Here is a 71,477-nt window from a genome sequence, read left to right as displayed (position 1 = left end):
TCAAAGCAAAAGCGTTTCCTTTTAGTCCTCACCGATTTCTTTTCAAAATGGGTAGAGGCAGATTCGTACGCAAGTATAAAAGATGTCCAAGTCGAAAGTTTCGTATGGAAAAACATCATATGCAGGCATGGAGTTCCTTACGAAATCGTAACCGATAACGGATCTCAATTTATCTCCACCCGGTTTGAGGCGTTCTGCGAAAAATGGAAGATACGGCTTAACAAATCGACGCCCAGATATCTGCAGTGTAACGGAAAAGCTGAAACGATTAATAAAACCATTCTCGACGGACTGAAGAAACGCTTAGAGGCCAAAAAAGGCAGGTGGGCCGACGAACTCGAGGGAGTCCTCTGGTCCCACCGTACCAACCCGAGGCGAGCAATAGGAGAAACCCCTTTCGCTCTGGTGTACGGTACGGAATGCATGATTCCCGCAGAAGTAGAGTTCCCCGGTGTTCGGAGAAGATTGCTTCCCGAACGAGAGGAGCTCAACAACGCAATGCTCCTCGACGACCTCGATCTCATTGACGAGCGCCGGGATCGAGCGCTCATCCGGATCCAAAATTACCAACACGCAGCCGCGAAGTACTACAATTCCAACGTACGGAATCGCAGATTTAATCAGGGAGATCTAGTCCTTCGCAAAGTCTTCCAAAACACCGCTGAAAGAAACGCGGGAAAACTCGGAGCAAACTGGGAAGGACCCTATAAAATCGAAAAAATCGTCCGACCAGGCTCCTACGAAATTGCCAACATGCAAGGCATAAAAATTCCAAGGACCTGGAACGCGATGCATCTCAAAAATTTCTATCACTGACCAACTCGCAATCACCGAACTACGAGACGGCTTGATCTCCATAAGGAGTACGTAGGCAGTTTGTCAAAAGGCAAATTCAGCTGTCCCCCCCTCATCAAAAAAAAAGGGGGGGGGAGTGGATACGTATACTCGTATACTCTCAAACTCGAAAAAAACCGACCACGCCTTCGATGTTTCCGACATATTTCGACCAAGCAAAATCACCTTTTATCCACAAAAAATTTTCGAATTTCGAAAATAAATCAGCCGTTAGGAAGAAGCAGCCATTGGCATCGCGAGACGTCGCGAAAGATGCTTCAAGGATTACTTCTTCCGAACGCCGAAAACGGACACTCCGTCAAAAAAATGATGAACATTTTAACACATATCTCGCGCAAAAACTCTAAACAACGGCATTCACCGCCAAGTTCGATGCTGATCACATCGAACTCTCGAACGTCCTAAACAAACATAGTCATCTTACAAAGATGACTCTCGTACATCCGACACGAGGATAATAGCGCTATAAAAGAAACCCGAAATTTTGGTCCAGCACTTCTGGTTGGCTTAAGAATTGTCTCCGGAGAGATGCTCGATTCGTATCTAACAAGTCATATAAGCCGAGAACCTATCGCGGACTTTAAATCAGTACAAATCAGGTTAAAATCGCGACAGATAAAATGATAGCCGGCTAGTCACCGCACAAAATCTTAAACCGAAAGTAAACCTAGGTCTTGCCCTAAACCCAGCGCACTGGTCTCTAACATCTCAAGGAATGATATCCAAAAGATACGAGATCCCAAAACCATGCCTCTATGTTTATGTTCGACATCTTCAGATATCCCGCGAAGTCGATGCCTCTCGGAAAAACTCCCGAAACAGATCTCGAACAAAACATTTCACATAGAAAAAGGAAATGAGACGACAACTCATTACCCTTCTTCCACACCATACGTAAGCTTATGAAAAACGCAACTCGACCATCTTGTCATAAAAGCCGCAGAGCGGCGGGGATTCAAAGCCACACACGGCCAGTCCCGAAACACGAAATAAGGCCATTTAAGGCCGAAACATCAAAACATAAAAAAAAAAAAATCTCTCCCGCAAGAGATCTAACCAAAGTCATCCTCAGAGCTCACGCTCCCTCTTCACCCGTCACTTTATCTAAACCTGGAGCCGCGTCACCCCCGAGTACCAGATCCTTCCCCTCAGGGCCTTCTGAACACATCGGAAGGAGGCACGCCAATTTCAGATCAGCTAGGATGAGATCGAAATCTCCATCCACGACTGCCAAATCTCCCTTGCAGCCGGACAGTCGGGCCTCTTCGGCCTCTAAGGTCGGAGGGGTCTCACTTCGGAACAACTGAACCACGGCCATCAAGCCCTCGATCGTCCGCAAAGCTAAATCCCTGTTCCGAATGCACTCGAGAGAGCCCAGAAAGGCGGAGATCTTCCCAAGCGAGCTTGGAACTCAGAACTAAGAGCGTCCTTGGCCTCCTGGATCCCGCGGCTCACTAATCCTGCATCATTCTCAATCTGACGCTGAAGACGACGGACCTCCGAAGATTTTGCCTTCCTGGCCTTCTTCTCCTTGAGCAACGAACTCGCTGTCTTCCCGAGGTCCCTCTCGAGCTCCCCTATTGCGATCTCAAGTTTTGACACTTTCACGGAGTGAGAACCCTTGACGGCCGTCAGCATGGCCTCGGTTTCGGACCATCTACCCTGAAGTTCCAACAACTCCCCAGCAAGACAACTGGTCTCAGAACCGCACTCGCTGATCATCCCATCGATCAACGACACGAACTGCGAAACGAAAAGAAAGTTAGAGATTCTTTGTATTTTGGAAAAAATACAACGAGCAAGAAAGTGAGTGAGCGACAAACCTTTCCACGAAGCCCCGACGCTATGCTCGAGCCTCCTTGCTGCGAAGATTCCCCGTCATCGCCCTTGGTAAACTTTCTCTTCCGGCCCTTAGGCTGAGTAACCGGAACAACACTAGGAGCGTGCAGCGCTAGAACGATCTCCTTCCTGGCAGGAGGAGGCGGCATAGAGTCAGCGGCCCTCCCCTTATCTTCGATGAGAATCGGAGTCGTGGACGATCCAGTAGGTAAAGCCGAAGCATCCGGAACAGCCAAGCCTGCGAGAGTTCCCATTTCTCGCGGAGTTACGCCCTCGGTCCCATGATCCGGAGCAACGGCCAGTGCAGGAGAGGATGGTAACTCGGCGCCAGCTCGCGCCTTTTCTTTCTCGGCTTGGCGACGAACTAATTTCTCTCGAAAGGAGAGATGATCGGCAACACAAGGCGGCGCTTCGATCGGAGAAGTCAGAATCGGCGCCGGAGACGTAGCCTCGCCCATCTCCACATCAGAACTTCGCTTGTCACCATGGGAAGAAGACATGTTAAATATAAGGGATTTGGAGCTAGAGAGTTTTGAAGGCTTGGAGAAGGAAAGGTGTGAAGCAAATGAATTATAAGAGCTCACTACTTATAGAAATGGGGACTCAGAATTTTATATTTTTTAAATAAAAGTTTTCTCGAGAATTCTCTTCCGCGGAATTTGAAGTAAACTTCGTTCAATACGCCTAACTTCGCCAAAATCGTTAAACCACCCGCAAGAGTCTCGACTCTAACGAGCTGGGGGGCTAACTGTTGGGGTCGAAAACGGTTACGACGAAGTTAACGTCCAAATCCCCGAAGAAGAAAAACGTAGGAAACTTCTTCGACAAATACTTTTTCGAAACATATTCTTCTTTACGAAAACCTTTACGGAAGAGACTCGAATCATCAGACAAGAACTCGAGAAGGATCGCTACGTAGCGACCAAACGCCCATTCCGCTCGGTCGCTACGTAGCGACTGAGCTCGAACCAAAGTTTGGTCGCTACGTAGCGACCGAGCTCTTCCGAAACGTCGATACGACATCAATCCATGCATTCTCGTCTACCCTTCGATGCTATCTCCCGAATACCGTAGCAAACCCATCACACATTCCCCGCCATTTCTAAGTTATCAATCAAACGTTACCGTAAAAACCGCGGAAAGTTCATTCTTTATCGAAAGAAGCCGTAATAAACGCTTCGAGTTGGAAGACAGCCCAAAGGGACCTGAGACATGAATCGAGGCTCAACTCACGATTTCTTAACCAATAACCTGTAAACCGCATGTCGGTTTACGCTTGGTTCGCAAGGGAAGATAAATGTCAAGTTTCCGCGGATAAATACGAAATTTGGAAGATGATTACGAAGATCGGACAAAATGGAATATCTCCATTTTTATGTTATGGCGGCTTAAGGGCAGAAGAGGAAAAGCGTAAACCGACATTGGAGCCAGTATATAAGGGGTCCTAGGCGAGAGGCATGAGGAGAGGATTTTTCAGAGCAAACTTAGCACTTAGAGCAATTTTAGGCAATTTTCCGTTTTTGTTATTCGAGCTGCGACTCAACTAGGTTTAGCCGTCTTAGGGTTGCTAGAACTAAGAATCTCGCCGACAGCTCTCAGAGCCCAGGCACTTACCTTGTTGTAAACGCTCAAACGCAGATTCGGAATAAGACTTCTATTTGCTCTCTTCTTACGATTTTTATACTTTATCGTTGTCATTATCGTGTTCTGATTTGCTTGGCGTGTGGTATTAACAGATATCCGGGACCTCTGGGAAATTAGGGTTTTTCCTAGTTTCCTTATTTAAACGGAAATCGACAGTGCGAATTTCGGTTCCCACAACCACCTGGTCTACGGTAAAGCCTGCCACCTCCTTGTCGAGCTAGAGTACAAGGCAGCTTGGGGTGTCAGGCTTCTGAACTTTGATATCAAATCAGCTACGGAGAGGCGCAAGATCCAAACCCACGAAGTGGAAGAGATAAGGCATCTCGCCTATGAGAGCTCCAAAATCTATAAGGAGAAGACCAAAGCCTACCATGACAAGCAGATCATTGCCAGACGCTTCAAACCAAACGATAAGATCTTGCTTTTCAACTCCAGGGTTAAGCTGTTCCCAGGCAAGCTGAAATCAAGATGGTCTGGACCTTTCACCATCAAGGAAGTCCGACCCTATGGGGCTATTGTGTTGCTGGATAAAAAGGGAGAAGAGTTCGTTGTCAATGGTCAGCGCCTCAAGCACTACCTTGCTGACTCCACTATCGCGGAGGGTGAAGAAATTCCCCTACGCGATCCCTTATCAGCCTAATCGGTTGATCCAAGTCAAGCTAGTGACTTTAACCAAGCGCTTGGTGAGAGGCAACCCACTGGTGAGTGTACATATCGTTTTCTTTCCGTTTACTTTCTTTTTAAGATTAAATTTACAGAAAAACAAGAAAAGCCGAACTCTTCAGTCAGAACAACCGAAGGACTGTTCCCGTTGTGGAACAACCCAACACATGTTCCCAAGGTAAGTGTCTCGGACCCAAAAGAAAAAAAAGGGGATAAAAGGAAGCGGTTAGGGTTTCGCCTATTTAAAGCCTCACTCTACCTCTTCCCCATCTCACTCGCCGTACACCTCCCCCACCACTTGCGAATTAGAGCAATCACCAAAACCTCAATTTTCATTCATTTTTAGTGATTCTTGCTTCTAATTTGCTTGGATTTTCGAGTTCTCTCTGTTTTTGCAGTCAATTTCCCCCGATTCATAAGATGCCACGCACCAAGAAATCAGGAAAGAGAACAAGGGTGAACCTCGTGAGCAACACGCCACCGCTGCGAGGACAACAACCGACCTCCGCATCCTACCCATGGCCTCGTGAACAAGAGGGTGAACCGATTGATCTACCTACCTACTCGTTTCGGCCATGCTGAAACTCTTGCTGATCTCGGGATCGACGAGGATGCGTTCGAAACATTGCAAACAATGGGGATAGCTCCCCTCTGTTATCAGGCACATGAGCGCTACCCAGACCTTCCCGCCAAGTGCTCGCTACTGCCACCATTACTTACGAGGACTCCTCTGCGCCCTCCTACGCCAACTGCTCCTTCTAATTCATGGCTGATGGAGAGTATTGATCACTGTCCCTCGACAAACTCAATGAAATCTATGAGATCGCGAATGAGCCGAAAGGGGTAGCAGTGGCGAAAACGTTCTCCCCATCAAACGCCTTCTGGGACTTCATTGCGAATGGGAACTTCACACCTGGCAAGGCCTACCAGTCGCAGATCAGGAACCCGGCACTTAGAGTCATTGCAAAGATCATTTCAAACCTCCTGTTCGCCAAGGATCAGACTTCCAAAGTGACAAACTGGGAGCTGCAAACCCTGTATGCAGGTATTGAGGATGAGATCCGCGCTTCAGGGTCTGGCATTCCAATTCAGAAGGTAAAGACAAACCCATGCTTTCATTTCATCACCATGCTTTGCGAGAGGAGGCTCTGTCTGATGCACGGCTCGAACAAGAAAGACAGAAGCGGTAGTTTGCTCACACCACTATTCAAGCACTTCGGCATTGATCTGACGATGTACAAGGTGAACACAGAGATTCAGTACCTCGACCTCAAGTACCTAAATGGCATGCCACATTATGCGAGACGAGGATACATACAGCTTCTACGACAAGGAGGGTAACCAGCTGTTCACCAAGCTTCCTCACCCTGAGCTCACCAACTTCAGGGTGTTCGACAACATCTGTTTCCTCCCACCAACTGAGCTTTTATGCGCCGACCCTCGTGCCCCTGCACCTGATGCGGAAATGGATGATGTGGAGGACATTACCCCTGAAGCAGACATGTCATATGACCTCGGAGAACTCGCAGATGTGGCAGATGATCAGGCATATCGCCGATGGATGGTGGATTCGGAGCAGAAGAACAACAGCCTCATGAAGAGGATACTCCATCTCGTTACCGGCGGCTGTATTGGTGGAGACACCCAGAGACAATCACCAGCAGATCAGACTCCACGATCGCACCGTCCAAGAAAGGAACCTATGGGAACAACACCTTCAACTGCGCAGGTTCATCGCTCGCGCAACAGACGCTTGCTTGATCCGGCCGAGAGCGGCGAGTCCGACTGAGTCCACAAGGGCTATTCTCTATCCATTGTTCTATCCATCAGAACTTTTTATTTTTATGCTTTGTGTTGTTATTTGGCTGACCTCGATTTGGTTTCACACCAGGGATGGTGTAAATTAAGTCTGGGGGAAGCACTTGTTGTGTGTTGATACTCTATGTCTTTATCGAGTCAGTTTAGGATCGAGTCAGTTAAAACTCTTGTGGGAATTAGGACCTTATTATGTGATGATCTCTTAACCGCCTCGTGCTCTAACATTCTTATCCAGTGACCTTAGCAGTGACGAAAGACCCACACTTGGACCTGGAACACTCCTGACTTACCTCATTTGACTCTCCAAAAGTTTTCAACCGATCAGGTTACACTGGGTAGACTTAACTCCACCTAAATTGAACCTAATCTTGACTGAAATTCTTCTTGTTATGGGCACTAGATCAGGGAAACGAGACCTACACTCAGGACTTCTTATCATTTTTACCAATCTTGCTGATCATGAGTGGCTAGCTCATCTTTAGCTAGTTCCCACCTTGCGCCTAAGCCTTTATTTCACCCTCATGCACTCTGTTTTTCAGTGTCATATGTGCAGATATGTGGAAAAAGGTCGGAGAGGGAAGGATCGACGCAGCCTCTTACTCGTCTTTGCCATACATTCAGAAGGGGAGAGATCAAGCATGTAGGGAACAGTCGGTGAGACCATGTTCTAACAAGAGAACAGTCGATGAGACCACGTTCTGACAAGAGAACAGTTGATGAGTGCATGTTCTAACCAGAGGAACAATGGCAACCAGTGAACACCAAAAAAATAAAATAAACCACCAGTAGCTGCCAAGCATCATCCGTTGCCTTCCACCAAAAGGTATTTCTCTCATGATTTCTAGACTTTATCTTTTGATTACAATCTCTGCATGTGTACTTCGTAAATGATAAAATGGTGCACTGAAACATGATGATTCTTAATCTGATATTAAGTCATTGTTCTTGATGTGAGTGTGAGTGTGATTGTGCTTAGCTTAGCTTCGGTTTTAATCGATTTTAATTGATGTTTAGTTCATGTTCTGTTTTTCATTGTGGCTTGATGTTTGAAACTGTATGAGCTGTTCTATTAGAAACTTTTATGGTTTTATTGTTAACTGTTACTTTTCTGTTTAAAAAGGCGATTAGTATGTGAGTGTGATTGTGTTTTAAAAGACTACTGATGCGTTTACAAACTTAGTAACACTAGGAGCCAAATCCAAGCTTATGTCTTTGATGGTAAGTGTAAACAACATTGATTTAGAAAGTGATGAATATGTTATTGAAAGTGAGCTTTGTTTTTTTTTCAGTGATAAGAGCAAGTGTCCCTAAGCTGCTTCTTGATTATGTCTTCTCTTCTTCATCAAGCCACCACCGGTGCTTCTCTGCTTCATCAAGCCACCACCGGAGCTTCTCTGCTTCATCAAGGCACCACCGGAGCTTCTCGTCTTCTCTGCTTCATCAAGCCACCACCGGTCCTTCTCTGCTTCATCAAGCCACCACCGGAGCTTCTCTACTTCATCAAGCCTCCACGGGAGCTTCTCTGATGCAACGGATCCAAGTCCAGAACCTCCTGAAGCAAAAATAATCTGAGAGAAAATCTATTGAGAGGCTTGTCCCATCTTCATCAGCTTTTTCTTCGCTGTAAGATTAGTTTTATCTCACTTGACTCTCATCATTGTTTTTCTGTGCGTTCAATGATTGATGCTTTTGTCTACATACAGACCAGGAACATGGCTGAGAAAGTATCGTCATTTAAAACCAGTGGAACTCTTTGGTTTACTGATCTCACCACTGCAGATACTACATATATCTTGCCACTTCTCACCGCCATCATTTTCATAATTATGGTGGAGGTAGTAGGAGCTCTTTACAAGTCCTTATCTTCAGACCTAATATATATTGAAACCAAGTCTTGTATTGTTTTTCTGTCTCTAGTAGAACATGCAGGAAGGTATGGAAGGGAATCCAGTAGCTGGAACTATGAAGAAATTCTCAAGAATCATTGCCTTTCTCTCTATTCCAATTCTGATGGGCATTGAAAAGGTAACTATTACTCTCCCTCCCTCTCTTGACTCTTTGATGTTGATAATAAGCAATGATTTTTTTGGGCATGCATTGTTCTGTTACCGGCTCACTTCCAACCTGTTTACTCTTGGGTATGGATTAGGCAAGTCCCCTCCCCTCTCTCTTTCCCACAGAGTCTTGAGACGTGAGATAAAAGAGTTTTGATGTGACATATTCTGTGTGTATATAATGTGTGCAGCACTAAGACGTCCTGATGTGAGGAAGCTCTTGAATCTCCCGGATGCTGTCACCTCTTCTTCTACCGGGCAGCCAAAGCCGCCTTCGCCTATTCCGTTTTCCTTTGAGCAGCCAAAAGACCAAAGTGTTATTGGTCATGAAGATCCTCCTATGGTGAACAAATAGCCCTTCATGGTATTGTGCTTCATGGTATACGTATACGTACACACAATAAAAAAAATTGTCTTAAGTGAATGAAATAGACTTTGCTATGATCAAGTCATTCTTGTTTGGTGTTTGTTCCTGCAGAAACTCATTCTTGTTTATGTTTGTTCGTGCAGGAAGAAGTTGACTGTAATATATGATATCCCGCGGGACGGCCCGCGAAGGCCTACAAAGTATGCGGTACGGGATTGGGCAGCTATTTTCAGAACCGCATCCCGCGCGGGACAGGCCCACCGTGTCTCACCCGAAGACAAACCCGCAGCGGTCCGGGACGGGACGGGACGGGAGAACCCAATTGACATCTCTAGACGAGTCTGAGAATACACACCACTGGGAAGGTTGAGTAAGGAGTTGGTACCAATTTCAGAGGAGTATGTGAAGGAAGGCAAGACGTGCAGAACAGCCCCACGGTTGATCCGAAAGGGAGAGCAGTTGCTCCGAGAAAAGGAGAGACGAGTAAGGGTTGTGGACGTCAATGGATCCATCCTCTCTTGCTATTTTGCGCGATATCCTGCATCCACTTCAAATTTGGTAGCCCCTAAACACTCTTAGCTTCACCATATAAAAAGAAATATAGCATGTTCCACGCCTAGCCCGTCTACCCTGAAAAGTGTCTGATGAGAGGCTCACGCCGCTCTTAATTGAATTTAAGGAGTTTTGTCTCGACAGTGTACCCGTTTCAGGTATGAGATACAAAGTATGGAGCTGATCTTCGAACAGCGATCATGGGCATTCTGGTAAGAGTGTGTGGTCCTAGTCTACAGCTTGTATGGTTCAGAGATTTGTAGTAAGAGTATGGTTATTGAAGATAAGCGAGTTCCCACTCTCTCTCAACCCCTTCTCCCTGTTCTTGAGGTTTTGCCTTGTTCGAGGACAAACAAGGATCTAAGTCTGGAGGAATTGATATATGGTGTTTCTAACACCATGTTATGCGTGCTTTGAGTTAATTCTCAGTCCTAATTTGTACTTATTTGATATCATTCCAGGTTTGGAGCAAGTGAAAGAGTAAAGAAGAGAGTGCCATGAAAGAAGATGCCATTTTGGAATATCTAACGCAGAACAGCCAGTCGGATCAATCCGAAGGTTGTTCCCAAAGAGAGCAAGCGACTGACTGTTCCCGACTATTAAGGAAACCTCCAAGATTTCAGGAGTTTGCCCTAGATTTTCTCTCCTCTCTCTTTACCACCGGCGCCTCCATATAAAAATCCTATGCTATCATGCCTATTTTTTTACGCTAGTTTTACAAGAGAACTAGAACTCTATTTTGGCGATTTAGCAACTTGTAAGGGAGAAGGCCTCATCTCTTATCACGAGAAGACCATCCTGAACAATTGTCTTTCTACTCTATTTTCTATGCAGTATATTCAGAAATCGTGTATGTGTTACCTTTCATAATGATCGAGTAGTCGGCTAAGCTTACTTAGGGTTTTAGGGTGTCATTCGTGTGAGCTAAACATAAATAAGCGATCTCATTTATTCTTCATTCATATTGTTCTTACTGCTTGCATTAAACTGATCACTTAATGTTAGATTTTAAGATTAATCACCTAGCTAACCGCGTAGGAGATAGCTTGATATATATTGAATGAGCTTCATATCCATAATTAGCGAGAGTAGATATTAGGGTTTTAAGTGAACAGATCGGACCTGATCTCGTAAGGCTTGTTATCGTGTCTTGTTCCAAGCGAGAGCTTAGGAAACATGATCGATCTGCAAAGGGAGCAATACCACGACAGTGGGTTGTTCCACCTTAGTGATCCGAGTTCTAGACTGCATTTCAACCCGCTTGAATAAATGTTTCGCTCAACATTGACACCCGATGAAATACCCTGGGCCGGCTTTTTAATTGAATTGAATTTAAATCTCTAGTTTACTTGTTACTTGCGTCACTATTGCAAATCAAAACCCCACTTGTTTTTTAGCTCAATATCAAACTCCAATGTGTAAACTGGTCCTCTGGATTGAATCTCAAATATTACAATTACAACAACTGTTAAACTTGACAGTAGCAAGGATTCATTTTTAGTGTATCACTCACCAAAGATCGACGGTAGTGGAAGTATGAAACAAATTCAGATGGGAAATTTTTACACAGCACCTACATCAATAACATTTAACTTACTAAGCCCTACCAGAAAATATGGAGGTAGACCAATAATTATCGAGTTGTTTTTTTACCTCTATAGGAGTTGATACTTTCTTCTCACTTATTACATCATATTTCTGCTTCTTTGTCCCAACTTTTAGTCCCTGCCATGGTAAGCTGATAGCAAAAACAAAACAGAAAAACAGGACAGAGCTCTTACCAACTCCAAGGTGAGTGTTGACACTTCCGTATCGAGCTGTCCCAGTCAGATTTCATAGCCACAGGATAGTTGAAGAATTCAGCAGCATGATCCAAGTTAACAACATTCATTGTTCTCCCGATAACGAGCTGAGCATAACCCATTGTAACAAAACAAAATCTTCCACAAAAACTCAAATAAAGCAAAGAGAGTGAATGATTCTAAAAGATGCAGGAAGTTGTGAATGTGTCGCTTGGGAACTTGCTTTCGTACCCATTTGTGAGAGCTGCAGTAGTGAAGAACATGCTTGCTATAAGAGGAGCTCACTACAATTTCGTCAAAGGCACATTTGAGAAGAGAAGAAAAGATCAGGTTCGGTGACGAGAACGCCGTCGACGGCGAAACCAGAAATAGAGTTGTTCGTGATGACGATCGAGTTTCCGGAGAGGAGAGTCGGGAGGCGAGAGAGAGGCTGCAAGAGACGGAGATCGGTGAAGAAGAGACATTGAGGAACGATGTGATAAGTGACGGAGAGACGACGACCGTTGGTTGAAGATGAGGAGAGATTTCGAAAGAATCGACGACGAACAAACGGATCAAACATCATCAAGCTTTGGATATTTCGACAGAATCGAACGCGAAGAGTCGATGACATCGAAGAGGAGAACGAAAGAGAGAGAGACGCGACTTTTTCTCTTTCGTCTAAAATGAACCAACCAATACCCTACTACCACGTCTGGGGTTTTTACCAATCCTAAACTCACCTAATTAAGGACCGGTTCTGCTTAATAACACCATTTTTTATTTAATTTTTTCCTTTTATTACTTTAGAACCTCCACCTCAACCTACCGATGGAAGTGTTCTAAGAGACTATTAGGGCATCCACAGACATATAGGTATCTAGAGAGGTTTCTTGTAAAAAACATAAATGAAATAATTAAGAAAAATAGGAAAAGTGATGTGAGAGGAGAGAGAAGTCTCTTCAGCAAGAGACGGTTGAAGCATTACTACACAACTGTGCAATAACTTGTCATTTTCTAATTGGTCAGTATTTTTTAAATATTAAAACATGTGTTAAGAAATGCATCGAGAGCTTTAACCAATGCAGATGACCTTAAGGGTTCTTAAGAATAATTAAGTAGTTAATTTTGTGATTTGAAAGGTTAACTTTTGTTAGTGTAATTAAATTTTTTCTCCTCCAATGGGAGAACCTTATTGGGGTTCTTAAATATTTTTTATTTTTTAAAATGTTGAATGATTGGATTTTATAAGATGAAAGAAAAACATACATAATTTTTTTAATAAAAATGACATAAAAGCATATTAAAAATACAAATACATATCGTAAACGAGAAAAAGCCGATTAGTTGAAATTTTGATTTGTTCCAAATTTTTGCCATATATTCTCAACCAAATCAGCTTTCAATTGTTGATGTATTGTTTTATCACGAACTACATTCTGAATGCTCATCATATTGCCGAGATTTGAAGGCATATCTGTTGAATACGTGAAATCCACTTGTGAACTTCGGTTTGATTCCGGTTGTGCGAAAACTGATACATCAAACTGACTGTACCCATCTCGTTCGTCTTCTACTATCATATTATGCAGAATGATACATGCTCTCATTATCTCTCCAATTTTTATTTTATCCCACAAAAGAGATGGATTTTTGACTATGGCAAATCGAGCTTGCAAGACCCCAAAAGCACGCTCGACGTCTTTACGTACAGCGTCTTGATGTGTAGCGAATAAGGATGCTTTCGGACCTTGTGGAAGTGGAATAGATTGGGCAAAAGTAGCCCATTTTGGGTAAATACCATCTGTGAGATAGTAAGCCAAATGGTATTCGTGTCCATTTACAATTTAATTCACTTTTGGAGCTCGACCTTGTAATATATCATCAAAAAGTGTTGATCGATCAAGAATATTGATATCCTTTAATATACCTGGAGGTCCAAAAAACGCGTGTCATATCAAGATATCTTGTGAAGCTAAAGCCTCTAAAACAATTGTTGGCTTTCCTTGTCCACGTGTATATTGACCTTTCCATGCAGTCGGACAATTCTTCCACTCCCAATGCATACAATCAATGTTTTCTATCATCCCGGGAAATCCGCGTTTCTCTCCAATATCGAGTAGTCGTTGAAGATCTTCCGGCGTGGGTCTTCTTAGATACTCATCTCCAAATAAATTTATGATTCTTTGAACAAAATGTTCCAAGCATAAAAGCGCAGTGGTCTCACCAAGTCGGAGATATTCGTCGACCGCATCAGCTAGGCAACCATATGCCATCATACTAACTAGTCATCCAACTTTCTTCTTTTGGAGCTTACCTTGTCTTTAGTAGAAGAATCTCCACACCATTTTTTATCATGGCGAAGCTCCAACCAGGCATGTTCGAGTGTAAACTTGTGCTTGTAGTCATTGAAGAATATCTCATGCGCCATCTTCAAAACATCATCCTCATTCATCCCACTGGATTTAGCTTTCGTTGCACTTCATAATACCCAACAAACTTGCATACACCCTCGTTGATCTTCCCTCACCTTGTTTATAGTGACTTGGCTCCCTCTTTTGCAAAGCAGAAAGCTTTGGACTTGATGCAACATAGGCTGCAATCCGTTTCCAAAACGCGATTGCCTTCTGCTCATTCCCCACCACAGGATCTTTGGAGGTGTTCAACCAAGCACTGATGAGAACGAGATCTTCAGTTGGTGACCACTTCCTTCTTTCTTTACGGTCAGAGACAACATGTTCTTCTTCGTTTGCATCTTCAGCCCATTGTGTACCGAACACAGAGGCATCCGATGAAGAGAGTTCTATACTAGGAGTGACAAAGGAGAAGGAGGTGTTTGGTTGTTGACTGTTTAAGAGGTTTTGAAAGCTACCAGGTTGACTAAATGGATCCATAGCGAAGAAGAAGGAGATATGAATTATCAAAGGGAGAGTTGCTCGATTTTAAATGCAACGTAAAGGAGAGTTTAGTGTATGTTGTTCAGATTTTAAAGTTGTTTAAAGTTTTTAGTTGTTGAGTTTCAATGGTTATTTTTTTAATGGCAATCAATGCATTTACCTAAAACTATAACAACTAAGAAAACTAAATGTAGATCACTTCAACCTAATCAATATCTAAACACGCAACTAACAAATACCAACATACAATCAAGTCCATTTAATTCAACCTAATAAATATCTAACATCTTCTTAAAAGAAAAGTGTACTTACCTCTTGCTTTGATGATGTTGAATCCATTTGTGAGAGACTCGCGTGGGTTCCGTAATGAATGAAATACTCAGCAACTCCCACACAACACCAATCCTTACACAACCAACAAAGAAAGAACAGAGCAAAATGTATGAGAAAACAAAGCAAAATGTATGAGAAAACAATATCGAGTAAAGCATATACTAAGAACAGCGCAAAATGTATGAATCATGAATCATGTTTGAACCATTGTGTATTTGTTTTTATTTAGAGGTAAAACTATTCCATTTATGAATGTGATCCGATTGAACCACATTCCAATTAGAGGTAAAACTATTCAATTACGGAGCACAAGACAATCAGATCACATTCATCAATCTCAAGAACATAAACAAGGATCAAACACACACAAGATTCTAAAACATGAACCTGATCTAAAACACAAGTCAAAAAGATTCCACCTTTCTGGACAAAACGATGAGATCACAACAATTTCACAAAAACCATATCTCAAAATTGAATTTTTATGAAAATGAAAGCCACTTACACTCAGGATGAGAGACGTCGGCGAGAAGATACGCGAAAGTGGAGGATTCTTTCTCGAAGAGCTGGCGGAAGAGAAGCTTCGGAAAGGAAGTGGACGCGAAACCTATCACGGATCTGATTACAGGATGACAGAGCGAGAGAGAAGACGGAGCGATAGAGAAGGCGGACCGATCGACAGAGAAGGCGGACCGATCGACAGAGAACACGGATCGAGAGAAGACGGAGTGAGACAGACGACGGAATCATCGAAAGAGACGACGGAGTGAGAGAGACACGGGAGTGTCCGAGAAAGAAGAGACTTCGTGTGTTTTTTCGAAACCCCGACGAAAGAGAGAGAGACAATACATGTTCGGTCCAATGTGTGACTGCCACGTAAGAGGCTCTTTCCATCTCTAAAAAGCTCAAAGTAAGCACCGGTTCTTCATTAACTTGGGCTTTTTCATTTTTTTTACACTTTTGGGTAAAGACCCATCTAAGAACCCCTTGATGGAGGTGGTCTACCAATCCAGAATTTCTTGAAAATGACCAAATAAATATATTATTATAATTTAAAGAAATTAATTAAGTATATATATAGCTATGTATTATAGAGTTATTCTTGGGTTCGCCCTAGGGGCTAAACCTAAAGATTCACCAACCAATAGGATTTTATCATTTCAGATTCAATATCTTAAAAAATAGAGACAAGATATTGTCAATTTATATTATATTTTTAAAATAAAAAAGTAAAATAATAATAATAATAATTGTAGTTACAAAAAAAAGAATTTAAAAAAAATATTTTTAACGTTGTCAGCAAAACAATAAACCTTAAATCCTAAACCCTTGGGTAAACCCTAAACCCTTGGATAAATCCTAACTCTAAATCAAAAACACTAAACATTAGAACACTAAACCCTAAACCCTAAATCCTAAACTCTAAACTTTAGAACACTAAACCCTAAACCCTAAATCCTAAACTCTAAACTTTTGAGTGTTTTAGTGTTTAGTGTTTTTGATTTAGAGTTTAGGATTTATCCAAGGGTTTAGGGTTTATCCAAGAGTTTGGGGTTTAGGGTTTAGTGTTTTGCTGACGACGTTAAAAATATATTTTTTTAAAAATTACTATTTTTTATTTATTTATTTTTTACTTTTTTATTTTAAAAACATATTATAACTTGACAATATCTTGTTTTTTTTTTAAATATATCAAATTTGAAATTATAAAATTATATTGGTTGGTAAACCTAGAGGTTCATCCTACGGGGTGAATCCAAGAATAAATCTAGATTATACTATATTTTGGCTAAGATTCCAAAGTTTCTTGAAAAAGACCTGATAAATCATTATAATTTAAAGAAATTAGTTACCCCTAAATATAATTTAGCTGTCGAATATAATTTTTGGCTAAGATTCTAGAGTTTCTTGAAAAGTCCAATAAACTATATTAGTATAATTTAAGGAAATTAATCAAATATAATTTAGCTCTTAGAGTCTTAGGGTCCAATTGGTAAAGGCTATAGCTTTAAAAAATTTGTTGTAGAAAAAAATCTAAAGATTTTTTGCTGTGGTTTTAGATTTTACTGCAGTAGAATTTTATGGAAAGCTCCAAAAAAATTCTTTGGATTTTTTCCCCAACATACCACTTGTACAGCTGTAGGTTATTATTATTTTTTGACTCAAACATCAACTTATATTCACCAAAAAGGGTTACCTGAATTTAACCTCTGAAGAGATTTAACCACACTTACATACAAAGAGAACTAGTAACACCTGAGGATCCTACGCTACATATTCGGTTCTTTGATGTAATTCCACCCATTGAGATCGAACTCTTCCCACGACTCGGAAAGAGCCGACCCTTCAACCCCTAAATCAACCAATTGAGACAGAGACATAGATAAACCGAGATTGACAAGATCTACCCAGGATTCCTACTAAAGACCCCATCATTAGTCACCAAATGATCAGAGTTAGAACGCTTGGACCAAATGCATCAACACCAAAAGGTGCATTTCCAGAACGTAGCATCTCTCTCGGCCTTTGTGTCCTGCTCCTTTGCTGGAAAGACGGAAACATGTTCCGTACTGAGAAAAGCGGGCTTTGGCAGCAGCATCTCAGCACATAGAGCTTCCAATGGCGTGAGCTCGTACCGTCGACGTTACGGACTCACCGCCGCCGACGCTGGGAAGTAGAGCATCACCGTGTGCCACCTGCAAAGATCACTGCTCCGATCGACCACTCCAGTGGTGTGAGCCTTGCAACACGTCTTCCTCCGAGAACCAGAGATTGGAACCATTTTCCGCCGCTCATTTCAAACCTCCTCCGATTGTCTAACCGCCGTTAGAAGAGGTGGATCCGAAGGTGGAGGAGCTCCCCACTGAGTCATGCGCCCCGCCGTGAAGGGAGTCGCCAAAGATCTAAAAAGGGAAAACTAGATCTGGCGACCCACTCAGCCCTAAAAGCCGACCTCCCCCTCTGCTACCTCTTCAACGTCTCACCGCTCCTCCAAGTCCGTCGATTCCGTCACCTTTGAACGCTAGAGTTCTCCGGTGAAGGCGCCAGTCGATTCAGAGCAGCTAGTATATCGACTTTGAGGGAAGGTAGAAGAAGATGGAGGCAAAGATAAAAGGAGTGATTTTGAAATTTTTATTAAAGCTTGATTTTTGTGAATTTAGTGTTGTAGAAAGAAAGAAAGAAAAGGAAAAATGATTTAATCACGAACGGCGGGATATGACGATTAGGGTTTTGGCGATTGGTGAGGGTAGGGGTTCGGAGTCGGGAGATCGTGATGCAACAATGATGGATGTGGGAGAGAGAGCGAGACCACCAGGGGATCCACCGGATGCGGCGGCCTCGTATGCATCCAAAGTGGTGGGTACGAATGGAGGAGGTATGCCGGTTCCAGAGAGTTTGATTGATGATGCGTTTGTATCTGAGAGGCTACGAGTGGAGTTTCCGAATGGAGAGGATGGAGAACCATCGATTACGATTGAGCCGGAAGTTTTAGAAGCGATGAATGGGATGTGGAAGCAGTGAATGATTGTTAGGGTTTTGGGAAGGAACGTCCCGATCTCTGCCTTGAGCAAGAAGCTAAGAGAGTTATGGAACCCTAAAGGAGGAATGTATGTAATGGACCTACCCAGACAATTTTTTATGGTTCGTTTCGAGAAGGAGGATGAATATTTGGCAGCACTGACAGGGGGTCCATGGAGGGCTTTTGGCAGTTATCTCATGGTGAGAGCTTGGTCGCCGGAGTTCGATCCGTTAAGAGATGACATCGTTACGACGCCGGTTTGGATCAGGTTGACAAATATTCCAGTGAACTTTTACCATCGATCGATCCTCATGGGTATTGCCAAGGGTTTGGGTAAACCAGTTCGTGTTGACTAGACCACATTGAAGTTTGAAAGAGCAAGGTTTGCGAGAGTTTGTGTAGAAGTTAATCTTGCAAAGCCGTTGAAAGGGACAGTCCTAATTAACGGAGAGAGATACTTTGTAGCTTACGAAGGGTTAGCTGAGATCTGTTCAAAGTGCAGAATTTATGGACACTCGGTTCATGGATGCCCAAGAACAATTGCGGAAAGATTGGCTGAAGTAGCTATACAGACGGAGGCACAGTCAGCTACGCGATCACCCACTAGACAAGAACCAATAGTGCAGGAGAATGGTTTTACTCCGGTGAGGAGCTCAAGAAGAGGGACGCAGATACTGCCTCGACTGGTGAACTGCAGGACTGCGGAAGCCGGAGGGGAGACAGACAGGAATGTCCAAGAGATCCCGCAGACCGGGGGAATCGCAAACATTGCGATATCCAACAAATTTGGTAGTTTAGAGCAGGATACAGATCGAAGTAAATCAAGAGAAGAGATTGTGTCTGGCGAGGAGAACAAGGAGAATCAGATTATGAACATCAGAAGAAATGAGAACAAGGAAATTTCGCAAGGGAAAGAGACTCTAATCTTTGGAGGGAAGGTGAATATAAGAAAGGATTCGAAAATGATGAACAAGGAGAAATGGGCTGGGAAGAAAGTAGTAGAAGGAGCACGAGGAAGGCCCAAAAATTTAAACAATAAACCCGCTAGAGGTTTCGTGTTTGGGCCCACTAAAGGGGAAGTTAGTCTATCGGAGTCGGGGAAACGACTGCGAGTGGAAAGTTTGGAGGCAGGGAGAGCTGGGGGTGCCTTCAGGGAGAGTGTGGCGGAACCCAGAGTTACGGTAAAGCCATTGCAACTAAGAGATGAAGAGTTGGAGAATCCGATGGATAGTACCATTAGTGAGATGGAACAAAGGGAGACGGAGGCGCAGATGGAAGCGCAGGGGGACGGAAGGATTTTGGACCTCGCATGACAGGGTTCCCAGGTAATCCAATTAGACCTTATCGTAATAAAGATGATGAATTGCATTTTCTAGAATTGTCGGGGGGCAAATAAACCCAATTTCCGACGTTCTATTCGGTACATTTTGAAGAAGTTCGATACTGATTTTCTTGCATTATTTGAGACCAATGCGGGAGGGGATAAAGCGATGAAAATCTGTCAGAGTCTAGGCATTGATAACTCTTTTCGGGTGGACGCCGTTGGTCAGAGTGGTGGTATTTGGTTGTTGTGGAAGAATCATGCTGGAGTTCTAATGATCTTGGAATCGTCAGAATAGTTTATTCATGCACGTGTTGAGATTGGGAGTGAGGTAATTCACCTCATAGCTGTCTATGCTGCGCCTACAGTGAGTCGTAGGAGTGGGTTATGGGGAGACTTGAAGCGGGTAATTGAGAATATTGATGAACCAGTATTGGTAGGTGGAGCTTTTAATACTATACTACGGTTGGATGAGAGGTCAGGGGGCAATGGTAGACTTTCACCGGACTCTCTAGCTTTTGGAGAATGGATAAACGAACTAGCTTTGCTGGATATAGGTTTTAGAGGTAACACTTTCACATGGAGAAGAGGGAAAGATACCCGGAACTTTGTGGCTAAACGTTTGGACAGAGTCTTGTGTAGTGCTCAGACACGAGTAAGATGGCAGGAGGCAATAGTTTCTCATCTTCCCTTTCTAGCATCAGACCATACACCAGTCTATGTGCAACTAGAGCCTGAACAGAGAGGTAACCCCAAGAGGAGACCTTTTCGATTTGAGGCGGCATGGCTCAAACATGGAGGTTTTAAGGAGTTACTTGCGGCATCTTGGAATGGGGAGATACGTACGCCTGAGACGCTTGTGGTGTTGAAAGCAAAGCTCAAAAAATGGAATAAGGAGATATTTGGGGATGTAAAGCAACGGAAAAAAAAGTAATCAGTGACATCAAGGGAATTCAGGAGGAGATGGAGAGGAACCCAACTGATGATTTGTTGTTAAGGGAAGCTGGCTTATAGAAGGAGTTTGATGTGGTTCTAGAACAAGAGGAGATGCTCTGGTACCAAAAATCACGTGAGAAGTGGATAGTGTTTGGTGATAGGAATACGAATTACTATCATACGAATACAATTGCTCGGAGGAAGAGGAACATAATTTAAATGCTGAAGGATGATGAGGGGCGCTGGGTAGATCAGTCAGAGGAGTTAGAAAATCTGGCCATAGCTTATTATAAACGCATGTACTCAACGGAAGATATCAATTTGGATACAGAAAAACTTTCTCAAGAAGGCTTCACTGAACTTACGAGGGGTGAGATGGAGATACTCAATAAACCGTTCTCTGCAGTGGATGTTGAGATTTCGATGCGATCCATGGGGAAGTTTAAAGCTCCAGGATCAGATGGGTTTCAACCGGTCTTTTACCAAGATTCATGGGAAGTAGTGGGGGAGTCGGTAACTCGGTGTGGGCTTGAGTTCTTTGAATCAGGTGTTCTTACTACGGGTATGAATGATGCAATGCTGGTCTTAATACCGAAGGTCCTCAAGCCAGAAAGAATCATACAATTCCGACCAATCAGTTTATGTAATGTCTTGTTCAAGATAATAACTAAAGAGATTGTGTTGAGATTGAAGAAACTTATGCCCAAGCTTATTGGTCCAGCGCAAGCCAGCTTCATCCCAGGCCGGCTTAGTACATACAATATTGTTGTGGTCCAGGAAGCGGTTCACTCAATGAGGAAAAAGAAAGGACGCAGAGGTTGGATGCTGCTCAAGTTGGATCTCGAGAAAGCATATGACCGAATCAGGTGGGATTTCCTAGAGGATACTCTTTACGCAGCAGAACTACCCGGGATATGGATTCAATGGATCATGCAGTGCGTGACAAACCCGGGAATGAGTCTATTGTGGAATGGAGAGAGGACAGAAGCTTTTACACCTCAACGTGGACTTCGGCAGGGCGATCCTTTGTCACCATACTTATTTGTATTATGCATGGAGCGCTTGTGCCATCAAATTGATCTTTCTGTGGCCAAGAAGGAGTGGAAACCAATCAGTCTATCTAGGGGTGGACCAGCTTTATCCCATGTTTGTTTTATGGATGATCTGATCTTGTTTGCTGACGCCTCAATCTCGCAAATTCGGGTGATTAGGAAGGTGCTAGAGAGATTTTGTGGAGCTTCTGGGCAGAAAGTAAGTCTTGAGAAATCTTTGATTTTCTTCTCTGCAAATGTTCATCGGGACTTAGCGAATTCCATAAGTACTGAGAGTTGAATCAGAGGAACAAAAGAGTTGGGAAAGTACTTGGGCATGTCGGTGTTGCAAAAAAGAATTAATAAAGAGACGTTTGGGGAAGTAATTGAGAGAGTGTCGTCTAAACTTGCAGGATGGAAAAGGAGATTCTTGAGCTTGGCAGGGAGGATCACGCTTACAAAGTCTGTTCTCGCATCGATTCCAGTACATACGATGAGTACCATCGCTCTGCCGATATCTACTTTGGATCAATTTGATAAAATTGCTCGGTCGTTTATTTGGGGGAGCAGTGAGAGAAACAGGAAACAACATCTGGTCTCTTGGGGAAAAATCTGTAAACCGAAGAGTGAAGGGGGGCTGGGGATAAGGTTAGCTAAAGAAATGAATATTGCTCTACTAGCAAAGCTAGGCTGGAGGTTGCTGAACACACAGGATGGCCTATGGGTTAAGATTCTGCGAAAAAAAATTTGAGTTGGCGAGTTGGATGATTTATCTTGGTTAAGCGTTAAAGGAACTTGGTCACCAACATGGAGAAGTTTGGTATTGGGGCTGCGTGAGGTTGTTGTCCCGAGTTTAGCTTGGGTTCTTGGTGATGGTCGTCGAGTACGTTTATGGAAGGATAATTGGTTGTTGAATGAGCCACTATCTGAGTTGAGTACAGTGGATATTCCGGAAGAGATGGTGGAGGTACGAGCTCAGGATCTTTGGCAAGCTGGCGCTGGTTGGCAAATGCATATAATAGAACCGTATATGTCAATGCCAAATCGTCTAAGGTTGGCTTCAGTGATGATTGATGATGTTACGGGTGCAAGGGATAGAATGTCGTGGGGAGGGAGCAAGGATGGTTTATTTTCTGTGAACTCAGCTTATGCTTTCTTAACCAGGGATGCGGAACCGAGACCTAATATGGACGCCTTATATCAGCGGGTTTGGCGTGTCACTAATCCAGAACGTGTACGAGTCTTCCTATGGCTGGTAACTCATCAGGTGATCATGACAAACATGGAACGGAAACACAGACATTTGAGTGAAAAATAGTATATGTCCATTGTGTAAGGGGGGAGAAGAAACCATTCTTCATGTTCTTCGAGACTGTCCGGCAGCTGCGGGGTTATGGGCGCGATTTGTTCCCCTAAGCAGACAACAACGGTTCTTTGACCAACCTCTCCTAGAATGGCTTTATGACAACCTTGCAAGGAATAGACCAGGATTGGGGGAGCTATGGCCAACGCTGTTTTCTCTGACTGTTTGGAGGTGCTGGAAATGGAGATGTGGGTATGTTTTTGGAGAGGAAGGAAAATGTCAAGACAGGGTGCAGTTCCTTCAGGATAAGGCTCGGGAGGTGATAGAAGCAAATGTAAAACTAAAGGAAAATGGGCAGAGCCGGGAACGTGTGGAGAAGCAGATCTCATGGAATCGACCAACAAATGGCTGGTTCAAACTGAACACGGATGGAGCATCTAGAGGTAACCCGGGACTTGCTACGGCGGGCGGGGCTATTCGTGATGAGTATGGAGAATGGAATGGGGGTTTTGCAGTAAACATAGGCATCTGTTCAGCCCCTTTGGCGGAGTTGTGGGGAGTATACTATGGCTTGTGTATAGCATGAGACCGTGGGATTCGTCGGTTGGAGTTGGAGGTTGATTCGGAGAGTGTGGCGGGTTTTCTTCAGACAGGGATCCATGATTCTCATCCCCTGTCGTTCCTAGTACGTCTGTGCTATGGCTTCATATCAAGAGACTGGTTAGTCAAAATTTCTCATGTGTATAGGGAGGCTAATTATCTGGCGGATGGATTAGCTAACTATGCGTTTTCTCTATCGTTTGGGTTACATTTCTTTGAAGATGTCCCAGATTGTGTTGCTTATGTTTTGTTGGAGGACTTTCAGGGGGTATCTAGATTTCGGAAAATTTGCATGTAATGAGTTTTATGATTTGAATAAAGAGTAGGAGACATAGGAGACTCATGTCTCCTGCACCCTACCAAAAAAAAAAAGTGTTGTAGAAAGAAATGGGGCTGTAGACAATATCTACAACCACTACCAATCACACCCTTAGTTATACTCTTTGGCTAAAATTAGCATTTCTTGAAGAACCTAATCCCCTATATATTATTCATGGAGCATTACAACATATTTTCATAGCCACGTGTCATTACGAGAATGATTCTTAGAATTGTTAGAAAAAAATAAATTGGTCCATATAAACATATAATATGCTTTTTATTAAACCTAACTATCAAATTAATTGGTAGTGTACAAAATAATATTTTTTCTTTCCTTAAATAAAAGCTACGGAATTACCTAATATGGTTAACATATATATGACAATTAATGATTATGAATAATATATATTTGATAACAATTTTTCTAACCTCTCTCTTTTTTATTTAATTTTATAATATTAAAAGAAATTAAACAATCACATTAAGCATACAATTAAAAAAAAAAAATTTATATGTTATATTTTGAATTTTTAAAAACCACTAAAAATTACTAAAAATGGTAAAAGTCTCACACTGAAAATTTTGTGATCAATGGTTTAACTTTTTTTTTTGTTCAAACAAGATACAAATGATGACCATATATCGTAGGGGTGGGCGTTCGGATACACGTTCGGGTTCGTATCGAGTATTTCAGTATAAAGGTATAAAACACGTTCGGATATTTCTACACTTCGAGTCGGGTTCGGGTATTTTATGTTCGGGTTCAGATATTTTGGACAGGGTTCGAATATTTAAATTTTGAAGACAAAAATAAATAAATGATTCATTGTTTAAGTTTTTGTATTTAAAATATATTTTAACTTTTCTGGTTTTTGTTATAAAAGAGATGCTGTGTAAGATTATTATTACTCATGACCAGAGGTCTATATTTATACAAGTATTAGACCGTCTTATTTAGACCGTCATAAGAGAAAAGAAAATCCTATTCCTAGTAGGAATAGGAAATAATACTTGTTGGGGTCGAAAACGGTTGCGACGAAGTTAGCGTCCAAATCCCCGAAGAAGAAAACGAAAAACTTTCTTCGACAAACAATTTTTCGAAATAGATTCTTCTTTACGAAAAGCTTTGCGGAGGAAACGCGAATCATCGGACAAGATCTCGAAAAGGGTCGCTACGCAGCGACCGAACGCGTGCTCCGCTCGGTCGCTACGTAGCGACCGAGCTCAAGCCGAAACGTCGGTACGACATTAGTCCATGCATTCTCGTCTACCCTTCGATGCTATCTCCCGAAGACCGTAGCGAACCAATTTCACGTTCCCCGCCATTCTAAGTTATCGATCAAACTTTACCGTAAAAACCGTGGAAAGTTCGTTCTTTATCGAAAGAAGCTGTAATAAACGCTTCGAGTCAGAAGACGGCCCAAAGGGACCAAAGACATGACTCGAGGCCCACCTTACGATTTCTTAACTAACAGCCCGTAAGCCGCATGACGGTTTACGCTTGGTTCGCGAGGAAAGATAAATGTCAAGTTTCCGCGGATAGATATGAAATTTTGAAGATAATTACGAAGATCAGAAAAAATAGAATATCTCCATTTTTATGCTATGGCGGCTTAAGGGCAGAAGGGGAAAAGCGTAAACCGACCTTGGAGCCAATATATAAGGAGTCCTAAGCAAGAGGCATGGAGAGAGACTTTTACACAGCAAACTTAGCACTTAGAGCAATTTTTAGGCAATTTTCCGTTTTTGTTATTCGAGCTGCGACTCAATTAGGTTTTTGCCGTCTTAGGGTTTTAGAACTAGAAATCTCGCCAACAGCTTTCGTAGCCCAGGCACTTACCTTGTTGTAAACGCTCAAACGCAGATTCGGAATAAGAACTATCTTGCTCTCTTTTTCGATTTCTTATTTTACTATTGTTCTCGTTTCGTGTTCTGATTGCTTGGCGTGTGGTATTAGCAGATATTCGAGACCCCTGGGAAATTAGGGTTCTCCTACTTTCCTAATTTAAACGGAAATCGACAGTGCGAATTTCGGTTCCCACAGTTTGGCGCTAGAAGAAGGGGGAATACGGATCAATCTAACTCTCAACCACATCACGCTCAACCAGACATGTCAACTGACAACACGGATAACGTGCAGACTCCTCTTAACGGAGGCAGTGGCACTGATCTTCACACCCCCGCAGCGGACGTATCCGCGGCCAACGCACCAGCCAATGCCGTGGCGCTCGAGGAGTTTAAAAAGATGTTCGCCACCTACGAAAAAAGGTCGGAAGAACAGGATAAGCTCATGAGCACCTTGACCAAATAAGTTGAAACTTTAACGGCAAGAACTCGAGCAATCCGCCCCCGCGGAACCACTAAAGTCCGCGGGAAAAGACTCGACTTCGCAACCCCACTCAACAGGCCTGGAGCCGCGCACAAACGACCTTTGGGTCAAAACCCTAGCGAAAAATCTCTCATCGAAAAGGGAAACTCTGAAAGCCCTCCGCCTCCCGCGAAGGCTTCGGAGGACAACGGAGTCGAGCAAGTCAACCTGGATCCTAGCGATGTCTCCAACGATACTGATGAGGACGTCGACAGACATCCAAGGAGGACCAGAAGCCGATTCACTAGGGAAATCTCTCCGTTCGACAAACCAAAAACAGGAGAGGAGGAAATCCTCTATTGGAACGAACAAGAAGAGCTGGCTGAAAAGCAAACCGAGCTCACTCGCAGTAAACGCCGACAAGCACGGAAATCTGCTGGCCAGACGTCGGATATATGCAATCTTATATCACCAAGACTGCGGCAGAAGTAAGAGCCGTAAAATCCCAAATCCATCATGCTACCAGCGCGGCCCCCGAGATCGACAGGCTGCTGGAAGGGGCTCGGAAGACCCCTTTCACCACTCGCATCTCAGATACGAGGGTATCCGATCCAGGAAAAATCAAAGTACCGAAGTATGATGGTACGACCGATCCGAGAGCACACCTTCAGGCTTTCCATATCACGATGGGAAGAGCGAGGCTGAAAGACGGCGAAAGACACGCCGGCTACTGCCGCCTGTTCGTCAAGAATCTAGAAGGAGCAGCCCTCGAATGGTTCGCGCGCCTTAAGCGAAACTCTATTGGAAGTTTCCGACAGCTCGCATCGGAATTTCTCAAGCAATACTCTATGTTCATAGATAGAGAAACTTCCGATGTCGATCTCTGGAGTCTATCCCAGAGGGAAGACGAACCCCTCCGCGAGTTCATCAGCCGATTCAAGTTGGTAATGTCCAGGGTCAGCGGGATAAGCGACAAGGTGGTCATCGATGCGCTCAGAAAGGCGCTCTGGTACAAGTCGAAATTCAGAAAATGGATATCCCTCGAAAAACCGCGGACGATCCAAGACGCCCTCCACAAGGCGACGGCCTACATCAGGATCGAGGATGAAACGAAAATCTTATCGCAAAAACATAAGTCGGCGAGACCATCCTCGAAAGATGTAGACCCAAAAACGAAGAAGAAGAACCCTCGTAACGACAAGTATGTCCATCACGAGGGGGCAGATCACCAAGGAGCGCACAATTACGCGATCGGCTCGGACCAGGGCCGAAGGACAGGTAATACGTGGACTCGCAATCAAGGATATAATCAAACCACCTTCTGCGAGTTTCACCAGTCCCGAGGACACTCCACGACTAACTGCAAGGTCTTGGGAGCAAGGCTGGCCGCGAAGCTACTTGCCGGAGAACTCTCGGAATTGACCAGCGTGAAAGATCTCATCCTCGAGACCGATCACCCCCCGAATCCGGACAGAAATCTTCCCGCGGAGAGATCTCCTCAAAGAAACCAATCTGGGGATTAACGCGGCAGGAGGCCAAACGACAAAGGGAACGATAACAATCGTCGTAGAGTCAACATGATCATCGGAGGATCGCAATTCTGCAACGATACGGTTTCGGCCATCAAGGCATACCAGCGGAAGGCGGAGTTGAGCGCAAACTGGCCTACATGGTCTCCTACCCGAGATGATCAGAACTGCTCAATCACCTTCTCAAAGGAGGAAGCCGGCGGGATCGATCAACCTCACTGCGATCCGCTCGTCATAGACCTCGTCATACGAGATCTAGAAGTCGAAAGAGTACTCATTGAAACGGGAAGCACGGTCAATGTAATCTTCCGCTACACTCTCAATCGGATGAGCATCAAACTCGGAGAAGTAACTCCAACTCCGAAACCGCTCACAGGCTTTTCAGGCGAAGTATCGATGACCCTCGGATCGATTCAGCTACCAGTCATGGCTAAGGAGATCACAAAAATCGTCGAGTTCGCGGTAGTTGATCATCCTGCCATCTACAACGTGATCATGGGAACCCCATGGCTCAACGCTATGCAAGCCGTTCCATCGACATACCACCTGGGTGTCAAATTCCCGACCCCAAACGGAGTCGCAGCTATCTGGGGATGTCAGAAACAGTCGCGACTGTGCTTCCTCGCGGAGCACAAGTTAAGACAGATGAAGACCTCTGCAACGGCAAATCGCAAACGCACGAAGATTGATAAATCTTCGACCGACAACGTTTCAAGAAAAGACGATTTAACATTGTCTGCTGACGCAGACGCTTCAGGTGTCGAAACTCAACATGAGTCCGAAGCCGACACTACAACTCAACCGGAACATCCGGAAGAGAACACTGACCCAGCCACGATCATCACGATCAAGGCGGTCAGCACGGCGAAAACCGCCGAGTGAAAACGCTTGGGGCATAAAACAGAACTACGAGATGGCTTGATCCTCGAAAGAGGTACGTAGACAGCTCGTCGAAAGACGAGTTCAGCTATCCCCCTCACTAAAAAGGGGGAGAGTGGGTGCGTATACTCGTATACTCCCACATAGGAAAAGATGCGTTATTGTAATTGAGTTCTTTAGAGATTTCGAAAATAAGAAACGATCAATATGCATCGCTCCTTTGTAAGACACTTGCAAAAGTCTCAGACCACGCCTAGAAAATCTACAAACGTTAATACTCTTGCCAGCAGCCTCGTACGGTCCAAAATCGTAAAACAATCTCACTTCAGCACCGAAAATATACGTATAATCTTCGAAATAACTGCGAGACGTCGCCAAGTTAAAAATCAAGATGATACGAACAAATTGTCCGAACGCGACCACTACAAATCTTACACTCCGTTCGTCGATTGGCCCCGACGAACACATCAGCCGTCTTAAACAAACGCAACTTGATCACTCTTTTGATCTTCGAACGTCCAACAAAAGGACGAAAGCGCGCTACAAAAAAAATCCAAAATTTTGGTCTAGCACTTCCAGTTGGCTTAAAAATTGTCTCTGGAAAGATGCTCGATTCGTACCATACAAGTCGTATAAGCCGAGAACCTATCGCGGACTTTAAATCGGTACGAATCAGGTAGAAATCGCAACAGGAAAACCGATAGCCGGTTAGTCACCGCACAAACCTTAAAACTGAGAGTAAACCTAGGTCTTGCCCTAAACCCATCGCATTGGTTTCAGACATCTCAAAGACATGATATCTAAACGATACGAGATCCTAAAACATGTCTCTTCGTTCATATCTCAACGTTCCCGAAAGATCGTAAATAATTTTTACGAAAACTCACGTGTCGAACAAACTAACAGATTGAACGCCTCAACGAAGTTAAATATGAGACGACAACTCATGTTTACTTCAAACCCACTCTAAACAAAGTAACTCAAACAAATATCCATTATATAAACCGCATAGCGGTAGGGGTTCAAAGCCACCAACGGCCAGTCCCGACAAAAACGGCCAAAACAGGCCCTTACAAAGTTCGAAGGCCACACTCGGCCAGACATATATGAACAAAGGCCACACTCGGCCGCTAAATACCAGAAAAGGGAAAAACTCCTTCCCGTCAAAACACTCACAGATCAAAGTTAAAATTCCCGGACAAGGAAGCTCCGAATACATCCGCGGGATAGTTCACTTCCTCATCGTCGCCGGCAAAATCAGTCGTGGTTTCTACGGTATCAGGAGAAACCGGGATGAGATCCCAGAATCCCTCAATATTCCCATCGATCGGAGGAATGAGCGTCTCAGCGTGAGCATGATCCTTCATGCCACGCTTCATTAACTCCATCTCCCTCTCGAAAACGTAATCATCCGCCCGCGTCTTCCAAAGGCTCCCAACAGAGCCGCGACACTCACGGAAGTCACCCAGCGAGTTGAAAGCGTCCTTAAGAATCCCGTACTCAACCTGGAATTGAGAAGCGTGAGTCTTCATTACCTCGGCGACTCTTGCCCTTCCGTTCCGCCCTACGAACAGCCCTGGCATGATCACGAGCGAGTTGAGCATCTCGCGCCAACATCTTGTCTCACATGCGAGCAAGATCCTTTTCCGCCTTCTCCGCTTTAAAGCGATAGATCATGGCCTCTCTATGGCTCACCTCAATGGCCGATCCAAGCAAGTTCAAGCCCTATAAAACCGATTGACATGTTATAAGCAAAAAAAAAAAAAAAAAACAATCGTCAAAATTCTTAAAGTTTATACCCCGTTGATGATACGAGATCCTTCCGTGATGACTTTTGGCCTCCCCGACTCGCTCGTGGCCGGAGGAGCATCGAGGCCCGACGGAAGACCAGCGAAGAAATCATCAAAATCCGGAATAGGGACCTTGCTCGTACCGCTTCCATCGCCGAAAGCAAGGTCCGGATCCCATCTTGGAAGCATGCAATCGTCCACCAAAAACTCCAGGTCACCGAGGTCAATATCTTTCCCCTTCGAAGACTTCAGCCCCGTCGCAATCGTGGGAGCGGCGTCGGGACCTTGGTCTTCAGGCTCAGAATCACTCCTTGTTTCTCCGCCCAAAGCAGGACTAGGATGCACAAACCTCAGCACTTTTTGAACTCTCTTCGGCGTAAAGGAAGTCCATAAAAAAGGACCGTTCCTGAGCAGATCCCTCACCGCAATAATGTCCTCAGGAAACGGAGCAAGAGGGTTGATAAAGGGACGATCGTTCGGCAACCTCCGAAACAATGGGATACAACTCTCCTCAACGGACGCGGCGTCTACACGAACAAAGAAGAAAAACTTCTTCCACGAGTTGAAGTTAGAAGTAAACTCCTTTACCACTGACATCAAGTTCCGAGGAACCAGCCTGTACGTGTCCGTATCCTTGATGATCTGTAACCGAAGAAGCGCATCGAAGTGATCGACGGTGAGAGAGAGACCATGTTCAAAGCTCAGGATCAGGACTCCAATGAGGTGCTGGATGCCAAGAGGATTCAGTTGGCTTATCGCCACCTCGAAACGATCCAAAACACGGACGATAATCTCGGGGATCGGGAACCACAAACGGCAGCGCACTACGAATGCTTCGTAATAAGTAAAGTAACCCTCCGGGGGACTACTAGCGCATTCTCCTTGACGAGGAACCCTGAATTCCACCGCGTCCGAAATATGGTAGAACGACCGCATGACCTCGAGGAATCCACTAGTACTCCTACTTGGTGCACCTACCTCCACCGGGCGATGGTTCATGACCGGGAACGATTTTTCTTTGGGAGGCGTGATCGAACCGTAATACGCCACCCACCATGCCTCGTTCTCGGCCGGGTCTACCGAGTGAGGAATGAATTCCATCTTCGGCACTTGAAGCTCTTCATAAACGTTCGCGGGCAAGGACCCTTTCTTCGAACTCCTCTTTTTACTCGACATCTCGTGTTTTTCTTTTTTATCAACAAGGAAATGATAGAGAGAAAGAGAAAGAAGAAAGAACTTTTCATAAAAAACCTCTCTATGAGAATGAGTAAGTGTAAAGATTGTGAAGAAATTACCTCCCTTCTTATAGGCATGAGAAATTACTATTTACTTGCGGATTTTTGGATACGAACTTTGCCCAAATACACCAATCTCGTCCGAACTCGCCGTACCGTGCATTGGGATCTCACTAGAAATCCACTCTCCCAACGAGCTGGGGGGCTAACTGTTGGGGTCGAAAACGGTTGCGACGAAGTTAGCGTCCAAATCCCCGAAGAAGAAAACGAAAAACCTTCTTCGACAAACACTTTTTCGAAATAGATTCTTCTTTACGAAAAGCTTTGGGAGGAAACGTGAATCATCGTACAAGAGCTCGAAAAGGTTCGCTACGCAGCGACCGCACGCGTGCTCCGCTCGGTCGCTACGTAGCGACCGAGCGTTTTTGAAACGCTGATACGACATTAGTCCATGCATTCTAGTCTACCCTTCGATGATATCTCCCGAAGACTGTAGCGAACCCATTTCACGTTCCCCACCATTCTAAGTTATCGATCAAACTTTACCGTAAAAACCGCAGAAAGTTCGTTCTTTATCGAAAGAAGCCGTAATAAACGCTTCGAGTCAGAAGACGGCCCAAAGGGACCTAAGACATGACTCGAGGCCCACCTTACGATTTCTTAACCAACAGCCTGTAAGACGCATGACGGTTTACGCTTGGTTCGCGAGGAAAGATAAATGTCAAGTTTCCGCGGATAAATACGAAATTTTTAAGATAATTACGAAGATCGGAAAAAATGGAATATCTCCATTTTTATGCTTTGGCGGCTTAAGGGCAGAAGGGGAAAAGCGTAAACCGACCTTGGAGCCAGTATATAAGGAGTCCTAGGCAAGAGGCATGGAGAGAGACTTTTACACAGCAAACTTAGCACTTAGAGCAATTTTTAGACAATTTTTCGTTTTTGTTATTCGAGCTGCGACTCAATTAGGTTTTTGCCGTCTTAGGGTTTTAGAACTAGGAATCTTGCCGACAGCTCTCGTAGCCCAGGCACTTACCTTGTTGTAAACGCTCAAACGCAGATTCGGAATAAGAACTATCTTGCTCTCTTTTTCGATTTCTTATTTTACTACTGTTCTCGTTTCGTGTTCTGATTGCTTGGCGTGTGGTATTAGCAGATATATGGGACCTCTGGGAAATTAGGGTTCTCTTACTATTAGCAGATATCTGGGACCTCTGGGAAATTAGGGTTCTCCTACTTTCCTAATTTAAACGGAAATCGACAGTGCGAATTTCGGTTCCCACAGTACTTATCCTAAATACATATAGACAAGGATAAACATCATAGATAAATGTAAACTCTCATTCGCCTAAGTCATTAGCGAATGGGCCGGATGGATAGCTGATGGGCCAGACGGTTTGGGCCTGATATGGGTCGATCACCACTTAGTTTATAACACTCCCCCTTGATCGACACATCCGGTTCAGGGCTTGTAACATGCTTAATGTTGCCTCATTAAAACCTTTCCAGGAAAACCCAGTGGGACAAAACCATGGATAAGGAAAAAGAGTACAACACATGAACTCCCCCTGACTTGTACCCCCGTGTATGTTCTTCAAGTTGGCGCATGGACAATTTAATAGTTTAGCTTCATGGGTGCCAAGTCTTGAACTGGTCCTTTAATTGGCACGCCCCAAACTGATAGATAAATTTCATGGACGTGTGGTTGTTGTAGACATGGTGAAGAAGTCGGCTGACATATCATATGACTGAACTTGTAGTCCTTTGAGCTTCTTGAACGTTGATGTAGGAATAGCTCTTACCGAATTGTAACTTGAGTTATCTTGTAACTCTCATATCTTCTGGAACTTCATTAAGACACGGTCAAGACGTGCATCTTTGCAGCTGACCACTCTATGTCCTGGTCGGACGGATTGCAGACCAGTACTCGGATGGACCTCTAATATGCGATCAAACTTTACTCGCAAGTCCTCTCATGTCCCATGGATCCTCTAGTCACATGGCTTTGCCATACCGTGGACACTTTAATATATATTGAGTCATCGACCCAAACACATACGAATCACTTGGCTTCTCACGGACACGCCTTCGTCCATTCGGACATACATCACCTGTATGTCCTAATGGCTTGATGTATGTGCTAATGGCTTATCCATTATAGCCGATCTTTCTTCATTGGTCGATCCATGTTGAGTTATAGACCATGTCTATACTCGTCCATACCCCATGAGTGTCTAAGGTCATATCTTTAATAATCATTGCTGCAATGAGTTTTATAATCTCATCAAACTATGGATCTGCAGTCAAATACACTCAAGGACTTTTATACATGGTTATCGATCTTTCTTGCCTTCAGCAATGCCATATCCATTTGACCTCGACCAGACATACTTCTGGTCACTCTCTTGGACCATTATGGTTTCCTTTTATCCACTGATATAAACATAATGGCTTGTGCTTACATTGCAGTCCCATACTATAATCTTATTACTTGAAAAACATCGCAGTCCACACTTTCTTTGATGGCATCTCATGACCTACTTGCAGTGCTGATTTATTATAAACACAAGGGATTTCTTTTATAAGAATATATGGACTGATTTGGATTGTTCTTTATCGAACTCATTCACTAAGTTTTACTTAGTCTTATCATATTCAATGCAGCTGCTTTTGCTTTAGTCCATGAACAGCTTAGGAACAATGCTGTTCTTTGAGAACTTCTTTTCTCATCTTTCTGGTACCTTTATTTTCTTTATCCAATGATCAATATACTGCTTACTACATCATTATTTCTTTTATTTCCAGACTTCATCAATTTCGAGTTTGTGTAGTAGCATCCACCACATAGGAGCATATTTCCTTATAATCTGTTCCTTTGATCTCTATGAGTATCCTTGTGTAACAAGCCATTCTTTGAATGCTGTAAGTAGTAATGTGAACGACCTCTTGACTACTTGGTCACGTTCCACATCTCACGATTTTCTTTCCCTCACAAGACTCATTTATACACTGGTCTATATCACCAGTTGGCGTTTCTATATATTTAGCCAATACGCCCATCTCTTCTTTAAACTCTTTAAACCTCACGTTTTCTTTTAATCTGATCTTTATTCTTTATGAGTACTCTTACGTGGGTTCATGATCCTCGCTTTATATCTTTAAACTCAAGTGCTACTTTCTTTTATGAGCTCTCTTATATGTAAATACATCATTGGTGTTAACACTCTTATGTAGTTCCATAGTGTTCCAGACATGATCTAATAGATTCTTATTATCCAGGACCTTTACTACCTTGCAGTTTGGCGTCCATGTAGCTTTATCTCTCTATCTGGACTGGTTTCCTTTGAACTCGGATTTGTATCATTCTATGCACCTTCCATTTCTTTCCGAGGTTTCTTATCTTTTGGAACTTATTGGTCTATCTTGTATAGACACTGTAGCAACTTGATTGTGTCTCTTAGGACATCAAATTCGTGGTGCTAAGCTGGTATGACTTAGTCATTCTTTTCTTTTCGGGTCAATGTGTCTGGCATCTAGTTCTGCTAGCTTTTGTATCATTTGATCACATTCTTTGGACGTCTTAAATCATATTTTCTAGTCCGAGGATCTTGCCAAGACAATGATGGTAAATACCATTCTATTTCTCTTATTCTCTTTTACCAGCTTATTTCTTTCTCCCCCTGATGTTGGATAGTCGGATTCATCAGTCATGCGATCCGTGTACCTGGCCATAATTTGATCACCCATATTTGGCACAAGGTCTCTTAAAAAACGTGGGAGAAAGACATGTTCCTATCCAACATATATTCCCAATCTTTTTCTCATCCTCTTCTGAGGTTCCATCCTAGACGGCACATATATATGTGGTAGTTTATTCAAAATCTCTTAGGATGGTATATGTCTGGTTTATGACATGTATTCATTCTGAGATGGGATTATCTATGATCACTTATATGGCCTGATGCATATTAACCTTACACTTGTAAATCCTTGTGTCCCCAAGCATTAGGTAGTGGCCTTTGTAGTATAAAGAATTCGGCCAAGTCTTACTATGGTCATAGACCATGTCACACGGATTTGTAGTTTGTTCATGGATCACAGTTTGTCCTCACTCCCCCTCATGGACATACTATAATCACGTGGTACTTGGTACAATAGAGCCTAATGAGTTTCCCTTGTGTACATGTTACACAACGTGAGATTTTATGGGATAACTCTTTGTGCCTTTTGCAATATGTGCATTAATTTTTAAAGACCTGGATGGCTAATCCAGTCATGCCATAAAGTGTATAAAATTTTGTGGGTATACATGTTACCATGGCTTTTGCCTTTATCATATTGATCCTTGGCATAGTCTAGATCAGTAGAGTATGTAGGTATAGTCTTGACCACTTTCTTATAAGGCCTTAGGGAATTTTCTTATAATCTGAAAGGAACTTTTGTTTCCTTTGCCTATTGGTTCAATGTGGAAACCATTCATGCTCAAGTCTTTATAACTCAATAGGTCTTTTATTGGGTGAATAAATTTGTGCCCCTTTAGGCAATGTTGTGGTCTATAATAGACTGACTATCCTTTTATTAAGTTTTCATTGTCATTTATCAATCAAGAAATCATCAAGCAAATCAAACATGATAACTAAAAACAACTTTTATTATTGCTATAAAATTGTAAATGACAAGCAAATCAAAGCAAAACATAAAACATAAAATCAGAATGTCGAAATCTCGTTTCTTTAGTCAATATATAAGCCGGTCTCACAATCCATATATTTCCACACGGCTTCCTTGGATTCCTCCTTATCATTTTTAGCCTCATTGGCTTCAGGAGGTCTCATCTCACTGTTTCGTTGCTCAATGTATCTTTTCTGAAGTTTTTCAAATCTGCTAATGGTATCTATAACTTTCTGCTCTCTTTGCTCAGTTGCCAATAGGCATGACAATAGGTCAGTATAGGTGGTCAAACCCTTAGCCTTATGTCATAACAACAGATCATTTGGATGGAATGTGGAATAGGTTTTATATAGTAAATCCTCATTTGTTACCACTTCACCATATAGTTCAAGACTACAGGCGATTTTCATCAGAGCAGAACTATATTCGTCCACGGATTCAAAATCCTGGAACCTGAGAATCTTCCATTCATTCATGGCTTTTCGCCATAATGCCATTGAGTATCTGGAATTTAGTTTTGTCCAAAGGTCACAAGGATCCTCAATATTTAAGTACTGATCTCTCAGATCCTCAGTGAGATGATAGCACATAATTGTTATGGCTCTATGCTTTTCACTTTCAATTGCATTATTGCCATCAATGATACATTTCCCGAGTCCTCTAGACTTCAGGGCAACTGAAGTGTTCATTACCCATTCTAGATAATTATCTCCAGAGAGATTTAGGGCAGCATAATTCGAAGGCTCAAATTTTGACATCTGAAACATATTATTAATCAGTTCAAGATGCAACCGAGTCAATAAAATCAATGCATACGGTTTCACAAGTCTCTCGACCAAACAATTAACTACTCGACCATGGTGCGAGAAAAACAAGTATGCGAGGTCTATATGATGCTTTAGGCCACACGGCCTTATAAAATTGTGATGCAACAACCCTAGAGGTCGGATTTTATATCTTAATGCAATCAAAGCATCAATCATAACAACAATCATATTCAGGCCGATTTTTAATCAATGTGAGGCCAGGTCAATAATTCTTATGTTTTACTTTTCTTAAAACATTTAGTATGATCAAGCAATCAGAATAATAATGCAAGTATCATCAGATCATATTAGGGTTTCAAGGCCCTTTTTTTCGGTTTGATTTTATCAATATCAAGCTTTACAAAAAAATTAAATCAGATCAATCAGTCAATTTTAGCAATTCTCTAGCAATCCTAACAGTAAAAGGAAATTTTCCAGCAAGTAGAAAAGGAAATTTCAGGAAAAATGAAATTTTCTACTTTTAGCAAAAAAGAAATTCACAATTCTGGACAGATTATGGTTTTAATCAAAACTAGCAATTTTCCTAGTCAGTTCATTTGATATTCAAACAATTAATCACAATATAGAAACTTGTTTATCAATCGATTTATGCAAAAAGGAAAATTAGGGTTTTCAGCAATTTAACAATTTTAAGATCAAATTCGATTATAAACAGCTCTATTTACTCAAACAATCATCAAAGATAATTCAAGGTTTTAATCTAGTAACCTAAACCTCAGATACATCAAAATCAATCAATCAATCAAAACAGTCGGATCAATTTAGGTTTTTGATATTTCAGATTTTCAAAACATCATAAAGGAAACGGATCATATAATTTAGATTTAGGGTTTCAATGCCCTTACTGATCAATCAATGTTCTAGCAACCCTAACATCCGTTGATCTATCAACTTAACAGGAAAACAATCTAACCAAAACATAGTTCCATATGTTAGGGTTTATATTATCCTAGATTAGGGTTCTTCAAATTTCAATGGTTCAGATCTTTATCAATCAACCAAATTCAGTGTAGGTTCTTTTAAGTTTCGAGTTTTACCTTTAGAAACTTATGGAGTGTAGATTTGGACCACCAAAGAGAGAAGAAGGCCGAGAGCTGATCGTTCTTCGAGTCGGGTCGCGGACGGGCTGCTTGCTTGGTCGGATCACGAACAGGGAAGAAGGAGAACGTCTGGTTTACTTGATCACGTCTAGAAAGAGCTAATGTAGCAGAGTGTGATGGTGCGTCAGTGATCGGATCGACAAGCGGTTTGCAGCGTCTGATTCGTCTCGGCGAGAGCTTCAATTTGATATATTGCTCGTCGTCTGGGTCCTCACGGTTTGGGAGAACGATCTCTTTGAAGTTCCGCCGGAATTAGGGTTTTGTGATATTCGGCTGGGTTTAAGGAATTTCGTGGGGGGCTTAGGGTTAGATGCTATCGTGCTGATAACGTGTTATAAAAGAGATGTTGTGTAAGCTTATTATTACTCATGACCAGAGGTCTATATTTATACAAGTATTAGACCGTCTTATTTAGACCGTCATAAGAGAAAAGAAAATCATATTCCTAATAGGAATAGGAAATAGTATTTATCCTAAATACATATAGAAAAAGATAAACATCAAGTATAGATAAATGTAAACTCTCATTCGCCTAAGTCATTAGCGAATGGGCTGGATGGATAGCTGATGGGCCGGACGGTTTGGGCCTGATATGGGTCGATCACCACTTGGTTTATAACAGTTTTCTAATTTTTTAAAAATTAAACTATTAGTATGTTTGGAGATAAAATTTTAAAAATAGAAAGACACTAATTTAGTTGTTGTTTTGAAATTTTAGATGCAACTTTTGTTAATGCAAGAAACAAGAGTTTGATATATATTTTAAGTGAGTAGCAAATAATTTTGTCCATAATTATATGCATATTATCTAATTTTGAGCAATAAGCATCATTAATATAAATATTTTGAATAAAATGAGAGAAGTAAACTAGGAATATAGAATTAAATATTTTTATGTTTGGTTATCTTCGGATATCCATTCGGGTTCAGATATTATCCGTTTGGATTCAATTATTACTCGAACTGGTGAAATAAGTAATTTATTTTTTGTTCTAGAATTAGATGATTTTTAGACCGAGCTGGTGAATATATGCTAGACAGACATTTATATTTTGAGTCTGCACTTATATATATTCTATAATAGCTTGATATATTAGATTTGAACACTAATCTGTTAATATAGTTTGCCGGTGATTTTTTTCAAAATTTTTATTCTTAGATATGTATCTGGAGGGAAACTAATTTTTACATATGTTCATTTTTTAAAAAAATTGACACTTATTTAATTCACCGAATTCATAGAAGAAGTTAAAAAAAGAAACTTAACTCATATCAATAAAACAAAGACGAGAATGAAAGCACAATTTTAAAGAGTTAGAAAATGAACTCACTTATGCAGAGTCAATAGTAAACAAATCGAGAGCATAAAACCTAATCCCTTTTCGTCATTATACGATCGATGTTGCCTATTTGGTTTTGGTGATTTGTGTCAGCCGCAAAACTTAACTTTCTTTTGTACATACAATAACGATGATATATTTAAGAGATAAACATTTGTATTCGTCATTTTATAATCGATAATGATTGTAGTGTTGCAAAATATTAAAACTATTTAATAAATAAACATTTTTTAAAAAATTTGCGCATGCGCGAGTTATCACGTAGTAATCATAATTTAAAGAAATGAGCTAAACATAAATTTAGTTGGTCCTTCCGTTTCGATGTCGATACGATTTGCAATTATGATTTGCGATCAATAATTATGTATTGTAGAATTTTAGGACTAGTTGCATGTCTTGATTCTATAAAGAATTTTACAAATAATGTCTCGTTAAATTTATTGGCGATGCATAAATTTTTAATTTTAAGTGTAAATCATTTGGACTAGCGCAATAAGCTGTGGTTTGTGTTGCAACAGTCGAATATGAAATAATCATAGCATGACCCTAGATTAATCAAATATGAAATAATCATAGCATCACACCAAGATAAGTCAAGAAGTGTGGCTGGAAAATTAATTTTTGAAGCTCTAAGAAAGTAAAGGGTAGTTCAGGGTTTCGGTTCATCAAGAAACTGTAGTTATGATATATTGGGCCGTAAAGTAAAGGCCCATTATAAGTATGGGAAAAAAAATAGAGGGGACTCACCTAACGATTCTCACCGGAGAGAAGTCTAGCTAGATCTCTCCTCTCTCTTCTCTTATTCTACATCGAAGTTTGGTTCGTCGCCGGCGGAAGGTCAAAATCCTCTTCACCAACGTTACAATGCCGGTAATTCTGGTTGTCAGATATCTAATTTCCGCTTTATTTTCTCCTTTTCGTTTCCCACACCACTTTTTTTTGTTGGTGATTCGGACTTGTGTTCTCGCAGTTTAAGACGGTGATGGAAGTGGAGCCACCGAGTCTGATACGTTACTTGATCGGATCGGCGGTGATGATGATCGGCGTGGTATTACCCGTTGGTTACATGATGTTCCGCAATAAGCGCGTCCCCTCCTCGTCCTCTTACTCTAAACAGACGTAGGTCTGCTTTTTCTTTCACTCTCTGTGATCTGCGAAACACTAGCTTATAGTCGCGATTCGAACCAGTTGATGATTTCTGAACAAGAATGATCAAAATTGCAGCTTTGTAACACATTTCATTTTGTCAACCATACCATCATTTAGTTTGCCCTTATTGTGAAAATCTAAAGAGTTTAGTAAGTCAGTGAAATGAATTATTATTTGGGAATGTGATGTTGTATAGATGTAAATGATTTGCTTGTTTCCAGCGAGAGAGATGTTCGTGCCCTTTTTAAATAAAAAAAAATGTTAGCCATTTCAATACGTTGTATGGTTGATAGATTATCAAAAATAATTATAGTTGCTCCTCTTCGTTCTAGGCTATAAAAAAGAAGGTGTGAACCTTTTGCTAGTCAAGTCACTCTCAGGGTTTAATCATCCTCAACGATTGGTAGTAATATAATCTTATATGTTTACATTTCAGAAACAAAGTTTTGATATAGAGAGAGACAGAGACTGCGGTTGAGTTCAACTAGATTGAGAAGGATGATGCCTTATCAACTGATATGGACGATTGTGAGATTATGGGGAGTTCTTATTTTTACATGGTTGTAAGAGACTCTTAAATATGAGATTCATGAACCAAGAAATGTGAGATTCTTATTTTTTACTCCGTTAATGTTCTTGTTTGTTTCTTTGTTGCCTATTCCAAAGTCTATTATGTAACACAGCGTCTTCTATTTGGTAGAAACATAATATAGAATTGAGTTTCGTTCATTGTGTCTTCCTTGCGCTTTTTAATTTGGTTTTCTATTTCAAAAAAAAAATACTAAATGTTGTAGATATGGGTTTCAATAGGTAAATGATTAGGTAAATGATACGGGTTTTAATGAGTAGCCTCAAGTAAAGACGAGCATTAAACACTTTTTAAGGAATAGATTTGTGATTTGGTCAGCTCATGTTTGAGCATAATATGCAAAACTTGTAATGAGGTACATAATGACATGTACTCATTCCTCTTTCCACCTTCCCAATGCTTGTCCAACACGGACTCTATCTCCTTGTTTGACACAGAATCTGTAATCTGATGAACTGCTTGAACCGTCAGGTGAGTTTGCGGTTGGTGCTTGGAAAACAAGCACCACGGTTGATCCCATGTTGAATACACCTACCTGCAACGACCATATTTACCAAAGACATTAATAAAAGAATCTTGTTACATTTCCTTAGACTCGAATTGGTATCTGTTATCTTATGAAACCACATACCTCCTTTCCTTTCTCAAGCTTTACGCCATGACCTTGTGGATCATACACCCGCTCCTCTGGTGGCTCTGTAGGAAACAGCTTCTTCTTGGGCTTGTTTGTTCTTAGTTCAGGTTCGATGAATAGCTGTGACAGCAAACGTCAGCAATGTCTTTGGCTCAGGTAGTTAGGATATGTAACTATCATCAAACTTACCTCAATGGATCCAATGTTGGTCGCACCAACAGCAGCAAGTGCCATAAAACCTTGTTTCCATACCCCCTCAAGCACAACCTGTTCTCAATTAGATTAACAGCTGATGATCAATGACTGTAGATAAAAGAAAACCCTACACATATATTTGGAAGGTTTACAAAGAAATAAAATAATTACCCTTTCATTTTCAACATAGAGATTTTTTATCGTTCTTGTAGCACGCTCGTTCACTGGAAACAACCGCCCTGGAAAAATGATTGTTTTTAGAGAGATAACAATAGCTACAAAGGTCTAATCAAAGACGGCTATCTTGTATAGACTTGAATGAGAGATTAGAGAGCAACCAAACCTGCAAAGTGTCGACGAACCAATGCATTCCAGTCGGCCGGAGAGTGTATCCGATGATAGTCTCCTGGTTTTAGGTATATCACACAATAATAGAGCCCCTTCATGGGACTGGCTGAGATGCTCTCCCGTAACTTTGGAGATGCCAAAGAGACTCTCAACCAAGACTTGTCACCTTTATCTCCAACAGCTTCTTCCTCCGACTCATCCTTACCTTGAGGTACCATAGGAAGCAGAGAGTTTGTTCCGAGAAGAGCCGGCACTGAGTAAGAATGTCCTTTGACTTGCTCGATCATCCCTCTACTTTCTTTTAGCTCACCAAACCTCAGAACGGTGCCATCCACAGGACTAACCTGATTTTTCTTGAAATCTTAGTAAGCAGTTCTAAGAGAGAAAGGCTGCATAAAAGAAAGTAACAACGTTCTTGTTACCAGTTACCAGACAACGAGGATCGGTGTCGATAGGCCTGCAACCTTCTTTCAAGCTGCGAACAAAGAAATCCCGTAGTGAAGCATACTCTTCAAGAGGCAAAGCTGCTTCTTCAAGATCTGTAAAAAATCACATTGTGAATCACTTCATATGCATAAATCATCAAAACCAGCTTCAGAGGTACAAAAGAACAAAGTGATGATCATACTTGAATGAAAAGCTCGAGACCAGGCTTTATAAACAAAGGGCCGCATCCAGACCGGAATTTCCTGAGAGGAAAAGGACAGAACAAGTTAAAACCATGATCATTTATAACCTGAAGTAGTACAACAAATAAGAAACTCACCACGCTCGTCAAAGAACCCCACGCTCTTGAGATGGATCGCAGAGGCAGAATCCCAAGGAAGGAGGCCTAGAATAAGGAGAAGGTCAACAACTTTGAAACTTAATAGTCATTCAAATCTGAAGAGAGCAACAAAAAAGGTTATTACTTTAACATCTTGGTGGAACTCAAGTTCGATTCCCCTTTCCCGTTTCTCTTCAATCTGTTCATCAACCATTCATCAAAAACCAATGCTAAGAAGAAATCTAAAGAGAGAACCAAACCAATTGTCTTACTACCTTCTTGTCTTCATAGAGACGGCGACCATGAAGAGCTCCAAGCATAAGGATAGTAGCCACCGTTGCTCCGGGCAAGAGAAACGCATTGCCTGCAATGACACATTTTTTGAGTTTTCTCTATGTTAAAATCTGAAGAAGGTAACAATAATCAAAGCTCAAGACATGACACAAGATTATCCTCTAGCTTTCTGAGAAGGCATAACCTTTACAAGTGTTGTTTTCTGAAAAAAACGCAAAATAAACGATTCTCAATTGAACTCGCGAGCGCACAATATAACTGAATTACCGTTTGAATCGCCGGTCCCACCTCCTCCGCTTCCACCGCCAGTAGAGCTGAAGGTTCGACGATTGGAACGGATATTGTTGATGAAAGAGCTCAAGTTTCGGCGAGAACTCTGGTGGAAGCGGCGGACATATGAATAGCGACCAAACAAAAAAACATTCTGAGGAAATCGAGGTTTCATGGCGTTTTCTTGAAGTTGCAGAGAAACCGCTTTAGCTCTGCTGGGTTTTAGTTTTAGGGTAAACAAAGACCGTTGTTCTAGATGACAGCTGAAACGACGACGCTTTTCCCGAGCTTGCGAAACAAGTTAATCTTAATTGGGCCTAAAATATAAAATTATATGGGCTTACTTAATCCCATTTTTTAAAACGTCAATCGTGTTGTAATCTAATTACCAAAATGTCCTCGTTGGCGCTATGAATTTTCGAAGTTGATTAGGAACCACCGCAGAAAACGAATCCGTCGCATTATCGAGATCGTGTGTGTTATCCCGTGAGCTCTCCGCCTCACGATCTCAGCTCATAACCGTAGAAAACTTCTTTGCTTCATAAATTGTAGGATTGCCGCCTCTTAGACCAATCGGTGCTCCCTCAGGTATGTATCAATTTTCACCCAATCTTGGTAGATCTAGGAATATTGGGGTATCGATATTGATTTTTGATCATTTCTATAAAATTATAATTCGTAGGGTTCAAAATCGAGCGGTGGTGTTAAATGGAAGATGGAGAGAATGATGGGAAGAGACTAGTGTTTGTGACTGTGGGAACAACGAGTTTCGATGCTCTCGTGAAAGCAGTGGTCAGTCAAAATGTTAAAGAGGAGTTGCACAAGAGAGGATATACTCATCTTCTCATTCAGATGGGTCGAGGAATCTACTCTCCACCCAAGGTGGTTACTTGTCTTTGCTTTTTGACTGTGTTTAGAGGAATCGCATCGCATCTGATGTATCCCTCGTTACTCTCTTGTTTTAACTTCTGATTCAGTGTGATGGAGCGGATGGATCGCTAGCAGTGGATTACTTCACCTTCTCCTCGAGTATCGCTGATTATATTCGATCAGCATCACTTGTTATTAGTCACGCTGGTTAGTTACAGCAACCATTTACAGAGTGACCCGTTTTAGCATTGTGATCGAAACTCTCAAATAATGTATAGGATCTGGAAGCATATTCGAGACACTGAAGCTAGGGAAACCATTGATTGTTGTAGTCAACGAGGATCTGATGGACAATCATCAGTGTGAATTAGCTGAAGAACTTGAAGAGAGGAAGCATTTGTACTGCGCTCGCCCTCACTCGCTAAATCAGACCTTGACGAAGATGGAGTTGGACTCCCTGGTTCGGTACACTCCAGGTGATGGAACACCTGTTGCCCGCATTATCGACAGGTTCCTCGGATTCCCTGATGATTAAACGGATGCATTTAGAAACATAAGTGTTCTGAGAACAGTTTCAACTAATTATGTACTAAACCGGTGGTCTTCACATTGGACTTTGTTTCGTAGATTCATATCTTTGTAATAGCAAAACCCTTTTCTTTCTGATGTTTGAGATGATTATGGATAGTTTCATATTCTACAATACTCACCTTTTTGGCAGACTGTAACTCGATTTATCAAAAAGATCATATTGGTCTGGTTATCTGTAATCTAACCGCATCTGAACTGAAAAATGTCGATCCTTATCCGAACTGATCTGATCATTTAGTATGTGTTGTTTCCGGTTTGAGAATTAACCAACTTGATCCGAATTCGAACAAAAATTTCTAGAATTTTGAAAACCACATTTGAAAATGCAAATCTGTACTGTATATCCAAAATGAATATTTAGATTATTATTTTTGACATTCTTTTGAAATTTATTCGTGTGTATTTTGGTCTGATAACAAAAATAGAACAAACATGAAGTCAAGCAAATGTCTCTTAAAACCATAAAACGAACGCAATTGTATAGGCTCCAAAATTTTGCAAAAACAAGAGTCATCATGCGAAAGATAAAAGAGCAGCAACGTAGAAACTAAAAGTTGATGATAATAGTGAAAGCAGCAAAAAGTAATTAACGGTAACGGCGAAGGGAGAGAGAGTTGTTCTTCTTCCATGTCGCTCTGCGAGAGGGACGGTTCTTGTGGTTGTTGTGACCTTTTCCACGCAGTCCTCTGTTCTTCTTTCCCTCCGACGTAAGTCCTCTGAGCTCACGGTGTTTGTGAACCGGGTTGCAGATCCAGTTGATTCTCGGGTCATTACGCACAGCATTGTGTGCCGGGTCGACCAAGATAATCTCGTAGTACTTGTAGGTCGAATCCTAGTTCAAGAACATGGCAAGTTAATATCTATACCAAGAATCGCAAAGTTATGGAAGAGAGTTAGAGAAGTGGTGTAATATACCTCGTTGAGCCAGTAGGAGTTGACGACTCTGAGGCCGCCCAATTTCCTTCCAGCACGCTCCTCAGCAACAGAACGCTTGCTCCTCTGGAACTTGAGTTGGGTTACTCCCTGGTTAGTGGGCTTACCGTAGACAATACCCTTTGGCACTGGCCTCTTGCGTCCACCACGTCTCACACGGACACGGTACACCACAAAGCCCTGACATACATACACATCACAACTAGTCAAGTAACTTCCCTTTTGAGTCTAAACAAGAACTGTTTTACGTACCAGAACAAGAGCTCCATTTTCAGATAAATATAAATTCAGCAAGTTAATAAGTATTATAAGACCTGCCTATTGCTCATGTAGTCGGTCAAGGGAATAGAAGAAATGTCAGATTCAAGAAACCACATAACTAGCAATGCTTCTAAATCTCTCTACTAACAAAGCAAAACACACACCAAAACAAGTAACTTAAGCTAGATAATAAGCAGATAACACAGCCATAACAACCAATTCTCAGTATCTACACTCTCATTTCACCAATAAAATATATGACAGGAGAACTAAGATCTAAGGTTAATCATGATTAGGACAAGTATAAGACACCTGCTTGGCCTTGTAACCCAAACGACGAGCCTTGTCGGGACGAGTAGGCCTGACGAGACGGACAATGGAAGGTTGCTGTCTGTACTCCCAGCACCTCACCCTCTGCACGAACCTCATGACATCGGACTGCTTCTTCCTCCATAGCTCAGACACATACTTGTACGCACCTACATGTTTCACCAAAAATCATTAATCATTTCGCAATAACAGATACATATCAAAGAGAGAGAGAGAGAGAGAGAGAGAGGCTAAATCGATCTAAGAAACGAGAAGAATGGATCTAAGAAACGAGAGATGAGAGTGAACGTTTTACCCATTTTCGAAGTTTCGCACAGCACCGGCGCAAGGAAGGGGTTTGTCTCTAATTTAAAGTAAAGGGCTAGGGTTTTTGATCCAACGGAGCTACTATATTAAGAGAAACTGGGCCTAGCTCTTTAAATAAAAGACCCATTAATAATGGGCTTCAAATTTCATTTAAATCACTACATGTTGAACCAAGAAAGAAGTCAACTACGTCTCTGTATAAATAATAGCTAACCATTTGTTCATACTGTTGTTTTTCGGCATGATAGTTCTTCTGCCTGATTCGGATACTGCGTGGACAAGTATTACACTTCGTTTTTACGAATAAATTCTACAGATACTTTTTCACATATATGGACAAGCTTTTGAGCTGCGTGACTATTATTAGCGTTTGGAGATTAAACAAAAGATTCATTCTAGAATGCCCTTTTTCAAAAACCAAAACAAAAACAAAAGATTCATTCAAATTATGACACTAAGCATAAAAACATTGTAGCAGAACCCAAACACATCCTGCCCAATCAAACTGAAATTAATCCGATCCATCGAAAGAAATCTAACTAATCCTAAATCGATCTTGACCCGAATAGTTCGACGGTTTAATCATATCGAATCCTAAATTGGGATGATGTCCATATTAATGGTTATACGAAGCAATGTGTGAAAATATAAACCTTTTTTTCCATCTGAAGAATTCCATTGATAACATAGAAAGATACATGGTGAAACACTAAATCCGGCATAACACATACCGATCTCCAGAACCAAATCCCAACAGTTGGAAACTTAAGCTCAAAAGGATAGGACACGAGCAGCTAAACAACACAAATAAACCATGACTACACCTTGCTAAGAGAATCCAAGAAACAAGCTAACAAGAGATAATAGAACAAGAACTTAATTGACTACGACTAGCCGGTCTTCTTACTACAAACAGAGAGCAAGAGAGCACGCACCGCAGAGGACTTCAAGAAGAATAGCAGCACCCTCATTTGAACCACTCGTTCACGATGACTACACACAAACCACTTTGAGAAACCAAAATAACACCCAAAGAGAAGCAACAACGGATACAAATTAAACCCCCTACTCAACATACCCTTCATCTTGACACTTCAAAGCCTTAACTTCTTTATAGTGCTTCAACACACAAAAGCCACAAAGGATAAACAAATACCAAAGTGCGACCAGGAAAATAACCTTATTCAAGGGATAGAGAAGGACCCTTAGCAACAGGGAGATGGAGAGGTGTCCTGAGACCAGCTTCTCCTCGACCACAATACCAACCAACTGCTCATCCCACGCCACTGCTGCTGCTTCACCGTAGCTGAATCAAAGATTAACTAAGAAAAACTCTACACTCCAAGCACAATTAATCAGATTCAAACGCAGGCAAGAGGACCAAAACAGAAACTGAACGAAGAGGGACATAAGGCTAAAACCCAGCAGAATCCACCATGATAAATCAACGACGAACTCCAACCCGCCAGTTCAGAACCACCAGAATGACGATTCACGAACTCTTCAACCCGGAACCTCTCCTTTGTTCAGATTCGAAGCTACCCAGAAAACTGAGCACACAAACTACAATAGAAGAAGAAAACACTCGGACTGGACCGACGGTGACGCTAACGGAGCCGTCACGCGCCAGCCAGAGGAGGAGCAAAGTCGGCGGCTGTAAGTTGAGGCAGATGAGGTCGAGAGAATATTAGGTTTTTTGGATTGCTTTTAACATAGAAAGTTTCATTGGTATATGAATAATGTGTAAAGGTTTTAGGGCATCTCCAACAAGCCCCCTCGTTTTTAATAGAGTTCATCCTAAAAATAATAGGATGAAGGGATGGTTCTCCAACAATCACCCTCAAATTTATTTTTTAGGAAAATAAGCAATTTACACTTTAGTCCTTAATATTATTAAATAATTAACAATAAGTATTAAACTTTCAAAAAACAATAAAACATACTATTTAAAACATATTAATAAAATATTTTTGAGAAAATATAATAATAAATAGTCAAATATAATTATAAATAGTATAAAAGGTGTTAATAAAATAATTTTAGTCAAAATAATTTAAAAATATATAACGATAGGTACTAAAATATGATATATTAAAAGTTATACATGCTATTGTTAAACATATATAACTGTAGTGACTAAAATAAAAAGTAAATAGTATTTTAAGGGAGCGAATAGTGCATCTTCAAGTTTGAGGAGATAATAGATTGTTGGAGTGCAAAACCCTTTAAAAACTGAAGACATAAGGACATGTTGGAGATGCTCTTAAGTCAACTCACTTAATTAGTTTTAATTAAAAGTCCATAACAAATATGAATTTAACAAAAAAAAAAAATTTTTGAGATTATTTGTGAAATAACCAAAATAAAAAGGGTAATTAGTTTTTTAGTGAGAGGTTAGAGAGAGAGAGAGAGGAATAAGAATGAGGAGAGAGATGGTTGTTTTGGTTAGATAGTGAATTTATGATTTTTTTATGTATATATGGACAAATTCCATTCTTTTTTTTGGTCAAAAGCAAAAATCCTTTTTAAGAAAAGAAAAACTTTTAGTTAAAGGGGTTTGCTCTCTTGTCGATAGATTGAGCACATAATAATCTCTCAGAGTCGGAGATTTACTCCATATACCCCATGCCCCCTTAAATGAATTCTCAATGCCCTCTCTCTATTCTTCCTACCCTTTTATCCTTGCACTCCCCAAACTAGTCTTTCATTTATTTTTCCAATTAAATAAACCAACCATAATTCAACTACCTACATGGCCCACAAAACAACCATAACCAATCAGATTTCTCCTGACCCACATGTCTTATTCTTCATCGTACAACCTCTCTTCCTCTCATCCTCCATAAGCGATTTTTGAAGCTCAAAACCAGGGAATTCAGGTTCGTTTTCGATGAATTTTTTTTGTGATATTACATTCAAATATCGTGTATATGATGGGTAACGTTAAAAAAGTAAGATTTAATGAAAATTTGAGAGACTAAAAACGATTTCAAAAACTGTGTTTAGGGCTTTTGGGACTTTTTAACGTCCATTTTTGATGAATTTTTTACTGAAATGTTATTAAAACAAGTGTATATCTCGGCTAGTGTAAAAAAAAAGAAGATCCAATGAAAATTATGAGAGATTAAAAAAGATTTTGAAAACTGTGTTTATAGATTTTGGGTATATTTTATGTGTGTTTTGATGATTTTCTGTGTGTAATTTCATTTGAGATGAATTATACATCATGGGTAATGTAAAATCCTAACAATATCGTCTTAAAAGCGGATTAGTTAGACAATGATAAGTTCTGGGTATTACTGGTATAACTAGTTTTACTGAAGCAAAAACGTTTTACTGGAAATACTAGGATTACTAAATTGATATTTCTTACTAGAATTTCTAGTATTACTATGTATAGTACTGAATTAAATTAGTATTAGTAAGAAAAGATTGTACGGTGTGATAATGATAATTCTAATGATATTCTATTTTATTTCAGGAAAATGCAAAATCCGCATTGCACAACTATATGTTTTGATTATGGAGGATATTATATGAAGGATGAGGCTCAAATAAAATGGATCTCGGGAGATGGTGAAGGAGAAGATGAAATTCACACGATTGTGTTGAGGAAATCAATGGAGGAGATCACTTACTCTGGTTTGGTTGAGCGTATTTGCAGAAAGATAAAGGTAGATGAAGCTAAGGTGCAAGTGAAGATTAGTTACTTTCCAATGGTATTGTATTCGTACAAGCCATCATACATCTGGAATGATGAAGACGTTTTTTGTTATCTACTGCAAGTAAATCACGAGATGTGTAGAAATGTTCTACATGTGGAGATCATCAATGAAGAAGTGCAACTTTCAGAAGAGGATGATGAAACTGACGGCTATGTCGGTATATCTGATAGAGAGGCTATAGAGGCTGGTGATGAAGATGGGACTGAGAATGATGAAACTGATGTCTATGTCGGTATATCTGATAAAGAGACTACAGAAGCTGGTGATGAAGATGGTAATGGTGGTGTGCTCACTTTTCACAAAGACATAGAGATGCATGATGGTGTTAATCAGAGACGGGATGATGGTATGGATTTGGTTATAGGTCAAGAATTTATAACCAAGGAGGCAGCAAAATTTTTTATTCAAACGGCATCATATCAGAAATCTTTTGAATTTGATATAATTAAGTCGGATACTAAGAGATTTGTGGTTAAATGTCGAGGAGCCAAAGATGGGTGCGAATGGTTTGTGCGAGTTGCAATGTTAAAGAATTCAGATATTTGGACGGTTAGAAGTTACATCAAGCAACATACATGTTCTGTCGTTACAAGAACACTGCCTGATAGAGAGGCTGGTGATGAAGATGGTACTGAGAATGATGCAACTGGTGGTGTGCTCACTTTTCACGGAGACATTGAGATGCATGAGAATTTCACGGAAGGAGATGAGCATGTGCTTGAAGATAAAGAAGTAAGACCACGAGTTGTCTATCAGCCACAGGATGATGGTACAGGTTTGGTTTTAGGTCAAGAATTTAGAACCAAGGAGGAAGCAAAAGTCCATATTCAGACGGCTTCACATCAGAAATGTTTTGAGTTTGATATAACTAAGTGGTTAAATGCCGAGGAGCCAAAGACGGCTGCAAGTGGTTTGTGCGAGTTGCAAAGCTAAAGAATACAGATCTTTGGACGGTTAGAAGTTACATCAAGCAGCATACATGTTCTGTTGTTACTACAAGAACACTGCCTGAAAGAAGGAAAGGCACATCACAAATCGTTGCATATGTTTTGGCTCAAGATTATCCTGGTACATTTGACCCACCAGTTCCCAAAGTTCTGATCGATTTGGTTCATCGAAGGGTTGGTGTGCATGTATCATACACCTCAGCATGGAGAGGAAAAAGAGAAGCTACTAATGAAGTGCGAAGAAGTCCAGAAGAGAGTTTTACTTTATTATAATGTTATATGCACATGCTGGAGCAGACGAATATTGGCACAAGAACTCGTGTGGTAGTGGATGAGGCCAACAAATTTAAGTATCTGTTTTTTGCCCTGGGAGCTAGCATAGAAGGATTCAGTGCGATGAGGAAAGTCCTTATTGTGGATGGAACACACCTCAAGAATGTTTATGGTGGAGTTTTCCTCGTTGCGACTGCTCAGGATCCTGATCATCACCACTACCCAATTGCGTTTGGTGTAGCAGATGGTGAGAATTATGAAAGCTGGATATTGTTTATAGAACAGTTGAAATCAGTGATATCCGATGTCCCGAGATTGGTATTTCTTTCAGATAGAAACAAAAGCTTGATCAAGTCAGTACGTCTAGTGTTCCCTGAGGCCGAACATTGGTATTGTATATGGCATTTGTCTCAGAATGTTAAAACCCACGTCCATAACAACAAAGATACTTGTGCGTTCAAGTTTAGAGAATGCGCACACGCTTATACGGAGGCTGAGTTCAAGTACCTTTATCATGATTTTCGCCGGAAGTATCCTAGTGCAGCAGTGTATCTTGACAAAAGTGTTGAAGAGAAGAAGTGGGCTAGATGTTACTTCAGAGGAGATAAGTACAATGTTGACACCACCAATTCAGTAGAATCTTTTAATGGTGTTATTAAGGAAGCGAGAAAGTATACCTTACTACCAATGTTTGATGTTATTATTGCGAAAATTTCTGAATGGTTTAACAACCATAGGAAGGAGGCAGCTGAAATACCATACAAACTGAAGCTTGTGCCTATTTTGGAAACCGAAATGTCTAAAAGATGTGTTGATGCGAGGTTTCTTACAATTGACGAATTAAACAGCTTCCATCTTGAGTACAGTGTGCATGATACTGACGGCAAGGTTTATACTGTTGATATGGCTAGGAATACTTGCAGTTGTGAGCAATTTGATAAAGACAAATACCCTTATGTGCATGGAGTGGCTGCTGCCACATTTATGTCTAAGGCAGCGGGAAGGGAACTCCTTCTATCAGAGTATTGTTCAAAATACTATTTGGTGGAGCAATGGGCTTTGGCTTATCACAGGACCATATATCTTGTTCCTCATATGTCTGATTGGGTTATACCAGAAGATGTTAAAGCAAAGAAAATACTTTCTTCAGATTTTGACAAGAAGAAAGGAAAACCACAACAAACAAGATTTCCATCAATAGAAGAATTCCGTGGAAGAGGAAAAAAAGGCAGAGGAGGAGCTAGAAGAGCCAGAGGAAGAGGCAGAGGCAGAGGAGAAGATATGGTAACGTATTTTGAATGTGGGAGTGGTTCAGGTACTACCTAGGTTTTACTGGAGATCACTGGGCTTATTATGTAAAATCTGGGCTACTAGAGATTTCTGGTACTATTATGTGTAATTTGGAATACTTGGTTTCACTGGTATTATTATGTGCAATTTGGATTACTTGGTCTTTCTGGTATTATTATGTGCAATTTGAATTACTGGGTTTTACTGGTATTATTATGTGCAATTTGAAACCAATATGTATCACTACGTTATGTGTAATTTAGACTATCTTTACATGATTATTTTCAATTTGTAGGCTACATATATAATAAATATATAGATTAGACTATTTTTGTTAATTAATTTCAATAGTTTAAGAAAATCTTAACGGATTCCCAAAAAACTTCCTTAACTTTCATTGTTAGTATGTGAATGGTTAACAATATAGTAAGTAGAATTTTACAAAACTAGGATAAAACCTGCGCCTTGCGCAGGGTGAGTTTATTTGTATATATTATCGATAGTTTCTTTTATATATTTGATCATTTTATTTATATATATATAATATTTTTTGTTGTTATTATATAATTTCTTTCCGATGGATCGGATCAATTTTTATTAAAAATAATGGAACAAAACTATAATTAATGCATCATAGGTTGATCGGATTGGACATTAAACAAATTATGACATAAAACCTTATTTTTTTCATCAAACACATTCTTGAAAAAAGTGAACAATATTGTTTTCACCATTGAATTATTTTGACTTTTATCTTCCATATGGTTTTGAAAGCTTTCAAATCAACCATCGAATTGATACATGTCATTTTAATATTTTTAGTCGTATACTTAAGGAAAACTTACATTTTTGTAATTTAAAGTCGTTTTAAAAAATTCAAAATATAACATATAAGAAAAAATCTAACATATAAGAAAAATATAACATATAAGGTGTCCTCATTTTTGTATTTTAAAGTCGTTTAAAAAAAATAACATATAAGGTTTCCTCATTTTTGTAATTTAAAGCCATTTTAAAAAATTCAAAATATAACATATAAGAAAAAATCTATTTTTTTATTATATGGTTAATGTGATTTTTTTTTTAATAATATAAAATTAAACAAAATGAAGAAGGATGCAAAAATTGTTATCAAATCTTTATTATTCATAATCATTAATTGCCATATATATGTAAATCATATTAGGTAATTCCGTAGCTTTTATTTAGGGAAAGAATACACACTTCTTATATTTTAGGTTAATATAATGTTCTCTAGTGGACATTAAACAAATTATGACATAAAAACCTTATTTTTTCTCTCGAACACATTCTTGAAAAAGTGTACAGTATTGTTTTTACAGTTGAATTATTTTGACTTTTATCTTTCATATGGTTTTGAAAGCTTTCAAATTAACCATCGAATTGATACATGTCATTTTAATGTTTTTAGTCGTATACTTAAGGAAAACTTACATTTTTTTGTAATTTAAAGTCGTTTAAAAGAAAAAATCAAAATATAACATATAAGAAAATTCTAACATATAAGAAAATATAACATATAAGGTGTCCTCATTTTTGTATTTTGATGTCGTTTTAAAAAAAAATAAATAACATATAAGGTTTCCTCATTTTTGTAATTTAAAGTCATTTTAAAAAATTCAAAATATAACATATAAAAAAAATCTATTTTTTTTATTATATGGTTAACGTGATTGTTTAATTTTTTTAATAATATAAATTTAAACAAAAATGAAGAATGATGCAAAAATTGTTATCAAATCTTTATTATTCATAATCATTAATTGTCATATATATGTAAATCATATTAGGTAATCTCATAGGTTTTATTTAAGGAAATAATACACACTTCCTATATTTTAGGTTAATATAATGTTCTCTAGTGTTATATAATTATGGAATAATGTGACACCATTAGATTAAACTATACTTTATATTAGATGCTCTAGAATTCTTTGAAATGAAATTTAGAAGACATTTAGAGTGTCACCTAGGATTTGGGGTTTTTTTAATTAATACCAAATTAAGGTTCTAATTTTTCAAATGCTTCTCAGTTAATATATAGGGGATACATATTTCTCCTAAATTGTTTATGTAAATGTCTTCTTTGACGATAATAATAGGGTAAAATCATTGGTTCTACTACCAAACCTTATTTTTTGAGATGGATTTACTACAAAAACGTAAAAAATGCCAAAGTATTACTATGTGTATGGTGGTATTACTATTACCTTGAAGATTACCATAGGTATTACTAAGTGTTAAAAATAATATTAAAATATGGCTGCACGTTTTACATGTAAAATGCATTTTTTAATTCATTTTTAATAATATATATATATTTTAGTGTTTTACATGTGTTTACTAATTTTTGGTATATCTTTTATAGTGTTTTTTTGGCGTAATAAACCCAATAAATCTAGTTATCCATCTTACTCATTTTTGGGCATGGTAACACTTGTAAACTTAGTTTTCCAAGCCTGTTGCAACACACCAAGATTTAAACTTTCAAAAGCATTCTACTTCCAAGTTTTAAACATCCAAAATACTTAACATTTTACTACCAAGTTTTAAACATAGATTCCTAATAAATATATAAGCCTAAGGCTTTGTTTTACGCTTCTTCCCTTCCGTGAAAGAAGTCTGCACCCACTGTGATTTCCTCTTTGGTCTGTCACTCTTCTTAGGTACAGCAACAGCGGCATTCTCCTTGCACATATGCATGATCCAAGGACTCGGTGCTTCCTTGTAAACGACCATGATCCATCTTTGCTTTTCTTCCTCAGTATATTCCTCAACAATTTCCCCAGCCTGTTCCTTGACAACTTCCCCAGCCTGTTCTTCAACAACTTTCACAGCCTCTTCCTCTTTTTTCTCTTCTTCTGCAACTTTCTTCCTGCTTTTTCCCTCTGTTTCCACAGCCTCTTCCGCAACAACTTCAACACCTTTTCCAGGTTCTTCCTCCATAGGCCTTGTCACTAGTCTCCTCGCAGCCATTGCCTTAGTCCTACCACGTGGTGGTGTGGGAGTTCCCTCTGTCTGATTACCACGTGGTGGTGTTGGATCGGTTCTATTCGTCTCAACCCGAGGCTCATTGTGATTATCTTTCGAAGTTTCCTCTGTATGATTCCCACGTGGTGGTGTCGGAGTTTTTTTTTCTATCTCCGCCTCCCGAGCCTCAGATTCCACCTTATCAGTCTCACTTTTCTCCTTTTCTTACTCTCTGGTTTCAGACTCTTTCCCTTTAACTTCTTCTTCTTGATCTTCTTTCCCTTCAACCTCTGCTTGATCATCTTCGCCTTCAGCCTCAGATTCCACCACTTTTTCTTCAACTTTCTCATCATCCTCACTGTTCTCCTTCTCTTCGTCACTGGTTTCAGCCTCTTTCTCTTCACCTTCTTCTTCATCCTGTTTCTCTCCATCCACGGTTTATCTGCTTGGGCTCTACTTCTCTCCTTCAATTGCTTCAACTCATCAATCTCACTCTCACTGTCTTCCTTGTCTTGCTCATCAGCTTCACTATTTTCCTTCTCTTTCTCATCCTCTTGCTGAGCATTGTCATCAGCCTCTTTCTCTTCCCCTTCTTCATCATTTTTTCTCTCAGCCTCTTGCTCAGTATTCTCGATGTTATCGTTCTCTTTCCCAGCCTCTTGCTCAGCATTAGCTTTGTCCTTCTCAGAATTAGCTTTCTCCTTCTCTTCATATGTACCATAGTCCCACTGTCGAAAATCCATGTCTTCACCATGACTCGGCTCCACCTTACTCTCAATAGAAGTTAGCCTATCTTCCATTTTCTTAGCCCTTCTTCTCAAAATCCGCTGGTTCTTTTCAATATGACTCATCCTTGAGCCTAGAGCCTCTAGCTTTGTCTCCACCGTTACGTGAAATCCAACAAATCCTTCTCCCATGAACTCCAAAATCCTCTCTTCCAGACCTTGCAACCTCGAATCTAAACCAGAATTAAAGGATGATCCTTCTGCAAACGTCACCTTTTCTTTGTCTTTATTTTTTGGCAACACTCCTCGTGCAGCTTGATCTAACTCATATAGCCTTTTCCACCAAATATTCTTTTGCTTCACATTTAACCAATAGTTCCAAGTATCACTTGGGCTGCTCTGACGGTCATACTCTCGCTCCTCATCAATGATACGAGCCAGCATAATTTGCTCACCAATAGTTGGAACTAACATACTGTTGATAACCTGAAAATAAAACAATAAGTTAGATCAGTTAAATTTTATGTTCATCTAGCTTCTACTATAACTATATACATGTACCTTTGTGTCTCCAACCGCAGCATATATGTCTTCCAAAGGATAACCCTTTAGACTGGACTTTGTAAACCGGGTCTTGCACATCCTTGGACAATCTTTACTAGCGTCATCTGAATAGATTCTAAACGCTTTCCCCAAATCCGGAATACACTCAAAAGCTAGAACCTAGTACATCCATTGTCACAGTGTCAGATTTCAATTATATAAGAACTAAAAATTTACAAAACTATATGCTTTACCTCTAAAGGGATTATGAATCCAGGAAAGGCGCATGCCTCTTTCACTTCACCCTTCAGATTGTTCATCACGTGCTTAATCTCCTTTATTGGATCCTCAAATGTTAGACGACCCTAGAGAAATGACCTGCAAGCATCTAAATCGTCCATCATCCTTAATATGAAGAGGTCTAAATGTCCAGAATCCTTCGGTTTTCCTCTGATAACCCGACCAAAAAAAAACAAGACAGTCATCTTCAATCTATCTAAACACGGTGGCATAGACAACATCTTCTGCTTCACATCGCTGATGGTGATCTTCTTTCTGTCATGGAAGTAATAATCCACAAACTTATAACCCTCCAACTTCTCGTAGTTTGGTGGATAATCACCGCAGTCTAAGCCAGAGATGAGGGCATGCTCCCTCATAGAATAGCGGATGGGTACACCATTAACCGCAAACCATGCAACACCATCTTCTGGAGTACAGATGGTGCGCAGGAGTAACATCCACATCCCCTGGAGCTTCAGGTTATCTTCGTCTGGCATGTGGAAGAAATGTCGAAACTGAGGATGGCTTGTGAACCATTCAGCCTCAGGCTTACCCTTGACGAGCTTTACTGTCTTGGTCACAAAGCACTTAGTTTGTATCTTGGAACTCTTGGGGAACTCACTTCTTTTGAAGTAGAACTCAAGGGGTTGCATTGGTTGCATTTCCTGCAGTCAAAATACATATATACATGTTAGTAATGCTAGTAATACACTACAAGAAAACATAATCTTAACGAGGGCGGTTTTCCTCGCTAATTCGTCGTAAAAGAGGCTTTACGACGAATTAGCGAGGAAACGTGTTTGCTCGTTACACGTCCGTCGTAACACATATTTCCTCGCAAATTCGTCGTAACTTAGCGAGGAATATATTTCGTCGTAAAGACGAAGTAGAACGATTCGTCGTAAAGACGTCGCTACAATTCCTCGTAAGGACGTCGCTACAATTCCTCGTAAATAACTCGAAAACAGTTTCTCGTAATCTACACGTAAATACCTTGAAATATTTTCCTCGCAAAATACACGTAATAACCACGAAATTATTTCCTCGTAAAATAGTCGTAAACATTTCCTCGTTATTTCCTCGTAAAGAATTCCTCGTAAAATACTCGTAAACTGTTTCTCGTCATTTCCTCGTAAGATTTCCACGTAAAGAGGTCGTACTTTAGCTACGAATTTACTTCGTTTTTATTATTTTACAGAATTTTAAAATATAATAAAAAAATAATTAAAATTATTTAATTTAATAATAAATTAAAATTCAAAATAAAAATAAATTCATATGAAAATATTTTATAAATAAATAAGTTTTGAATTTATATAATACAACAACAAAAAAAAAAACTAAGGGTCGTTCATCGCCCGGTAGAATTCATCACTCCTCCTCGTAACATCCGCCTCGTTATGTACGTCGTCGGATGACTCGCCATGAATGGGATGTTGTTGTCGCATGTTCCTCAACATGGACTCCCATTCCGGATTTGTGGCCGCAATAACGTCCAAGAAGCCCTCGACTCCACCCATACGAGATTTTGTCGCGGTCAACTCGTTACGCAGCTGAGCGGACTCTCTACGCAGCTCCGTGACTTCATCATCCCGTCGCTGACCGTAAGACGATGTCGCTCTCGGAACATCATTGACGGAACCAATACCCAACGTCCGTCCCTTTTTTTTAGGGACAACCTTAAAAACAAAAAATAAATATTGTAAGTAAATATTTAAAGTTAAATTAAATGATAATTAAAAGTTAATTTTTTTGAAAATTTACCTCCTCGTAAATCTTATCCACTTCAAGTGTGGATAAGGTGACGGGTAATCCGTCGGTAGACTGCTGGGTCAGCTGAGTCTGGCGGTCTTCAACCCGAGCAACTACGTCGTTGTAGATTTGCTCGGACTTGCCATCTACAAATACGCCCGCCTTGTTCTTGTGGGTCCTCTCGTAAAGTTCCATAAGAGACGGGAGATGTCCCGTCTCTTTGGCCTAAAAAAACAGTTAAGAAAGTTAGAATAAATTAATATAATTATTAAAAAAATTATTTAATAAAATATTTAATTACCATTTCCAAACGGACACCGGCGTGGGGTTTTTGGCCCGTAGTGTGAAGCATCGGCCCGTTCCCGTGCTCATCGACCGTGTTACGGGAGTTAGAGCAAGCCTGGGCGATTCTAATCGAATCAGGAAGGCGCCAATAACGGATGAGGCCATCCCACACGTCCGTGGTGAGCTCAGCGGGTTTGCCACGCTCATACCCCTTCACGATCCAGTCACCCTTCCAGTTGGAGACCGTGTCCAACAAGCGAACTTTCGCTTTCGCGTTAAACTTCTTCCTCACCCTCTCAGTGATCCCCAAAGCCCAATTATATTTTTGCTGTTGGAAAAAATAAATTAACAATTAGTTTCTTTGAAAGTATATATATAAATCATGAAAAAATTAAAATATATATAATTAATTAATAGAAACTTACAGCGTAAATTTTGAACCACGTCTTTCTGACGTAGTGAGGCGTCTTACTCTAGTTTGGATGTGGCATGGAGAAGTAACCCTTGATCGTGTCGGTTACGTCCGATGCAAGACATCCGTCAACCCCCCACCTGGAAAATACAAATTTAAAATATAAATTATTTTTTAATGTTATAAAAGATATTTAAACGAATTAAAAAAATTAATGCAACATACCACAACGTTCCGTCCGGTCGGTCTGGGTCGATGACTGGTAAACCTTCTCTGCCTGGCAGACTGAGAATGTCCTCTACCGTGTACTGCGAGTAAGGAGCACTCGGAGGCACCATCAGATCAGGATGAATATCAGCGACCATCGGAGGTGCCATCGGAGGAGGCACAGGAGGAGGCATCGGAGGAGGCACATGAGGAGCCGATGGTGCACTAGAAGAAGTAGACCCAGAGACTCTCTGAGTGTACTGAGTCTCGGGGACAGTCTCCTGGCCCGAAGAACTGGGAGCGGAAGAAGAGGCCGGGTCTAAACGACTACCCGGCTCACCGAAGATCTCTCTATAATGGGCAGTAAGTCTTCCTTTTCGAACCTGGAAAAAAAAATGAAATTTTTGAAATTAACATCAACAATATATTTTCCAACATTATCCACCTAATCAACACTAAATAACATAAAATTCGCAAACCTATCTAAATTCCCTATACTAACCACCTAATGTATCTAACCAAATCAGAGAGGAATCAGGCTTACCATTGCTACGAAATGGGGAGGAAGTGGAGAGGAAGTAGAGAGGAAGTAGAGAGGAAAGAAAGAGTGAGCGGGTGTATATATAAGATTACATATCGTCGCAAATTCGTCGTAAATTTACGACTAAATAGCGAGCAGTTACAAAGGCCCGTCTTTTTTTTTACGAGGAAATTGCGAGTAATCACAAAGGCCCGTGTTTTTTTATACGAGGTATTAACGACGATTTACTTTACGAGGAATTAACGAGGCTTGCTTCCCTATAAATATACCCACAACTCTCACTCTCAAACCACACCCAAACTCCCAAATCACACTTTATCTCAAATCACAATCCTCAAAAAAATCATATTCAAATTATAAATATTTGAAAAAAATAGGAAAAGGAGAAGATATTAGAATTCATGTGGGCGAGACTTACGTATTATAATTGCTGGAAGTCTTGCCACATGTTAATCTGGTATTTTTCTCCTTTTCTTTTTTTTTTCAAGTTTGTACACTACGAAATATTTACGACGATTTTTACTTACGTGGAATTAACGGGTTTATGTATAAATCCGTTTACGTGGTCTTTACGACGATTTTGCTTACGTGGAATTAACGAGTGTTTTGTTTACGTGTACTTTACGACGATTTTGCTTACGTGGAATTAACGTGATTTATGTTTAAATCTTTTTACGTGGTCTTTACGACGATTTCATCCTACGTGGAATTAACGAGTGTTATGTTTAAATCCCTAGAACCCCAAACCCGAAACCCGAAACCACAAACCCCAAACCCCAAACCCCAAACCCCAAACCCCAAACCCGAAACCCCAACCCCGAAACCCCAAACCCGAAATCCGAAACCCGAAACCCCAAACCCGAAACCCCATACCCCAGATTCCTTATTTTCTACTTCATATATTCCAAACCCCCATCTTTAATTTTCTACTTCATATATTCCAACCCCAAACCCGAAACCCGAAACCCGAAACCCCAACCCCGAAACCTCAAACCCGAAATCCGAAACCCGAAACCCCATACCCCAAACCCGAAACCCCAAACCCGAAACCCGAAACCCGAAACCCCATATTCCTTATTTTCTACTTCATATATTCCAAACCCCCATCTTTAATTTTCTACTTCATATATTCCAAACCTCATATTTAATTTTAGGTTTCGTCGTTATTTCCTCGTTATCTTACGTGGTTTTTACGACGATTTAACCCTACGTGGACTTTACGACGATTTTATGCTACGTGGACTTTACGACGATTTCATCCTACGTGTACTTTACGACGATTTCATCCTGCGTGGACTTTACGACGATTTCATCCTACGTGGACTTTACGACGATTTGTGCTTACGTGGAATTAACGAGTGTTATGTTTAAATCCCTAGATTCAGAAACCCGAAACCCGAAACCCCAACCCCCAAACCCCATACCCTAAACCCGAAACCCCAAACCCGAAACCCCATACCCTAAACCCCAAACCCGAAACCCCAACCCCCAAACCCCATACCCTAAACCCGAAACCCCAAACCCGAAACCCCAAACCCGAAACCCGAAACCCCAAACCCAAACCCCCATCTTTAATTTTCTACTTCATATATTCCAAACCCCCATCTTTAATTTTCTACTTCATATATCCCTAGAACCCCAAACCCCGAAACCCGAAACCAAAAACCCGAAACCCCATATTCCTTATTTTCTACTTCATATATTCCAAACTCCATCTTTATTTCCATTCCAAACCACAATATCCCACATTTGCTTATTCATAAAACAAACTCCCAGCATTCCCTTATTCATAAAACAAACCTCACATTATCTTATTCATAAAACAAACTCCCTCATCTTATTCATAGAACAAATACATCAATCGGATACATCGACATTCTCGTCATCACTAGAAACATCATCATTTTCATTAAACTCGTCTTCAACAGCTTCGTCTGTGGCATCATCGGTAAGATCTTCGTACTCGTGATTATGCGGATCAATGAGAAGGATGTCATCAATTTCTTGTTCAGGTTCCTCGACTTCATTTATCTGTTCTTCTTGCAATGGTGGTTCTTCTCCACTGATGATTCGTCCTCGAGGTGTAACTTTGATCACTGCTAACCAATTTATACCTGAATCTCTCATCCGAGGGTATGGAAGGAAGCTAACTTGGTCTGCTTGTGAAGCTAAGATGAAAGGCTCGAATTTGTTGTACCTTCGTCCACCGTTGACATCAACTACACCGAATTTGTTAGACCGAACACCTCTGTTGACGACGGGGTCGAACCATTCACATTTGAAGAGGACGCATTTCAGCTTCAGTATCCCTGGAAATTCGACTTCAATAATCTCCGTCAAGATCCCGTAGAAATCTGTTTCCCCTTTCACACATATTCCATAGTTACTGGTCGCCCGCTGTCTACCATAGTCATATGTATGAAAAGTATAGCCCCGTGTGAAATACATCTGTGATGTGGTGACCTTTACAAGTGGAGATTGAATTACTTCGTGTAACCACTTAGGATAATCTGCATCGTCGTCGTCATAATCAACCTGCAAAAATAAAGAGAATGTTAATGAAATACAGATAATGTATGAAAAAAAAGTTTTAGTTAATACCTGATTCCGCAACCACTTAATGAAGTGTTGATCTTTCCTTTTGTCTACGTCACTTGTGGATATACCAGGAAATGTTTCTTCGACTTGAGAAACAAATAGGCTGTAAAATCACATTTTATAGGAATAAATCTCTCGCAATTATACAATTAATTATAGTTATATGTGTTTCGAAGTGTCAATATATGTTACCTTTCAAAATAACGCATCAATGGATCTTCGCAATTGAGTAGAATATAGGTGTGTGCACTATGAGCGTCTTCTTCACTCGACCACCAAACCTCTTTACACTTCCCACCGAGTCGCCCAATCTGGCTAAAGATGTCTGGAACACCAGCAACTGCATATGTTGGCGCAACACCACCATCATCATATCTTCTTGGAGCTCTTCTCCGTGTACGTACTTTTGACGCAAAGTAGTACGATGTGAAGTGAGAAACTTCTTCCGTCAAACTTCCAGCAATTATAGAACCTTCAACTTTGGCGAGGTTCTTTGCTTTTCCCTTCAAATATTTCATGGCTCGCTCATACTGATACATCCATCCGTAATGTACAGGTCCACGAAGCAATGCCTCATATGGGAGGTGGACAGCTAGATGCTCCATGACGTCAAAAAATCCGGGAGGAAATATCTTCTCCAAGTTGCACAATAAGATGGGAATGTTCTCTTGAAGCTGTTCCACAACTTCTTCTTTAAGAGTGCGTGTGCTCAGATCCCTGAAAAATGCTCCAATGCCTTTTATATTCAAAAAAAATTAAACACATTGTTAGTCATATATTATTTTGTAAATTATTGTGATATAATACACTACGTACCTGCAAGTGCTTCATGTACGTTTGTTGGAAGTAGCTCCGCAAATGCAAAGGGCAGTAGTCGTTGCATAAATACATGACAATCATGACTCTTCATCCCGGAGAACTTTTGACCCTTTTCAACACATCTAGAGAGATTCGAAACATACCCATCGGGAACTTGTCCATTGCTTTTAATATGTAACTCGCTTCTGAAGATAATCTGAATATCGGAACGGGAACTTGTCCATTGCTTTTAATATGTAACTCGCTTCTTGAGCAAATATCCGGCAAGTCCAACCTTGATTTTATGTTGTCTTTTGTCTTCCCTGGGACATTCAATATTGTATTCATGATGTTCTCAAAGAAATTCTTCTCTATATGCATCACATCGAGGTTGTGGCGCAGAAGAAGATCCTTCCAATATGGCAACTCCCAAAATATACTCTTCTTGTGCCAGTTGTGATGAACACCGTAAGAATCTGGCATATTACGAGGGACATGCCAATTACCACCCCAACGAACTGTTTCGTTAGCTCCGTAGTAGTCGATTTGCGCTTCAATTTGTTCTCCAGTTAGATATGGAGGAGGAGTGTCTCTCACAACCCTTTTGTGCCTAAACAAATTCTTGTTTCTTCGGTAAGGATGGCCAATGGGAAGAAATCGACGGTGACAATCAAACCAACTTGTCTTCCTACCATTCTTCAGTTGAAACGCATCTGTCGTTCCATTACAATATGGACAAGCTAATCTCCCATGTGTAGTCCATCCAGACAACATCCCATAGGCAGGGAAATCACTTATGGTCCACAAAAGCATCGCTCGCATCGTAAAATTCGTCTTCGTTGAACAGTCATACGTCCTCACCCCTGTTGACCACAAATCCTTCAACTCTTTTATCAGTGGTTGTAGGAAAACATCCAGGGACCTTTTTGGATGGTTCGGACCAGGTATTAATATGGTCAAGAATAGCAACTCCCGTTGCATGCACATCTCCGGTGGCAGGTTGTATGGAGTAAGAAAGACTGGCCACAATGAATATTGTCTCCCTGACATTCCGAACGGACTAAATCCATCTGTGCATAATCCGAGATACACATTCCGGATATTGCTAGCGAAATCTGGATGTACTTTGTTGAAATGTTTCCAGGCTCTTGCATCTGATGGATGAGTCATCTCACCATCCGTCTGAGTATGCTCGGCATGCCATCTCATCTTTCCAGCAGTCTGCTCTGATTGATACAATCTTTTCAATCTGTCTGTAATTGGTAGGTACCACATCCTTTGGTACGGTACCCTATTACGTCCCCGTCCTTGCGGCTTGAATCGTGGCTTCTTGCAGAATCGACATTCTTCTAGCTTCTCATCATCTCCCCAATAGATCATGCAGTTGTCGATGCAAACATCTATCATCTCCGAAGGCAACCCAAGGCTATAAACCAGTTTCTGAATCTCATAATAAGAATCAGCAGACACATTGTCTTCCGGCAAATACTCTTTAAACAAGTCTGCCCATTCGTTCATGCAACTTTCAGGTAGATTGTGATCAGTTTTAATATTCATCATTCTAGCAGCTAACGACAATTTAGAGAGACCTTCTCTACAACCACTGTAAAGTGGTTGATTCGCCGCGCTTAACATTTCGTAAAACTTTTTTGCATCTATATTAGGTTCTTCATCTCCATCATGAGCTACGAATGCATCAGCTACCATATCATGAACCCTATCATAATCTACCATCTCCTCCTGCTGGTAACTATGTTCATTATGCAAATGATGATCAACCGGTTCTTTTTCCTGAAAATTGCTATTACTACTACTAGCTTCATTCTGATCATAATTAAAACCTTCTCCATGTTGAAACCAGATATAGTAATTTGCCGTGAAACCTCTATTTATTAAATGCTTCCAAACATTTTCACGGTTTGCCAGTTTCGAATTGTTGCATTTCCGACAAGGACAGAACATCTTACCACTTTCTTGGGCGAGCGGTGTTGAATCTGCTTGATGCATAAATGTCTCCAGACCCGCAAGGTATTCTTTCGTCACTCTCCCGTTAGCATCTCTATGCATATACATCCACTTCCGCAACTCGTAAATATTCCCGGAGCCAGCCATTTTTTTTCTTTCACGTTTTTTGTTGTTGGTGTGTTTAAAATGATGTTTAAACATCCATATTTATAGGAAAATTCGAATCTGGTAGTTGTAATTTTGCTATGAATTTACGACGAAAATTAATTAGGTGGGCAAAAAAAACGTGTAACACCTATAAAGTTGGTGGATTCAAAAATTTCCTCGCTAAATACACGTAAACTATTCCCTCGTAAATACCACGCAAAGTTTACGTCGTATTTACGAGGAAATAGTTTTCCCTCGTAAAATACTCGTAAAGTTACATCCACATTACGACGAAATAGTTTTGTCGTTACGTTACGAGGAAATAACGATGACTTTAGTTTTTCACGTAAATTCGTCGTAAACTCGACGCAAATTTACGAGGATTGTTTTTCCTCGTTAATTTTCGTCGTTAACCATGTGTTTTCTTGTAGTGATACAAGAAGTACTAGTAGTACTACTAATTACTACTCAGCATTTCTCACTAACAATAACAATGAATAGAAAATATATATCTCTCTTTCGGACCCCTCCCTATCGGACCCCTCCCTTTCGGACTCATCTGAGGCTGAGAGCGATTCTACACTTAGTGCTCTCACTGGCTCTCTCACTGGCCTACTCTTCTTACTCTTCTTACTCTTCTTACTGCTCTTGTGAACTCTCGGTTCCGGCTTTTTTGCAATTGAGTCCGGTTTTTGGATTCTAAGAGATTGACGACGCCTTTCATTGGGGACTCCCTTTTGATTTCCCTTCGTAACTTCCCTGTACAAGACATTACAACACTGAATGAAACGAAATTCAAACCGCAAAACAACAACACAACATCAACTATGTTTCCCCAATACAATTTTATTAACAAAAATTAAATACAATTTATCACTAAAATCGGAAACACACAAAAAAACGCATCAGTCTACATACAAATTCGATGTAATATATACCTAAACAATAGATTTACCAAGTTCTTATCCAATTTCAAAGCCAATATCTAAACATAAGACACATTCAAAGTTTTCCCCAAATTTGTTTTCAAATCTACATACAAATTCGACCAAATAACAACCAAATAAAGGTAAACTAATCACTTACCACAAGAAACGAAGATGGAGCCTCGATTTCGACAAAGAAGGAAGAAGAAACGAAGCGGTATAGACTTTAGGGTTTCAGACAAGAGAGACAAAGGGATAGTTGAGACACAAACGAACAAGGAAGAACGAAGATGAATTTTCGAATTAGATGCAGAATGAACAAGTAAGAACGAAGATGGATACTCTAGGGTTTCAATCTCCGATTTCGCAATAGAGAGTGTCGAGAGGGGAGAGACGATGAAATGATCGACATTTGGAGAAGGGAATGAGTTGAGTAATTCACAACGATATCGTTTTGGTTTAGCTGGGTCGGGTTTTAGGGTTTGTTATGTGTGGGTCGGATCTTTCCGGTTGGATCTTGTAAATATTTAATTTATGGTAGGGGCAATCCGTCTTTAGCCACTTTTTCTATTTAAAAAAAATTGAAAAAGAAATTATATTATAATAAAAGGATAAACGGAGATTTTTTAGGGGGGTAGAGGGTATATGGAGTTATGTGAAGAACCCTAAGGAACGAACACTCAACCGGATCTGATGATATGAACTCGATCTGAATAGATAGAGAACTGATGGATTGTTTAGTGACACAAAGGGCTGCGGAAGACCCGATGATACTACCAGAAGTTTCAATGGCCGCTTGATTTGACACACAAGTCCGGCTCAAAGAAAGGGATTCACTCGGAGATAACCTCACCAAGAGAACAAGGATGTTCTAAGCAAAGAACAAAGAGAGAAAACTCAAAAAAGGAATAAGGAAAATCGATTTTCTTTGTTGATGGAATGAGATTACATACTTATACTAGTTGTAGTCAAAGACATTAAATAGAAAATGTAGAAAACAATGCCTAGAAAATATAAATTTGACTAGATCTGGTAAAGGCACGGAAAATGGAGAAGACTAGTCAATTTGATTAGATCTGGTCAAAGCACGGAAACTGGAGAAGACTATTCAAGAAGTCTGCTCGACTCCTGTCCAGATTCATCCGAGCTGGCTGTGTTCAAGGCGGAAAGGATCAGCACATGGGCGGGACGAGCAGCATGGGCCACGGGTCGTTCTGCAAAAGCCGCGGGACGTTCTGATCGGACAAGTTGCGTTCCAACGTGGCCCAAGTCTTTTGAGAGCTTAAGGATCCTTGCCTTAGAAAAATATCCAAAGGACAAGTCCATGTTCGGATCGAACAAGGAGGCGAGATCATCAGCACAGTCACCGGTGCATGCGGTACGGTCGGGGTGATCGGATGGGACGTTACAAACGTTCTGATCAGCACAATCCAATGGGAAATTATTATCAGCATGGACGGAATGATCAGATGGACTATCACATGCAGCAAGACTGGCATGATCCGACATGAAAACCTCGGTTTGGTCGAGCTGGTTGACAAGTACGCCACCTTGGGCCGTATTCATGATCCGAGCCGGTCGATGCTCGATTTGGTCACATCATACTCCCCCTCTTCAAAAGGATTTGTCCTCAAATCCATTTTACCTGAATCAAAAGAAAATGACTCAGACAAAAAGAACAAGTAAAATTCAATGAAGGATAAATTTGGAGAGAAACTTCCTTTGAGTTTTGATGTCATTTTCCTTGAGTACATTCATCTCCAAATCTCAGGCTGATGAGCACAGTCAATGCTTTCACTTTTCTGAGGCTGAACCTGTTTACCCTGGACACTTAAATCAAACATTAAAATACCAGCATCATATGTGCAAGACATGTACTTGTTCAAATCAGAAATCAAAATCTCTTTCCGAAGGACAAGTGGCACATTTTTCAGCCTTTCAAAATTCACATCAAAATAAGAATTAATGACCAGAAGGGTTTCAAGGCGCGTGATTGTATAGTTCCTAAAGAAAAATCTAAAAACATGCACAAGTTTCTCAGATTTAGAACCCAAAATATTAAGTTCAAACTGAGAATTTCTTATCCAAAGCTCAGCATGTTTATCAAAGAAGGTGTTGTAAATCAGAATGTTTTCAAGGCATGAACTACTATAGAACATTTCCAAAATGTGCCTAACTTGATCAGATTCAGAACACAAAATTTTTAGTTCAAGATCAAATTCAGAATAAGAATGGACAGATTTCAAAACAGAATCACCACAAAAATCGGTTTCAGCTTTATGTGAATTCTGTTCCAGCAATGTGCTAACCATAAAATCGTCCAAAGCATATGAGGATGCAAACAAAATTCCAGTGATCAGTTCATGTCCATAAGAACTCAGACTAAAACTATTTTCTTTGAAGACAAATGAATCAAACGATTTTCTAGAGCAGAAAACTAGTTGTTGCAAATCAAGCTCAAACAATTTTTCAAGATGATCAAGATCAGAATGTTTTATGTCATTGGAACTGACTTTATCAAACATATCAGGCACAGAACTGATGATACAAAGTTCCTTACAGTGCTCTTTGGACAAAGGCGTAGGAGTTGTGCCGGGATCAAAGCAAAGTCAATTCTCCATAATGATGGGCGTGATGCTTGGTGCTTTCTCATCAAAGGTTAGACCAAGTTTGTCCAAATGATCATCTTCCTCATCAAAGATGGGATATATATCAACGTCCATGGGTCTCCTGGTGTCAAGACATGGTACTTGTTGTGGGTAGTCCAATGGCTCTTCCTCAAAAACCTGTGAAACTAGAACAAGACTACTCGGATGCTCCGGTTCAAAACAGGTTAATCCATTAGTCTCTTCATTATCAATATCAAACATAAGATCAGGTTTTGAAGAAGGAATATCACATTCATCCTCACAAGTGATCCAACTTTCCATCAGCTCTTCATCATACTTATCAAAAATTGGTAAAGAATCTGAAAAATCTTTTAGATCTTCAAAGTTGTTTTCAGATTTACCTTTGGGTTTCTCACTGATGAAAAATGATGGCTCAGCTACAGGTGCACGTGTGGATGTGCTCTTCTTTTGGATCTTGCTGACGTCCTTGAGGATTTTCATCATTTCCTTCTCAAAGTTGTCACAGATCTCTTGGACATCAAACTGAAGAAAACGCCTCTTTGGATCAGCTTCGCCTTTGGACGTTTTGAACTGCTCTTTACACCTCCTGTTCGGCGTCTTATGTGGTCTTCTTTGGGCTAGTCTTTCCTGCACAGGAACAAAATCATCAAAAACATTCAATGAATTTTGGGATGAAGATTTAAAGTTAGCCTCTCGCTGGAATTTCTCCTTGCTACTTCCCTTGTGAAGACCAAACATCTTTATCCTGAAAAATTACTCAACACAAAAGGGTTAACAGATAAAATAATCCTCACACTCTCAAGTGTTTGATCTAACCCACACAAGTGTATCTCTAAGATTTTAGTGGTCACTCAAGAGTCTCCTCTCAAAGTTCTAAGAGAACAATTTAAGTAACCCAATGGATTTCTCCAAGCAAGCAAGAGATGAAACACAAGATAGAAAGATAAGAGAATAGATTTTGAAATCTGTATTAACCACTCCAAGGCTGGATTTCTCCTCAGCCAGCAGGATTTTTCTTCCACCACCTAGCCAACAAATCAAACTTTTGTTTCTTTTTTTTTTTTTTGATAGATCTTTTTTTTTTTACTAGAAGAATGGCGATAGGTAAGGTAGTGGCCCGGATTTGAGATAAAAAGATGAAGAAGAAGTGTTTAGAAATGGAAGATGAGAAAAATGGATAGATAGTACCGGTTGAATGGCTCTGATACCACTTGAAGAACCCTAAGGAACGAACACTCAACCGGATGATGATATGAACTCGATCTGAATAGATAGAGAACTGATGGATTGTTTAGTGACACAAAGGGCTGCGGAAGACCCGATGATACTACCAGAAGTTTCAATGGCCGCTTGATTTGACACACAAGTCCGGCTCAAAGAAAGGGATTCA

The 71,477-nt window shown here is 40.6% G+C and overlaps 5 protein-coding genes and 1 pseudogene across 6 annotated transcripts; 3 read left to right on the top strand and 3 right to left on the bottom strand.

Moving 5' to 3' along the window:
* The first annotated feature begins 16,494 nt into the window (after positions 1-16,494).
* Positions 16,495-23,931, top strand: LOC106392900 (annotated as a pseudogene).
* Positions 23,932-40,222: 16,291 nt separating this feature from the next.
* LOC111202256 lies at positions 40,223-41,392 on the top strand. 2 transcript variants are annotated; one of them, XM_022694843.2, is made up of 3 exons: positions 40,223-40,384; positions 40,485-40,633; positions 41,100-41,392. In XM_022694843.2, exons 1-3 carry the CDS (start codon positions 40,379-40,381, stop codon positions 41,116-41,118), a joined length of 174 nt encoding a protein of 57 aa, XP_022550564.1. In that variant the 5' UTR covers positions 40,223-40,378; the 3' UTR covers positions 41,119-41,392. The 2 variants fall into 2 exon arrangements, with proteins under 2 accessions (XP_022550564.1, XP_022550565.1); XM_022694844.2 differs by having other exon boundaries at positions 40,485-40,637.
* A 66-nt stretch (positions 41,393-41,458) lies between these two features.
* On the bottom strand, positions 41,459-44,011 carry LOC111197861 (phosphatidylserine decarboxylase proenzyme 1, mitochondrial). The gene is made up of 11 exons (XM_022694842.2): positions 43,757-44,011; positions 43,471-43,559; positions 43,341-43,394; positions 43,196-43,261; positions 43,058-43,118; positions 42,859-42,968; positions 42,425-42,773; positions 42,253-42,320; positions 42,076-42,153; positions 41,884-42,006; positions 41,459-41,787 (listed from the first exon to the last, which is right to left on the bottom strand). The coding sequence occupies exons 1-11, from the start codon at positions 43,932-43,934 to the stop codon at positions 41,626-41,628; spliced, it is 1,338 nt and encodes a 445-aa protein (XP_022550563.1). The 5' UTR covers positions 43,935-44,011; the 3' UTR covers positions 41,459-41,625.
* A 126-nt stretch (positions 44,012-44,137) lies between these two features.
* LOC106437451 (UDP-N-acetylglucosamine transferase subunit ALG13 homolog) lies at positions 44,138-45,334 on the top strand. Its single transcript, XM_013878345.3, has 4 exons — positions 44,138-44,347; positions 44,442-44,641; positions 44,737-44,836; positions 44,908-45,334. The coding sequence occupies exons 2-4, from the start codon at positions 44,468-44,470 to the stop codon at positions 45,162-45,164; spliced, it is 531 nt and encodes a 176-aa protein (XP_013733799.2). The 5' UTR covers positions 44,138-44,347; positions 44,442-44,467; the 3' UTR covers positions 45,165-45,334.
* A 324-nt stretch (positions 45,335-45,658) lies between these two features.
* Positions 45,659-47,240, bottom strand: LOC111202254 (60S ribosomal protein L15-1). Its single transcript, XM_022694841.2, has 4 exons — positions 47,040-47,240; positions 46,727-46,893; positions 46,136-46,333; positions 45,659-46,052 (listed from the first exon to the last, which is right to left on the bottom strand). Exons 1-4 carry the CDS (start codon positions 47,041-47,043, stop codon positions 45,807-45,809), a joined length of 615 nt encoding a protein of 204 aa, XP_022550562.1. The 5' UTR covers positions 47,044-47,240; the 3' UTR covers positions 45,659-45,806.
* Positions 47,241-56,443: 9,203 nt separating this feature from the next.
* LOC125579852 (uncharacterized protein At3g43530-like) lies at positions 56,444-58,488 on the bottom strand. The gene is made up of 4 exons (XM_048743730.1): positions 58,024-58,488; positions 57,799-57,909; positions 57,563-57,724; positions 56,444-57,487 (listed from the first exon to the last, which is right to left on the bottom strand). The coding sequence occupies exons 1-4, from the start codon at positions 58,486-58,488 to the stop codon at positions 56,444-56,446; spliced, it is 1,782 nt and encodes a 593-aa protein (XP_048599687.1).
* Between the last annotated feature and the right edge of the window lie 12,989 nt (positions 58,489-71,477).

This window comes from Brassica napus, chromosome C1 (genome assembly GCF_020379485.1).
Source record: "Brassica napus cultivar Da-Ae chromosome C1, Da-Ae, whole genome shotgun sequence".
Classification (NCBI taxonomy): Eukaryota; Viridiplantae; Streptophyta; class Magnoliopsida; order Brassicales; family Brassicaceae; genus Brassica; species Brassica napus.
This window is presented reverse-complemented; position numbering and strand designations above follow the sequence as displayed.

What these genes read in the sequence shown, in the direction of transcription:
- LOC111197861 (XM_022694842.2), bottom strand. Translation starts at nt 43,934, where the DNA reads ATGAAACCTCGATTTCCTCAGAATGTTTTTTTGTTTGGTCGCTATTCA. An exon ending in TGGGACCGGCGATTCAAACG is followed by an intron (nt 43,560 to 43,756) that starts GTAATTCAGTTA and finishes GTGTCATTGCAG; the next exon opens with GCAATGCGTTTCTCTTGCCC. An exon ending in ACACCGATCCTCGTTGTCTG is followed by an intron (nt 42,774 to 42,858) that starts GTAACTGGTAAC and finishes AAGAAAAATCAG; the next exon opens with GTTAGTCCTGTGGATGGCAC.
- LOC106437451 (XM_013878345.3), top strand. Translation starts at nt 44,468, where the DNA reads ATGGAAGATGGAGAGAATGATGGGAAGAGACTAGTGTTTGTGACTGTG. An exon ending in GAATCTACTCTCCACCCAAG is followed by an intron (nt 44,642 to 44,736) that starts GTGGTTACTTGT and finishes CTTCTGATTCAG; the next exon opens with TGTGATGGAGCGGATGGATC. An exon ending in ACTTGTTATTAGTCACGCTG is followed by an intron (nt 44,837 to 44,907) that starts GTTAGTTACAGC and finishes AATAATGTATAG; the next exon opens with GATCTGGAAGCATATTCGAG.
- LOC111202254 (XM_022694841.2), bottom strand. An exon ending in TGGGTTACAAGGCCAAGCAG is followed by an intron (nt 46,334 to 46,726) that starts GTGTCTTATACT and finishes TATGTATGTCAG; the next exon opens with GGCTTTGTGGTGTACCGTGT. An exon ending in ACTCCTACTGGCTCAACGAG is followed by an intron (nt 46,053 to 46,135) that starts GTATATTACACC and finishes TTCTTGAACTAG; the next exon opens with GATTCGACCTACAAGTACTA.
- LOC125579852 (XM_048743730.1), bottom strand. Translation starts at nt 58,488, where the DNA reads ATGCAACCAATGCAACCCCTTGAGTTCTACTTCAAAAGAAGTGAGTTC. An exon ending in GATTCATAATCCCTTTAGAG is followed by an intron (nt 57,725 to 57,798) that starts GTAAAGCATATA and finishes TGGATGTACTAG; the next exon opens with GTTCTAGCTTTTGAGTGTAT. An exon ending in CTGCGGTTGGAGACACAAAG is followed by an intron (nt 57,488 to 57,562) that starts GTACATGTATAT and finishes TTTTATTTTCAG; the next exon opens with GTTATCAACAGTATGTTAGT.